Below are 65,851 nucleotides of genomic sequence, written 5' to 3'. Positions count from 1 at the left end.
GTTTGCTGACCTTCTGAAGCTGTAAGTTTACGTCTTTCATCAAATTTGGAAAGTGTTTGCCCAGTATTTCATCAAATATGTTTTCCTACAGCACACATTTTCTCCACTTCTTCTGGAGTTCTAATAAATAAACAGACTTTTTCTCTAATTCTTGAGGCTCTGTTCATTTTTTTCCATATTTTTTCTCTCTTTTCAGAGTAAATATTTTAAACTCATCTTTTTTTCTCAGTCATCACCATTCTGCTCTTGAAACTATCAAATGAATTTTATTTCTACCATGTATTTTTACCATGTAAAATTTTCCTTTGCAAATAGCACCTATTATCTTTCCATTTATTTAAAAAGTGTCCGTGTTATTTCTTGGAGAATGATTAGAATAGCATTTTAAAATCTGTGTCTTATGATTTCAAGACTACAAGTCTGGCTTAATTTTATGAGAATTTTTTTCTTTTTTGTTTTTTGTTTTTAGCAGTCTATTGACCCAGTTATGTTCAGGCTCCAAGTTCTGTCCCATCTTCTGTATTCTATGGTTCAAATGTAAGTTCAATTTTTGAAGGCTTTGCAGCTGTATTCAGATCTAATCTATGTGAGCCCCACTCAGTCTGGAACCTTGATGGTGTTCTAACCCATAGGGCGCCTCTTAAAGGATTTGATAATGCTTCTTAGAGTCAGGGCAATGCAGATGCATCTGGGGGGTGAACCAGGATTTCATAGCAAGTCTGCAGAATCTCTTTCTTGCACAGTCTCCTCTCTTTATTTCTCTGCTGCTGTCTGAGTTCTGAAGGAGTGCTTTCCTGGCCCACTGGCAGGAATGCTGGGGCTTTAATCTCTTCATTCTGTTGTACACATAAGTGACTGGTTCTACCTATGGGGCCAAAGCACTGGATGGACAACCAGCCAAAAGGCTGGCAGTTGGAACCTGTCAAGAAGCACCTCAAAAGACAAGCCTGGTGATCTGCTTTTGAAAAGTCTCAGCCTTTGAGGTAGAATTGACTAGGTGCCAGTTAACAGCAGAGAGAGAGAAAATGTAATGGAGCTTTCTCTACAATATTTGGTTCTTCCATACTCTGGTCAGAGAGAAGGATTCTCCTCTGCCAGAGTTTCAGGTGTCTGCCCACCTGCCCACCTGCCCGTCTCTCTCCTTTATGGACCCTCTATCCCATTTATATGAGAGAGGGCTTCTCTTGGAGCTATTTCTGTCCACAACGGATGTGCAGCTCTGGGATTTGGGCTCATTTAATTTCAACCTCTGGAATGTTCATACTCTTTGTTCTGGTTTCCCGCCACCTCCCCAATCCACCTTCAACAGTTTCCCTTGCAGAATCCTCAGATAGAGTCCCATGCATTTGTCCAGATACTTAGCTGTCAGATACCAGCATAGCCACCGGGGAAGTGCTGGTTGTGGTTGAGGGGGAGGGACTGTACACTGAAGGAGCTGCAAGATCTGGCTGCCTTGTGTGAGCAGGACGGGGGTGTGCTGAGGGACGAGTGCTGAAGGTGCTGAGTCAAGGGGAGTTTAATATAAAGTTGGGTCAAGGAGAGTTTGTTGACAAGGATTTATTGCCGTAGCAAGGGTTCTGGAAATGGGTTTAATATGCTGTGGGATTGCTTTTGGAAGGTTGGAAAAGGCAACGGCCCAAATTCTATGAAATCGAAATGCCAGACCTACTGTGTCGGGTGTTGGAAGAAGAAATAAAAGCCTCCAATATGTGGGCATTTCTTGGAGGTCCTGAAGGACACCCATTTCATCAAAAGAATAAGGAACGTGGAGATGAGGGGAGCACCAGCAACATGGAGCTTATCCAATATGTATCCTTTGCAGGGGGTCCCTGGGTGCCACAAACAGTTAAGTGTTCTATACTAGCTGAAAGTTTGGAGGTTTGAACCTAACCAAAAGAACCTCAGAAGACAGTCCTGACGATCTGCTTTTAAAGGATCACAGCCTTGAAAACCCTATTGAACACTTGTACTATGCCCACATGGGGTTGTCATGAGTTAGAAATGACTTGATGACAGCTAACAAGAACAATTCTCTATAGGATCAGGTTTTAGTGGGAGCTGGGCTGCCTAGTAGCAATGTAAATCCCAGCTGAACAGAGGCCAGGTGGAAGTACTTAACTGTCAGAAACAAGTCGTGTGTAGATTACCATAAAGGTCAGTAGCTCAGAGTATTAGTTATCTCTTGGTGCATAACAAATTCTCCCCAAACTTATCAGGTGTGAGATAAATGGAAAAATATTAAACCCATTCCGATAAATTTGGAACTAGACAAAAATTTTGCTATCACTCAACATAGTTTTTAGGTGAAGGAATAAACTAGAAAATTTAAATAACTAGTACAAGTATTAAAAGAGATATTTAAAATAATGATGATATAATTATATACCTGCATAAAAGACAAATGCATCAAAATCAATGGTTTCTCTCCAGTATAGAATAAGGGTCTAAAATTGGCAAGGGTGGGAAGGGCAGACCGTTCTCTTTCCCTTACTACTTGACTGTACCACACTGTGTCCAAAACTGTAAAATATTTAGCAAAACATTGTTTTAACCAGAGCAGCAAAGGACCTCTATGAGGGAAAACAGTGTATTAAAGTACATAAAATGAAACCTGAATATATGCAAAAATATGCCATATTTTCAAATGGAACGTCTTGTCGATTAAATGGAGGTCCTTAAAACTAATATATAAGTGGAATGCATTTCTAGCCAGAATATTAAGATAGTTGTTTTTGAACTGTATACAGTAATCATATGCTACAAATACTACAGTAGATAACAAAGAATAGATAACAAAGAATATTCCTGTTGTTACGAGACTTGGAGGCAATTTTTGACTCAAAGCCATCCCATTTGACTGCCCCATAGGGTTTTCTAGGTTGTAATCATTATGGGAGCAGAACACCAGGTCTTTCTCCCTTGGGGACACCTGGTGGGTTCGACCTGCCACACTTTCTTTGGACTAGCAGTTGAGCACTTAATCGCTGCAAAACCAGGGCGGTTTTACCAAAGTAAAACATGAAAAAGCAGGATAGTGACAGGTGTCTACCTCTTCGGGTAACAGAACAAATTGATATTACATAGCATAGAAGCTGACAAGTCGACCAATGAAACAAAATCTGTTAAGAAGTCACAATAACTTACAAAGGTCGTATTTCAAGAAAATTATATTTATTTAATAAATGGTGCTGACTCAAGTGATCGTTCTGGGGCACAAAGCTTGCAAAAATGTGATACACAAATCATAGATTTGGGAAATCATGTGAAATGGAGATGACAAGCCTTAATAACAATTTCCATTTTACACAGAAGGATAAAAGTTATGCACTTGAACAATGAGCAGTGAATTCAAACAGTTCATTCAGAGTAAATCCACATGCCCAGTAAACATAGTCCAAGTTCAGAAAATATCAAACTGCCAGTGAAACTGGCACAATTTGAAAATCAGCACCACCTATAGCTGGCTGGGCTGTGGGGAGAAGGATGCCCTGAGAGGTGGCTGGAGAGGTGCATTATGGCAGCCTCTAGGGGAAAGATATGGCCATGACTCTGTACTTTTAACATTCTTTGAATTGGAAATCTCACTCTGTGGAGTCTATTCCACAGAAACAAATCCTGTAGTACACAAAGGATAGTTATTATTAATATGACGAAACTTTGACTGTCCATTGATGGTGGAATGATAGATAACTTATGGTAAAGCTACATCCTCAATAAAACAGGGAGTCATTAGAATGAAAAAGAGTTGTAGTAGTTGAGTGGGAGAAATCTCTATGAAGTATTATGGAAGTATTACTGAAACAATCAAGGTGCAGAGAAGTGTATATAAAATGAGCACATCTGGGTTAAACAATATCAATTGTTTGAATATGCTTGAATACCTGTGTATGTTTATGTGTGTGTATAAATGAGAAGACGAGGGTACATGCAAGTCTGTGTGGGCTTGTTTAAGCAAGGATAGGAGAGACTACTTACCACATTGTTAACCTGAATTACCTTGGATTCACTTGTGGGAAAGAACAGGGGGAGGAGAGTTAGAACATGCAGGAAGAGTGGACTTAAAAAGCATGGATGATAATGTTTCCATTTTAGTGGTGTTATGTATGGACAAATAAATCTGTCTTGAGCAGAGAAAGCCAGAATATTCCTTAGAAGTAAGGATGGCTTTGGACATCTTATCAAGAGGGACCAGTCCCTGGAAAAGGACATCATGCTTAGTAAAGCAGAGGTCCAGGGAAAAAGAGGAAGACCCTCAATGAGATTGATACAATGGCTGCAACAGTGTGCTCAAATATAGCAACGATTATTAGGATTGCAGTGACCGGCCGAGTTTTGTTCTGTGGTGCCTAGGGTCACTGTGAGTCAGAACTGACTTGATAGCTTCTAACAACAACATGTACAAGTCCAGATAAAGTGTACTGAATTGATATCATCTATTTAAATTATTCATGTAAGTTAAAGACCCAAAAATATAGTGTTAGTGCCATATCTAATGACTTACAGAGAATCAAGGTAGAATGTCAAGTGAAAGAAGGGGCAAGAGCAATGTGGATAGAGTGAGACCAAGTTTCCATAAAAGCAAACATCCCAGCAGATGTACTTGTGTACCTGTGACTGTGTATATGTGTCCCTGCAGAGAAGTGTAGGGAAGGACACATATGTGTCTATTAACATTGGATACCTTGTGGGAGTGGGAGCAAATTACATACGAGGGTGGGACCCTGACATAACTTTTTTGTCATACAAATCTGTAATCTCGAAAATGTAATAAAAAACAATTTCAGAACTTTGGAAGTTGATAAACATCATAGATACATGTATATTTTAATGTGTTTCGCTAGATATTTTAAATAGGTGAAAATTTTCTATAATGACAGACAAAAGATTTTAATCACTGGAAGGAGAGCACACCACAGACAGTAATAATCAGATCCAGTGCATTTCTTCTTGTTCTTGGAACCAGTGAGCTCTTCTGGTCTCTATAACTGGAAATGACCAAAAATAATTTTGGGAAGTCAGTAGAGTTACCCCTCAAACACGTTTGCAAGCACATGTCTACAGCTAAATGTAGAAGGCTGGACACCATGTGCGATTCACTAGGTAACTCATGAGGCTCCGGAAAATTCTCTTTCCTGGATGTGCTGGTACCACCTCCTCCCTGCCTTGACCCACTGTATAACCCGCCTTTGTGCATTCGAGGCCCTTTTCAGGTCTGAGCCTAGAGCATAGAGGACATCAACCGGGAAAGTAGCTTTTAAGAAGAAAGATGTTGATCAAAAGACTTCAGAAAGCAGTACCTCCCCAGCCAGCCTCTCCCCAGCCTGGGAATGCCAACCCCTCCCACCCTGATACCTCTGAGAATCTCTGATTTTTTGTTCTGGATCCTTAGGAGACTGCAGAATTTACCTGGTCTGAACACCTTGGCTCTTCTCTGCCTGTGGCCCTCTCCCTCACAGGAGCTGTCTCTGTCACTCTGAGGCATACACACAGGACAGACTGTGGATGGAGGTGCCCATCCTAGAGGTCCTGCCCTCCTTTCCTCTGCCCTCTGAGGTCTCATCGCCCAGAGAGATGGATACATCCCTGTCATGTCCAGGGCTTCCCCACACCTGGGATTTGATGTTGTGACTGAGACTTGGTCTTTTTTGTCCACTGTTGAGCCTGGGCCTGAATTTCCCTCTTCACATCCATACCTGTGTTCTCGCTCTTCTCCCCAGGTTAAGAACCCTCTCCTCTCTTTTGCTTCTTTCATCTCAGATGGCCTTTTTCTTCCAGTTCTTTGACCTCGGGACAGAACAGATTTGACCACGGAGGGGGGGGGGGGAATTAACGAGATTTATTGACGTGTCAAGAACTGGAATGTACAGCTTTATTTAAAGGAGAAGAAAAAGTTCCAAAGCTCTACCCCTTACCCGAGGACATACTCTACAAGAAATACCCTGTAAGCACTGGATCAACTCTTATCCAGAAATGGTTAACACCCAGGGGGATTTTTCTACACCACCTCCCACTTACATTCCCCTAATGAGGCAACAACAATGCATCCTAATCAGAACCCCAAATTCACCCTAGGAGACCAGAAGACATGGCTGGGGTGAATTCATTTTCCTTCACCGGGCCCTCCTCTCCTCCTGCCAAGCCTTACCTCTTTCTCTGCCTGTATGCTGCTGGGAAGGGACCCAGAGTCCTTGGTTTAGGGCTTTATGCCCACTGCTCACCTGCAGGCAGGTTTCCTGACACCCTGCCATCTCTCTGATTCTTTCTCCTCCAAAGAACTCACTGATACCCCCTTCACCATCACACCTCACCAGGGTCCCCCTTAGCCTCCCAAGTCCCACTGAAATCCCATTCCCCTTTCCCTACTTACTCTGTGCTCATCCTTAGGGGTCCCAAGACCTCACCATCAAGATGAGGCCTGTCCTGTCCTCTCCTGGGCCAGGGGAGCCTCTGAGGGGACCTGGTGTCTGTGTTCAGCTATCTGGGGCTTCTTCCTTAGGGCTGGAGGTCTTTGTGCCCTTAGGGTGGAAGGCTGGTGGTCACAGGGGAAGGAGGCTAAGATCTTCCAGGGGAGCTGGGTTAAACGAACCTGAATGGAGGTCTCTCATGAAGGGCCCTCGTTTCCAGCCCAAAGGCCCTGCTCCTCCTAGTCCCAGGGTGCTAGCAGGTCTTTAGGTCCTTCCCCCTCTGGCCTTGGTGCTGCACCTTCTGCGGCCTGGCCTGCCTCTGCAGCCTGTCCAGTTGGTGCCTCAGCCTCTTCAATTCTTCTCTCTGCTTCTCCAGCTGCTCCTCCAGGCGCCTGCAGACTGCTCTCATCTCCCTCACCTCCCTCTTCTTGGAGGCCATCAGGTAACGCCTGGCCAGCAGGTGGCAGCGTTGGGGCCTCCCCTGGACTGAGCCTGGCAGCGGCCTCTCCAGCAGCTCTTGAAAGAAGACCCGGCAGCTGAAGCTCTGGCTCACACCATGCGCCGCGTGCGCAACCAGGGCCTCCCGGGACTGGAACAGGCGGCCGCAGGCCACGCAGCGGAAGCCGCGCTCACGGTTCACCAGCCACTCCGGGGTGGCTGCGCGGGGGCTCTCCCCATGCTTCTCCCCTTGGTCGGTGGGGTCCGAAGTACAGGTCTGGGGCCCCTCCTGCCAGGGCTCCAGGGTGCTGACCAGGGACTCAGTGTTGGCCAGACTGGGGGCAGAGCCGATGGTGCTCTCCTCAGAGAGCTCAGCCTCAAAGACCTGGGGCATCTTGCCCACGGGGGCAAAGGAGGTTTTGGTCTGCCAAGCGACCGCCGCCCCCTTGACTGTGCGCATCTGGGTGAAATATGCGCACCTGACCCATTGTTTCTCTGAAGTAGCCCTGTAGCTGGAGGAGTGAGAGGTCTGCTCGGTAGAAGATGAAGGAAAAGGGCTCTCTGATGCTTTTGGAATCTTCCTGGGCCTGGAACTTGGGCTTTTTGCTTGGGATGTTGTTGATTCTTGGGCATTTTCCTCTTGGATAGAGACCTCTGAGAATAGTAGATTTAGTTGAGCTTTCAGGGTCCTTATCCTCACCTGTGACCCCAAAGCTTTGGTCATAGGGACCCCTGGAGGCCTCTCCATCACCATATCCTCCACCTCTGCAGACCCCATGCTTTCTTTCTTCTTCCCCAGAGACCCACCACCCTTTGGGGGCACTGCTGTGGAAGACAAAGTCTCCATTGTAAAGTGGCACTGTTTATGGTAGTTCATTTTTTAAGAAATTATTTTTCTTTAATTCCACATTTATTGAATTCCAATGAATTTGTTCCTTCGGAACTTAGAAATGACCTCATTCCCCTGAAACTTCATAATAAATGTGTGACGTCATTGAAAGAAGTTTTCTATGAGGGTGATTTTCTTAGTAAATTTGGGGTGTAAACGCTCAAAGGAGAGCAATGCTCACCTCTTTTCAACCTCTTTTACTGAAAGGCTGTTTTACGGAGAAGTTATACTTAAAGAGAAGAATGCGTATATTTAGTTAAGACTCTTACGTGTATACCTCTTTCTTGTACCCTTCTTAACCAAGCTACAGTAGGGGATTAAAGTTGCTTTTCTCGGAATAGAAGCCCTTGTCCTTATTAGAGGAACTCCTTCAGCGTGAGGCAGAAAGAGATATCCGTATCTGAGAACCTGATGCCAGAAACCTCAGACAGACAGCACACAACCACCTTAACTGGGTGTGTCTGGGTGGGTTGCCTATGTCAACCTAAAGGTCTGTGTATGTTTGTGAATATGTGGGAAAGACTGTAGACTTCAGGATCCAGAAAGAGATAGAGCTAGGTCATGTGTGTTGGATGGAGGGAAAGCTCCAAAGACAAGATCCAGAAACGGAACCTGCCAGCAGTGTGTTAGAGGGGTACAGAGACCAAGGAGGGAGCAGGAAGCAGGGCTCAGCTACCAAAGGGCAGAATGGGGCAGCAACAGAAAAGACAAAGGTGGTACACTAGTTGGAGAAAGGATGGAGAACTGGGAATGATAGCAGAAACTGAGGTTAGCTATAGTTGGAATTTGAAAATTCTTTCTTGCTAGGCTTTGAAAACATCATGCTGATTGAAGAAAGTTAGTCATAAAAGGACAACTACTGTATGATCTTACTTGTATGAAATAAGCAAATATATAGAAACCGAAGATTATTGGGGGTTGCCAGCTGTGACAGGGAGGCGGGAAGGGTCTGAAATCTTTCACTGTCTCATCTCATGCTGTCATTCTTAATCTCTTTATACTCTCAATACTTTTTCTTTTTAAATTTATAACATTTCTATTACTTAATCACCATATAACTTGAGTTTTAAATTCAAAAAAAGAGAAATGAGTAAGAGAAGGTGCCACTGTGCAATACTTTGTGTCAGCTAGGCATCAGGGAACCAGAGTGACAGAATGCACTTCTTCTTTGCGGAAAGCTTGAGGAGAGTCATGGCAGCTACAATGACCATGTCATATAGACACTCCAGTAAAAGGGCTGGTTAACTAGAACTTTGGAAATTGGGTGAGTGGGTAGAAAGGAATGCATTGCAGAGAAACTGAAGATATATATGTATGTACATATATGTGAATTAAAATAACTTTGTGTAGCTAGTAATTGGCAATGATAATTCATCATGGATTTCTGAGCAGAAGATCCAGGTAATGATACCTGACTTCAGGAAAGTTTGCTTTGGCATTATTGTGCACAGAACACCCAAGGAAGAAATACAGCCCCTCAACGGGAGCTGATGCACTGCTTCAGCAAATCTTAGGATATAAGTTTAGAAGAAAAGCATCATCTCCCGAAGGTCATAAAAGTTGTTTGTGAGTATATACTAGATTTTCTTTTATTTTTTTTTATTGTGCTTTAAGTGAAAAGTTACAATCCACGTCAGTTTCTCATACAAAAACTTATGTACACATTGTTATGTGACCCTAGTTGCTCTCACTGCAATGTGACAGCACACTCCTTCTCTCCACCTGTGTTCCCTGTGTCCATTGAACCAGCTCCTGTTCTCCTCTCCCTCCTCACCTTGACTCCAGATAGGAGCTGTCCATATAGTCTCATGTGTCTACTTAAGCTAAGAATCACACTCCTCACCAGTATCATTTTATGTCCTATAGTCTAATCTTTGTCTGAAGAGTTGGTTTCAAGAATGGTTTTAGTTTTGACAGACAGTGTGGGGGTCATGACCTCTGGGGTACCTCCATCTCAGTCAGACCGTTATGTCTGGTCTTTTTACTGGAATCTGAGGTCTGCATCCCACTTTCCTCCTGCTTCATCAGGGATTCTCTGCTATGTTCCCTTTCAGTGCAGTCATTGGTGGTAGCCAGGCACCATCTGGTTCTTCTGGTCTCAGGCTGATGGAGTCTCTGCTTTATGTAGCCCTTTCTGTCTCTTGGGCACCCCTTGGACACAGTCCCCTGGAGGGACAGTGGCAGGGCTGGCAGTAGCAGTCAGGATGCAGTTTCCTCCGGGGGAGACAGCAAGTCTCACAGTCTACTCACAACTCCGGAACCAGAGAAGAGCAGTGTTGTTGGCAAAAGCTAAGTACTTGCATTCGTTTTACTGTGCGCTCAGCCCCCAAGACAGCTTCAGTAGCTGTAGATCTCCCTGCACCTGAGATAGGTGTTGCTGTGCAGCCTGAGCCATTCTCCTGGCCTTGGAGAAGGAATAAATTAACAATTGGGGGAAAAGATAATCTGCCAGCTCCACTAAGCTGGGAAGCTCAGGACAGAAGAAGCTCCTTTCCAGGCACAAATGCTCCATGGACTTTGAATACCTTTCACCCCTGCATGGACCTGTGTAGGCCCATTTCGGTAGATTAGGCCCTTGTTACTGCAGTGGTGTATGTGCTGGGTATCCAACTTCAACTGTTTCACCTTCTGGTGGAGAGGTGTGTTTTTGATGTTTGACACTGCTCTGCCTATTAAACAGGGTCCTCACCTACCTACGTTGGGGGCCTGAGGACTGGTGGCTCCACCCACATCATCTAGACACCCACAACAGGGGTCCAAGGATAACAGGTGCCTCCCAGTCCTTACAAACAAAAGCGTAGGGTGCCTGTGGTCTGACTGCAGAACCCACCTACCTGTGCACTATAGAAACAGAGGTGCACTTTCCTCACAGATACTTGGGAGATGGTTCTCAGCAACCGTCTTTGTTCAGAGTGTGACCCCCTGCTGCAAGCAGATACCTGTGTCTACAACAATCACCCCTCCCCATATAAGACTATAGGACGTGAGGACCTACAATTGATGACCAACTACCTAGACACCTGAGCTGAATCTATACAAGAAAAGTGAATGGACTCCTAGGCTCATATACCTGGTAACAGGTCGAGCCATCTGGTGACAGGATGTTAAATCTTGAAAGTTGCAAATGATCAAGCAAGCTCACTCAAGCAGCCTATTTGGGCATATCAAAACAAAACAAAGCAAAAAGCTAGGATACAGTAGGCAAAAGTAAAAAAATAAAATAAAATAACTTATAGATGGCTCAGAGACAGCAGTCAATATCAAATCACATAAAGAAGCAGACCATGATCACTTCAACAATCTCTCAAAACAAAGAATCAAGGAATCTTCCAGATGAAGGTGTTTTCCTGGAATTACCAGATGTAGAATACAAAAGGTTAATATACAGAACTTTCAAGAGATCAGGGAGATCAGGCAAAATGCAGAACAAGCCAAAGAACACACAGATAAAGTAGCTGAAGAAACTAAAAAGTTTACTCAAGAACATAAAGAAAAATTTAATAGGCTGCAACAATCCATAGAAAGAAAGCAATCAGGAATTCAGGAGATTAACAATAAAATTACAGAATTAGACAACTCAGTAGACAGAGGAACAGTATTGACGAAATGGAAAGCAGAATTGGTGAGATTGAAGATAAATAACGTGGCACCAATATATTTGATGAAAAATCAGATAAAATTATTTTTAAAAAACATGAAGAAACCCTAAGAATCATGTGGGGCTCTATCAAGAGAAATAACCTATGAGTGATTGAAGTATCAGATTAGGGAGGGATAACAGAAAAGACAGAGAGAATTGTTGAAGATTTGTTGGCAGAAAACTTCCTTGATACCATGAAAGATGACTCATTGAACCCCACATAAGGTAGATCTCAAAAGAAAGTCACCCAGACATATTATAAAGAAACTTGCCAAAACCAAAGACAAAGAGAGAATTTTAAGAGTGGCTAGGAATAAATGAAAAGTCACCTACAAAGGAGACTCAATAAGAATAAGCTCAGACTACTCGAGAGAAACCATGCAGGGAAGAAGGCAATGGGATGACTTATATAAAGTGATGAAGGAAAAAAATTGCCAGCCAGCATCATATTATATCCAGCAAAACCGTCTCTCAAATATGAAGGTGAAATTAGGACATTTCCAGATAAACAGAAGATTAAGGAATTTGTTAAAAAAAAAAAAAAACCTACAAGAAGTACTAAAGAGGGTTTTCTGATAGAAAATCAACAATATCAGATATCAACCCAAGATTAGAATGCAGGACAGAGCAACCAGATATCAACCCAGGCAGGGAAATTACAAAAATAAATCAAGATAAAAAAATGCTCAGAACAGGGAAACAGTGATGTTATTATGTAAAGGATGACAATACTAAAATAATAAAGAGGGAGTGAAAAATGTAGTCATAGATCTTTCACACACAGAGATAGTCAAGGGGATAGAAAGATGTAAAAGTTAGGTTTAAACTTAGAAAAATAATGGCAAATATTAAGGTAACCAAAAAGGAGACTAACAATCCTACACATCGAAATAAAATACAAGAAAAACATAACAACTCGGGAAAAAAAAAAAATCAACAATGAATAAGAGGAAAAGACAATATACAAAGAATAACTACTCAGTACAAAAAATTAAGCAGAAAAAAGAAACTCGACAACATACAAAAAAAGATATCAAAATGATGGCAGAAAACTCATAACTACCATAATTACACTGAATGTAAATGGACTAAATGCACCAATAGAGACAGAGAGTGAAAGAATGGATTAAAAAACACGATCCATCTATATGCTGCCTACAAGAGACACTCCTTAAAGACACAAACAAACTAAAACCAAAGGATGGCAAAAATATATATCAAGCAAACAACAATCAAAAAAGAGCAAGAATGGCAATATCAATTTCTGACAAAATAGACTTTAAAGTTAAATTCACCAAAAAGGATAAGGAAGGACACTATATAATGATTAAACAGACAACATACCAGGAGGATATCACCATATTAAATATATACACACCCAATGACAGGGCTTCAAGATACATAAAACAAACTCTAACAGCATTGTAAAGTGAGATACACAGCTCCACAATAATATTAGCTGACTTCGACATACCACTTTGGTGAAGAACAGAACATTCAGAAAGAAGCTCAGTAAAGACATGGAAAATCTAAATGCCACAATCAACCAACTTGACTTCACATACATATACAGAACACTCCACCCAACAGCAGCCAAGTATACTTTCTTTTCCAATGCATATGGAACATTCTCTGGGAGAGACCACATATTAGGCCATGAAGCACACCTTAACAGAGTCCAATACATCAAAATATTGCAAAGCATCTTCTCTGACCAGGAAGCTATAAAAGTAGAAATCAAAAACAAAAAAAAAAAAGCAGGGAAATGAAATCAACCACTCAGAACCTGAGCATACCTTGCTTAAAAACGACTGGGTTATAGAAGAAATTAAGGATGGAATAAAGAAATTCACAGTATCCAATGAGAATGAAAACACTTCCTACCAGAACCTTTGAGACACAGGTAAAGCATGCTCAGAGGTCAATTTATAGCAATACATGCACACATTCAAAAAGGAGAAAGGGCCAAAATCAAAGAATTATCCCTACAACTTGAACAAATAAAAAGAGAGCAACAAAAGAAACCCTCAGTCATCAGAAGAAATTAAATAATAAAAAGTAGAGCAGAATTAAATGAAATAGAGAACAGAAAAAAAAGTTGAAAGAGTTAACAAGACCAAAAGCTGGTTCTTTGAAAAAATTAACAAAATTGCTAAAACATTGGCCAAACTGACAGAAGAAAAAAAGGAGAAGAAGCAAATTACCCAACATCACAACAGACCCAACTGAAATTAAAAGAATCATATCAGATTAGTATGAAAAATCATACTCTAACAGCTTTGAAAACCTAGAAGAAATGGATGAATTTCTAGAAACACATTGCCTACCTAAACTAACAGAAACAGAGGTAGAACAATTAAATAAACCCATAACAGAAGGAGAGGTTGAAAAAGGTAATTAAAAAAATTAAAAATCTCCCAACAACAACAACAACAAAGCCCTGGCCCTGACAGCTTCCCCGGTGAGTTCTACCAAACTTTCAGGGAAGAGTTAACAGTACTACTAGTAAAGGTATTTTAGAGCATTGAAAAAGATGGAATACTCCCAAACTCATTCTATGAAGCCAGCATATCCCTGATACCAAAACCAGGTAAAGACACCACACACACACACACAAAATTACAGACCTATATTCCTCATGAACTTAGATGCAAAAAACCTCCACAAAATTCTACCCAATAGAATTCAATAACATATCAAAAAAATAATTCACCATGACCACATGGGATTCATACTAGGTATGCAGGGATGGTTCAACATTAGAAGAACAATCGAAGTAATCCACCATATAGGTAAAACAAAGGACAAGAACCACATGATCTTATCAATTGATGCAGAAAAGGCATTTGACAAAGTCCAACACCCATTCATGATAAAAACTCTCAGAAAATAGGAATAGAAGGAAAATTCCTCAACACAATAAAGGGCATTTATATAAAGCCAACAGCCAACATCACCCTAAATGGAGAGACTCTGAAAGCACTCCCTTGAGATGGGGAACCAGACAAGGATGCCCTTTATCACGACTCTTATTCAACAGTGTGCTGGAGCTCCTAGCCAGAGCAATTGGGCCAGATAAAGAAATAAAGGGCATCCAGATTGGTAAAGAAGAAATAAAAGTATTTCTATTTGCAGATGACTTGATCTTATACAGAGAAAACCCAAAAGAATCCTCAAGAAAACTACTGAAACTAATAGAAGAGTTCAGCAGAATATCAGGATACAAGATAAACATACAAAAATCAGTTGGATTCCTCTACACCAACAAAAAGAACATCAAAGAGAGAAATCACCAAATCAATGCCATTTACAGTAGCCCCCAAGAAGATAAAATACTAGGAATAATATTGTAACCAGAGACATAAAAGACCTATACAAACAAAACTACAAGACACTACTAAAAGAAATCAAAAGAGACTTACGTAAGTGGACAAACATACCTTGATCATAGATAGGAACACTGAACATTGTAAAAATGTCTCTTCTACTGAAAGCGATCTATAGATATGCTGCAATTCCAATCCAAATTCCAAGGACATTTTTTAATGTGATGGAGAAACAAATCACCAACTTCATATGGAAGGGAAAGAGGCCCCAGATAAATGAAGCATTACTGAAAAAGAAGAACAAAGTGGGAAGCATCACACTACCTGATTTTAGAACTTATTATACCACCATAGTAGTCAAAACAGCCTGGTACCGGTACAGCAGCAGACACATAGACCAATGGAACAGAATTGAGAATCCAGACATAAATCCATTCACTTATTAGCTGATATTTGATAAAGGCTCAAAGTCAGTTAAACGGGGGAAAGACAGCCTCTTTAACAAATGGTGCTGGCATAACTGGATATCCCTCCACAAAAAAATGAAACAAGATCCATACCTCACACCATGCACAAAAACTAACTGAAATGGATCAAAGACCTAAATATGAAATCTAAAATGATAAAAATCATGGAAGAAAAAACAGGGACAACACTAGGAGCCCTAATACATAGCATAAACAGTACAAAAAACATTACTAACAATGTACAAGCACCCAAAGAAAAATGAGATAACTCCTAATAATCAAACACTTATGCTCATCCAAAGTCTTCCCCAGAAGAGTAAACTGATTACCGACAGACTGGGAAACAGTTTTTAGCTATAACATTTCCGATCAGCATCTGATCTCTAAAATCTACATGATAATGCAAAAACTCAACAACAAAAAGACAAATAACCCATTTTAAAAATGGGCAAAGGATAGGAACAGGCACTTCAACGAAGAAGACATTCAGGCAGGTAACAGATACAAGAGGAAATGCTCACAATCATTAGCCATTAAAAAAAAAATGCCATTAGAGAAATGTAAATCACAACTACAATGAGATACCATGTCACTCCAGCAAAAAAAGGCTGCCATTAATCCCAAATCACAAAATAATAAATGTTGCAGAGGTTGTAGAGAGCCTGGAACATTTATTCACCACTGGTGGGAATTTAAAATGGTACAGCCACTTTGGAAATCAATCTGGCACTCCCTTAAAAAGCTAGAAATAGAACTACCATAGGATATGGCAATCCCACTCCTTGGAATATATCTTAGAGAAATAAGAGCCTTTATACGAACAGATATATGCACAACGATGTTCACTGCAGCACTGTTTACAATAGCAAAAAGATGGAAGTAACCAAGGTGCCCATCAACAGATGAATGGATAAATAAATTGTGGTACATTCACACGATGGAATACTTCACATAGATCAAGAACAATGATGAATCCATGAAATATTTCATAGCTTGGAGGAATCTGGAGGGCATTAGGCTGAGTGAAATTAGTCAGTTGCAAAAGGACGAATATTGTATGAGACCACTATTGTAAGAACTTGAGAAATAGTTTAAACAGAGAAGAAAATATTCTTTGATGGGTACGAGGGTGGGGAGAAAGGGAGGGAGAAGGATATTCGCAAATTTAGATAGTAGACAAGAACTATTTTAGGTGAAGGGAAAGACAACATACAATAAAGGAGAGGTCAGCATAACTGGACTAAATCAAAAGCAGTTTCCTGAATAAACCAAATGCTCCGAAGGCCAGAGTAGCAGGGGCAGCATTTGGGGGACCATGTTTTCAGGGGACATCTAGGTCAATTGACATAATAAAATCTATTAAGAAAACATTCTGCATCCCACTTTGGTGAGTGGCGTCTGCAGTCTTAAAAACACTATCAAGCGGCCATCTAAGATGCATCCATTGGTCTCAACCTACCTGGAGCAAAGGAGAATGAAGAACACCAAAGATACAAGGTAATTATGAGTCCAGAAGACAGAAATGGCCCCGTAAATCCGAGACTACATCAGCCTGAGACCAGAAGAACTAGATGATGCCCGTCTACAACCGAAGACTGCCCCGACAGGGAACGAAACAGAGCATCCCTGATGGAGCACGAGAGCAGTGAGATTGCAGACCTCAAAGTCCCATAAAAAAATCAGACTTAATAATCTGACTGAGACTAGAGGAACCCTGGAGGTCACGGTCCCCAGACCTTCTGTTGGCCCAAGATTGGAACCATTCCCAAAGCCAACTCTTCAGACAGGGATTGGACTGGATTATAGGATAGAAAATGATAGTGGTGAGGAGTGACCTTCTTGTCTCAAGTGGACACATGAGACTATGTGGGCAGCTCCCGTTTGGATTGGAGATGAGAAGGCAGAGGGGGACAGAAAGTGGCTGAATGGACACGGGGAATACAGGGCTGAGAGAAGGAGTGTGCTGTCTCATTAGTGGGAGAGGAACTAGGAGTATATAGCAAGCCATATACAAATTTTTGTATGAGAGACTGACTTGATTTGTAAAGTTTCACTTAAAGCACACACACACAAAAGATGGAAAGAATACACAGAGTCACAGTACCAAAAGAAATGGTCGACTTTCAGTCGTTTCATGAGGTGGCATATGATGAAGAACTGGTAGTAGTGAAGCAAGAAGTCCAAGCTACACTGAAGGCACTGGTGAAAAACAAGGCTCCAGGAGCTGACAGAATACCCACTGAGTTGGTTCAACAAACAGATGCAGCACTGTACATGCTCACTCCACCATGCAAAGAAATTTGGAAGCTAGCTACCTGGCCAACAGGCTGCAAGAGATGCACGTTTGTGTCCATTCCAAAGAAAAGCGATCCAACAGATTGTGGAAGTTATCAAATGTAAATCATAGTATTAGTAAATATGGTAAACAAACAAACAAAGAAACTCTATCTATTCTACACTGAATATGACATTCTATCCCCAGGAGATCTAGTGAGTTTATGATGTTTTTGTTAGGTGCTGTTGAGTCAGTTCCAACTCATAGCGACCCTGTGTACAACAGAACGGAACAGTGCCCAGCCCTGGGCCTTTCTCATTGCTATGTCTGAGCCCACTGTTGCAGCCACAGTGTCAATCTGTCTCATTGAGGCTCTTTGTCTTTTTCACTGACCCTCTACTTTACCAAGCACGATGTCTTTTTCCAGGGGCTGATTCCTCCTGATAATATGTCCAGAGTACGTGAGACCAAGTCTTGCCACCCACCTTTCTAAGGAGCATTCTGGCTGTACTTCTTCCAAGACAGGTGTGTTCATTCTTCTAGCAGTCCATGGCATATTCATTATTCTTCACCAACAACATAATTCAAGTTTCAGTTCTTTTGCCTTCCTTATTCATTGTCCAGCTTTAGCTGCACATGAGGCGACTGAAAATATGATGGCTTGGTTCAGGCACACCTTAGTCCTCAAAGGGACATCTTCGATTTTTAACACTTTAAAGAGGTCTTTTGTAGCAGATTTGCCCAATAAAATATGTCATTTGATTTCTTGACGGCTGCTTCCATGGGTGTTGATTGTGGATCCAAGTAAAATGAAATCCTTGACGACTTCAGTATTTTATCTGTTTATCGTGATTTTTTTCTTGTTCCAGTTGTGAGGATTTTTGTTTACTTTATGTTGAAGTGTAATCCATACTGAAGGCTGAAGTCTTTGATCCTCATCTTCAAATCCTCTTCACTTTCAGTAAGCAAGTTTGTGTCATCTGCATGTCTAGGCTGTTAATGAGTCTTCCTCCAATCCTGGTGCCCCTTCTTCTTCATAGAGTCCAGCTTCTTGGACTGTATGGATTATATGTTTTTTTAAAGACACTGAGTTTTTGGTAATTTACTACGGTAGCCCTTGAAAATGAATACAGAGCCCTTCACCAAGGACAAGTCAAGTTAGCACCAAAAATGTTTTTTTTAAGGGTAGCCACGTAGCATGAGACATGGCAGTTTTTAAAAGTATGAAGTAAAACTTTCAGCTTTGACAAAGAAAGGGCTCCTCTAAGTCCAAGTTCTAAGTCCATTGCTGTTGGGTCAATTCTATCTCATAGCGACCCTAAAGGACAGAGTAGAATTGACCCATAGGGTTTCCAAGGAGTGGCTGGTAGATTCGAACTGCTTGGATAAGTATTGTGAAAAAATACAACCCTGACACACAACTTTTCTGAGCTTAGTATTAAAACAAAACAAAACAAAAAAAAGTTGGTATCGAGTGGATTCTCACTCATAGGGACCCTACAGGACAGAGTAGAGCCTCCCCACAGGGTTTCCAAGGAGGGACTGGTAGATTCAAACTGCAGACCTTTTGGTAGCAGCCAAATGCATAATCATCGCACCACCAGTGGCTTTCAAATCAGCTATAGGCTGATGATCTTCAAATTCTTAGAACCTGGAAAACCTCACAGTGGTATCCACAGCTGGGAACTGTTCTCCACACTTGGATGACCTCAGACATCCAAATCTAACATGTCCGGAAAAAAATCTTTTGGTCATTTTCTCAAGTTTGTTCCTCCATGGTTTTCCACATGGTAGAGAATGGCTCTGGTGACCATGCGCTCATGGTAGCCTGAATTCTAGAAGTCACCTTTGATTCTCCATTCCCCTCATCCCATACATCTGATCCACCAGCAATTCTTGGCAGCTCAAGCTCCAAAGTTCACCTCAAGCCTGCCCACTGTTCCCACCTGCACTGCCACCATCACTGCTCACCCTGACCACTGCAGAAGCATCCTCACCAGTCCTCTGTATTTGCTGTCTTCAAGTTCTCCTGGGCTACAGTTAATTCCTGGGACACATTCTTTCTCAAGACCATTGAACAATAGAAGGAGAAGGGCATTTAGTTGTATGCTACCTCCTCCGCTTGAGCTGCATGCCCCTCAGAAATCACTTTTCACTGTCCACTCTATAATGTCTCTATTCCAATTTCCTGTCTTTGGCCGCACTGCTTTGATAGCGTGCATGCATATGTGCTTCAGGGGTCATGTAGACAGATGCCCTGGAGGAATTTTTCTTAGTACAATCATGGTCGTGTGCCATCAAGAGATTCTGACTCATATCAACCTTGTATGACAACTTAGAATTGCCTCACAAGGTTTCCTAGGTTGCAGTCTTTATGGCGCAGCCCTGGTGGCACCGTGGTTAAGAGCTCGGCTGCTAACCAAAGGGTGGACAGTTTGAATCCACCAGTTGGTTCTTTGCGGAAAGACATGGCAGTCTGCTTCTGTAAAGACTTATAGCCTCAGAAACCCTATGGGGCAGTTCTGCTCTGCCCTATAGGGTCACTATGAGTTGGAATTGATTCAACAGCAACTGGTTTGGATTTTGTTTGGTTAGAATCTTTACGGGAGCCCATCTCCAGATCTTTTCAACCCCTGAGCTGGTGGGTTCCAACGGCCCACCTTTCAGTTAGCCAAGCACTTAACCGTTGCACCTCCAATACTTAACTCTGCGCCGGAGAGGGCCCTCTCCTGACGTCTCCTGTCTCCTCACCCCGTACACCTAGGCCTTGTCCTTGCTTCTAGACCCCACCCTCCCCTCTGGAGACCCAACTCCCCCACGCCCGCCCCACACCCGGGCCGCTGGGCGGGGCCGGCAGCCATGTTCCTCGCCGTCCAGCCAGTTACTCCCGGAAGTGCTGGGACGGGTGGTGAGGGGCCCGGGCCGGATGGCGCGCCTTAGAGAGGATACTGTTCATGCTGCGTTCCCTGCCGTGTTCTCTGAAAGGTATGAAACTCCGACACCTGGCTGGAGGGACCGGCTCCCAGACTGAACAAGCCCGGCCCCTCGAAGGTGTGGAGGGAAGGCGCCAGGAGGGAGGGTCCCAGTCCCAGCATCCCGGGGGCTCCAGAGGTTGGAGAGTCCGGACGTTGGGTTAGCAGCTCGCATCGCCCCCTCAGGCGTACCCCGTCCCGAGTGATCCCCAGGGGCGGACGCGGCACGGGGGCGGGCGGACGCAGCCACTCTAGGGTCTGCGAGAGGGAGCCTCTGGCCCGGGAGACGCAGCTGGTCTGCAAAATTTGCAGCCCCGTGGATTTGCGGGGGGCGGGGGTGGGGGTCCAGCCGCGGGATCCAGCTGCGGAGTGCCCTCGGGCCTGGGGGCTTGAAGGGCTTGGGGAGAAAGGCCGTGTCCAGGGCTGCGCCCAGGTCCCTACTCTGCCCGGGGCGGGTTTGCGGGCCAAGCTGGGGGATGGGGGCCTGCCCACCCCGCCCCCCACCTGCTCCCTGTGCCAGGGGGGAAACCAAGGCCCAGAGTTCGCCCGGGGGGGGTGAGATTCCAGACTGAGGGCGGGGCACTCGCCCCCATTCCTCCTCCCACCCCCACCAGACTCCGTAGGGTGCCACGGACAGGGGAGAGAGGGATCCCCTGCCCAAGGCTCTGCTGCCCCTTACTGTTTTGGGCACTGTGCCTGGGAGGCTGAGGCACCCCGCGCCCGCGCCCGCGCCCGCGCCCGCGCCCGGCTGGTCTACTCTCGGGGCTGGGGCGTCGGCGCGGCCCCACCGGGAAAGGAAGGGGTCCTGGGAATCTGTGGAGCAGCGCGGGGATCCTACTCCTTGTGGATGCAGCAGCGATTCAGTGTCTGTTAACAGTGTGGATGCCGGGTCCCGCTCCCCCTCTGCGTGGCAGGGGTGGGGTAGCAGGAAGGGGTCCTGAGCAACCATGTTGTTTGTTAACTTAAACGTTTGTGCGGCGCTGTGTACCGGTCGCTGTGGACGCGGTCTCTGGTGCTGAGGGGATTTGAGGGTTCCTCACACTGGCGGGATTTGGAGCCTCTACCCTGGTGGCAGTAGGTTTAGTGGGTTACCCTGGTGGCGTAGTGGTTACGTGCTAAGGCTGCTAGCCAAAAGGTTGGCAGTTTGAATCCACCAGGCGCTCCCTGGAAACTGTGGGGCAGTTCTACTCTGTCCTATAGCGTCGCTATGAGTCAGAATTGACTCGATGGCAACGGGTGTGTTTTGTTTTTTTTTTTTTAGGTTGGAGATTAGGTGTCTCTCAGGCTGACATTTGAAAGTCTGGAGCTGACGGTTTATGAGGGTTTCTAAGGGTTTTAAGCGCTCCGGCCATGGGCACCAACCCGATCTTCCAGCACCTGCGGACGGACCGCCCCCCCTCCCCCCCCGGGGGATTGGCTGCTCTGGGACCCGGAGCCCAGAGGGCGGTGAGAAGCTGACAAACGTGAGTGATGTCCTGCAGGCTCCAGTTGGCGGGGCAGCCCTGCTCACATGGTCTCAATACCGGCAATCCGGCAGTCGGCTTCGTGCCTGGCCTGGGGGTGGTTTCCGAATGTTCCCTCGTGTCCCCCGACCCGTGCGGGGCGACAACTCTCCCCTGGGCGGGTACCTAGTAGAGGCCTGCAGGGCATCAGGGTATGGAGGGGCAGAGCTTGGGCGGGGAGGGCGCGGCCCTGCAGGTTCCTGTACATGACCACGGCAGGGGGGTGCGGGTCGTGAAGGCTGGACCTGGTAGAGGACCCACTAGGTCGCACAGAAGGAGTGGGTTAGGATAATCATAGCATTAACGGGAGTATTGAGAGAGCGCCCTGGGGCGTTGGGTCCCTCGGGAAGAAAAGCTTCTGCTGTCGCCACTGGAGCGGTACCCAGGTCGTCCGGGCTTAGGTCCAGGAGGTTCCCATGCTCAGAGGGCCTGGTGGGCAGAACAGAACCGGCGGTGCGCGCGCCCTCTCGCGGCCTTGCACCGAATCGCTGAAGTCCAGTGTCAGGCGATTCTAAGCCATGGTTTTGGAACTGAATAGTGAAGCAGAGCAAATGATGCAGTGCCTTGATGGGACCGGTGGAGACAACAAGAAGCAAAGCACAGCTCAAACTTCAAAATTCCACTGAGTGTTAGTAGGATTTGGAGGAAGAAAATAGACGGAGAGTCGAGAGGCCCAGAGATGCAGAAGGGTTAGAGGATTAGGGTTAGGGGTTAGGGTTTGGTGTTAGGGGTCCAGGTTTGGGGGTTAGAGGTTTGGGAGTTAGGTTTAGGGGTATAGGTTTTAGGTGGTTGGGGGTTGGGGTTAGGGCTGGGGTTACTAGGCTCGGGCACAAGTGGTTTAGGGTTAGGGTTAGAGTGAGGCTGAGATTGATTCCCCAGTCTTGTGTACCGTCTTTCCTTCGCCAGAGTTACCACCGATCTGTTGTTTGGTTGGAAACCCTGGTGGCGTAGTGGTTAAGAGCCACCGGTGCTAACCAAAGGTCTGCAGTTCGAATCCACCAAGCACTCCTTGGAAACTCTATGGGGGCAGTTCTAATCTGTCCTGTAGGGTCGCTATGAGCTGGAATCAACTCGACAGCAGTGGGTTTGGTTTTTTTGGTTATTGTTTAGTTGGCTTTTCTCTACCCGCTCTTCGTCTCCCTGGTGAACATCAAGGATTGTTTCTGTGCGTAAATGTTTTCATGAGTTTTTATGATAGTGGTCTCTTACTGTATATGACGTTTTGTGATTGACTTAGTGTGATGCGCCCCAGATTCATCCATGGTGTGAGATGTTTCGGAGATTCATCATTGGTCTTTATTGTCGTGTAGTGTTCCACTGTGTATGTACCGTAGTTTGTTTATCCATTCCTCTGTGGACGAGCACTTAGGTTGTTTCCATCTTTTTGCAACTGTGAATAATGTTGCAGTGAACACGGGTGTGCATGTGTCTATTCCTGTGACTGCTCATGGAAACCCTGGTGGCTAGTGGTTAAGTGCTATGGCTGCTAACAAAAAGGGTTAGGGTTTGGGCTTAGGGATGTTAAGGTTAGGGTTGTTAGAGTTAGGGTCGTTAGGGTTTGGGGTTAGAGTTTAGGGTTAGGGTTTTTTGGTTGGGGTTAGGTGTTAGGGTTAGGTTTAGGGTTTGAGGTTAGAGTTTGGAGTTAAGGTTAGGTGTTAGGGGTTGCAGTTTGGGGTTTAGGGTTTTGGGGTTTAGTCGTTAGGGTTTGGTTTAGGTTTTAGGGGTCAGGGTTTAGGTTTAGGGTTGGGGTTGGTGTTGGGTCTGTTTGGGATATGTGGTTTGGGGTTAGAGGGTGGGTGTTAGAGGGTTGGGGTCTAGAGGGTTGGGGGTTAGAGATTGAGGGAGTTAGAGGGTGAGGGGTTAGAGGGTGAGGGGGTTAGAAGTTGAGAAGATTATAGAGTGAGGGAGTGAGAAGGTGAGGGTGTGAGGGGGTGAAGGTTAGGATTTAGGGTTAGAGGGTTTAGGCTTAGGGTTCAGAAGCTTGGGGTTAGGGGGTTAGGGTTTTTGGGTTCAGAGGTTGGGGTTGGTGTTGTGGTTAGGGTTAGAGAGTTAGGGTTAGAGGGTTAGGCTTAGAGGATTAGGGTTAGGGCTAGGGCTTAGGGGTTCAGGTTTAGGGGTTTGGGATGGGTTTGGGGTAAGGTTTTAGGGTTTAGGATTAGAGGGTTAGGCTTAGGGCTTAGAGTTTAGGGTTTTAGGATTTAGAGTTTAGGGCTTAGGGCTTAGAGCCTAGGGTTTAGGGCTTAAGGTTTAAGGCTTAGAGTGAGCGTTAAGGCTGGGGGCTGGGGTTAGGGTTTAGGGTATTAGGGTTAGAGGGTTAGACGGTTTAGTGTTTAAGCTTAGGGTTTAGGGGTTAGGGGTTGGAGTTAAGGGTGTTAGTGTTTAGGGTTTTGGCGTTTAGGGTGTTAGGGTTAAATGTGTTAGGGCTAAGGGTGTTAGGGTTTTAAGTGTTATGGTTTAGGGTTTAGAGTTAAGTGATAGGGTTAGGCTTAGGCTCATTCTTAGGTTTAGGGCTAGGGATTTGAGGTTTAGGGTTTGGGGTTAGGTTTGGAGGTTGGGGTTAGGATTAGGGCTAGGGTTAGAGGGTTAGGGTTAGAGGTTAGAGTTAGAGGGTTAGGGTTTCGGATTAGGGTTTCATGTTAGCGTTAGAGGGTTAGGGTTCGAGGGTTAGGGTCATTAGGGTTAGGGTGGTTAGGGGTTAGGGTTAGGTGTTAGGGTTTAGGGTTTACGGTTAGGTTTAGGGTTTGGGGTTTGGGATTTGAGGTTTGGGTTTAGGGTTTGAGGCTTAGAGTATAGGGTTTAGTGTGTAGGGTTTTGATGTGTAGTGTTTTGGGGTGTAGGTGTTTAGGTTGTAGAGTTTAGGGAATAGGGGTTAGGGTTTGGGTTAGGGTTAGAGTTTAGGGCCTTGGGGGTTAGGACCTAAGGGCTTAGGGTCTTAGGGGCTTTGGGGCTCAGGGCTTAGGGGCTAGAGTTAGAGGGCTAAGGCCAGAGGGCCCGAAGGCCAGAGGGCCAGGGTTATGGTTTGATTCCTGGCTGGCAATTTTTTTCCTTCAATATTTTGTGTAAGTCATCCCTTTGCCTTCTTGCCTGCATGATTTCTGCTGAGTAGTCCAAGTTTTTTATTATTTACTCTCCTTTGTTGGTGACTTCCTTTATCCCTAGCCTCTCTTAAAATTCTCTTTATATTTGATTTTGGCAAGTTTGATTATTATGTGTCTCGGTCACTTTCTTTTGAGATCTACCGTATGTGGAATTCGATGAGCATCTTTCATGATATCAGGGAAGTTCTGCCAACAAATCTTCAACAGTTCCCTCTGTATTTTCTGTTAGCCCTCCCTGTTCTGGTACTGAAATCACTCATAGTTATTTCTCTTGATAAAGTCCCACATGATTCTTTGGATTTCTTCATTTAAAATTCTTTTATCTGCTTTCTCTTCAAATATATTAGTCCCAAGAGTTTGATCTTCCATCTCAGTAATTCTGCCTTCCAATTCCTCAATTGTGCTCTTATTACTTTCTATTGAGTTTTCTGACTCTGTAATTTTATTGTTAATCTTCTGAATCTCTGATTGCAGTCTCTCTATGGTTTCTTGCAGCTTATTAAATTTTTAACTATGTTCTTGAGTAACCTTTTTAATTTCTTCAGCTGCTTTATCTTTGTGTTCCTTGGCTTGATCTGCATTTTGCCTCATTGGAGAAATCCTTGGGCCCTTCACTGGCACGCCATGCAGCTCCACGACGTCCACTCCTGGCCCTGACATTTGGCCGGTGCCCCACTGAACATGTGCTCCGGAGCCATGTTTCTCCACCCATCACTATCATTCTGCCACCAGGGGATATGTGAGTGTGGGAGTCACCATTTCTCACTGGCAGCAGCATCACAAGTCACTAGACTTCCAGGTACCCGCAGACGTAGGCTGCCTTCTGCCTCAGGAAACGTCCCGAATCCTTTATACCAGACGCTGACACTGGGCCACTGGTGGACATTCATTTTCATCCACACAGAGGTCTGGGTGAGGGTCAGCAGGCCAGGTAGGTGAAGTCAAGGCCAGGTGGGCGGGACTAAGGTTTCTTTGCCATCACCATGGAGAGAGTCTCCCCACCGGAAGAGTGGGCAGAGCTTATGATGGGCCTGGTGACAAGACTTAGCCAATGGCAGAGATCCAGTCCACCAGGCAGATGTCACAGGGTCCTCCATTGTGACCTAGGACACCTAGTGGCCAAAGGATTTGAGCACACCCTGGGAAAGGCTATGCAGGCACAAGGGAGCCCCTGGTGCGGACTGCTTCACGGCATTGGCAGAGCAAGCCAGGGTCCAATTTTCCCACTTTCCTCAGGATATCAGTATGCAAGACATCCCCACTCACCATCTCTTGCCTCTCTCTCTGTATGTGTTCATTCTCTGAAATCTCTTCTTTCTCCCCCCATGCACTTCACAGCTTGGAGTGCCTGATAGAATGCCTAGAGACGAAAGAGCAAAGGGAGAAGGCCTCTGGCTCTACTGGTTGCCCATGGGCAGAGAAGATCTGCTAGTCTATCTGGAAGGTCTAGAGAGTAGTCATTGATTGGGGAGCTACATCACGGGTGGACCCTGGCCAGGTGAAGCTTGCTGACACGGGGCAGCCTCTCCGGAGACTACTAATTCCGCTGATAACATTCTATGCAAATACCCGGGTGAGTGCCATGGGCAGAAAACATTGACACATACCTGCCAGAGGCCTATTCTGGGTCTGAAGAGTCCACCCTGGTCTCCAGCAACTCATCATCTCAGCACACACTTTGCCTGCACGCATGGAAATTGCCTCTCTCAATGAATGTCTTCACCTGCTAGGAAACACACGAAGTCACTCAGCCAAAGGAGAGCACAGGCAAAGTCAACTGAAGCCCGTATTGTCAAGATTTTGCTTCTGTTGGGGCACAGCCCCCGGTGGCACAGTGCATGCGCGTCACTTCTCCAAAGACAAGGCCGAAATCCGGGCATCCAGGGCCCCAGCAGTCCAGAGTCTGCGCATGGCGGCATATGGATCGCCTCTTTGCCACATACAGGAGGGAGGCCTGTGCCCTAGACTGGCTCCGCTAGAGCTCCACGACCTCAGCTATTTTCCCTGACCTTTGGCCCGTGCCCTCATGATTGTGTGATCTCTAGTTACACTTCACCTCCGACCACTCTGAGTCCGCCACCTGCGGATACCTGAGTATGGAAATTAACATCTATCACTCGCTGCAGTGTCACAGGTCAGTCACTAGGTGTCTAGGCTCAGACTGACCTTGGCTGTCTTCTGCCCAGGCAACTAGCCTAAGCCTTCAAAGGAAATGAGGACACGTGGTCACTGGCCGACATCCTTTAACCAACACTGAGTCCCTGGTCAGCATCCTGGAGTCCTGGCAAGAAGAGCCAGGCACCTCCAGGAGCATCTGGAGCAGGAGACAGGGGCTGAAGAAGCTACCACACCTACTGGTGCTGCTACACATGTGGGTGACCTGGCTGCAGAGATTGCAGGCATGGCCTCAAGGTCAAAGGAGAAAGCACCTGAAGACGTGCTAGGACTCTTAGACTGAGAGAAGCAGGATGTCTGGACTGCAAAATATGCACCCTTCAGGGAAGAAGTTCATTCAGGCTTCTTAAACCCACCTCACCTGGAAAATCCATCCTCTTTTAGCCTTGTGCCCCTTCCACGCCCCCTCTAGTACAAAGAGAGATGCAGCCCTACGGCACCAGGGTGGAAGAAGCCCCAGGATAGCTGTCCGAAGACATGAGGTCCACTCAAAAGCTTCCCCCGCCAAGGAGAGAAGAGGACAAGACTCACCTGCAGATGAGGTCTCAGGGCCCTGAGAATGAGCATAATGTTTGTAAGGAAAGAGAAATGGGATTTCAGTGGGACATGGAAGTCTGAGAAAGAGCCTCTGCAAAGATAGCTCTAAGGGAGGTGTGATTGTGAAGGTGGGCTGGTCACTGAGTTCTTTGTAGTACAAGGTACCAGACAGAAGCCAGACTCTGGGGGGAACCTGCCTGCCGGTGAGCAGCGGGCATAAAACCCTAAACCAATGAGAATCGAATCCCTTCCCAGCAGCTTCTGCACAGATCAGTGATGTTTGCTTGGTCTTTCTCTTTTCTGTGGTCTAACCTGATCTGTTCTGAGATCAGAGAGTTGGAATAGAAAAGCCTGACTGAGATGAAACGAGCAAAGAGAAGACAAGGCCTCCTAAATCTGGTGAAGACAGAACACAGATAACCAAAGGTGAGGATGGGAAGAAACAGATTGAGTTCCAAGTCCCATCCACAGTATCCCAGGGCCTGGGAATCCCTGGAAGTGCCAGAGGTGTGTACTCCCTGGGAGATGTGACCCCAAGTGTCAGAGGAATCCCTATGGAGCAAGGAAGGGAGGGCAGGGCCTCTAGGATGGGCACTTCCATACAGGCTGCCCATGTGAATTTCTCAGAGTGACCGTGACAGATCCTGAGAGGGACAGTTTGAGGCAAAGGAAAGTAAGTTTTCTGAAGAGGGGTGAATTCCACAGTCTCCTGATAATGAAACAGAAATCCCGTCCTGCTCAGAGGTACTGAGTAGGAGGGATTGTGAATTCCCATCCTGCACAGAGGTTGGCTGGGAAGTTCGACTGTCTAAAGACAATGTGGCCAAAGTCTTCTTTATCTTTCAAAGATATATCTTCAACTTCCTGCAAATTCAATCCTGAAAAAAAGCCTAGAATATACAAGTGTGGGTTTTTCAGGAGAGCAACAAGGGGAGAAGGTGATAGTGGCATATCAGAGAAGGAGAACAATAGTCTAAGGGTCCCTGTGTTACTTAATGAATCAAGTATTCTTCCTTACCTGTAGACATGCAAATTCAGTAGATGTTTTAGCAATAACTGCATTAATCCTCACAGAATTCTTTTTGGCCATTTCGAGGCATAGAGACCAGAAGAAGTCATTAGTTACAAGAGCAAGCAATAATTCGCTGGTCTGAATTTTGTTCAATTTCTGTGTTTGCCCTTCATAGATGGATAAAAGTCTCTGAATCTGGCATTGAAGACAGTGTTTTCTCTATTGTTATGGATTGAATAGTGTCCCCCAAAATGTGTGCCAACCTGGCCAGGCCATGATTCCCAGTATTGTGTGGTTGTCCTGCATTTTGTGATCTGATGTGATTACTTATGTGTTGTAAATTCTAACCTCTGTAATGTTAATGAGGCGGGATTAGAGGCAGTTAGGTTAATGAGGGAGGACACAATCTACAGGATAAGGGTGAGTCTTGAGTCAGTCTCTTTTGAGATACAAAGAGAAAAGTGAGCAGAAATGAGAGGGACCTCATACCACCAAGGAAGAAGTGCATGGAGTGGAGCATGTCCTTTTGACCCAGCGTCCACGCGCTGAGAATTTCCTAGGCCAGGGGAAGATGGATGACAAGGACTTTCCCCCAGAGCCACAAAGAGAGAAAGCTTTCTCCTAGAGCTGGTGCCCTGACTTCAAACTTCTTGCTTCTTAAACTGTGAGAGAATAAGTTTCTGTTTGTTAAAGGCATCCACTTGTGGAATCTCTGCTATAGCCACACTAGATAACGAAAAAACACATATATCAAATAGTCAAAAAAAAAAAAGGTTTCAAATACACACACATACACCTATGATGTTATTAAACTTTAAAAAGTTTTACATTCTTATAACACATTTAACAAGAGATTTGTATACAGAAGTTATAATAAGAGCCATCCCCACATAAGTATATTGTACCTGCTCCCCCAAAGTGTCCAGTGTCCAAAGATACATATGTACCCTTTTACACACTTCTTTTTGCCGGGACACATGTAAGTACATTCATTTGTTTGTTTTTATGGAAATTAGGTCACACTCTACCCATGTTTTTCTCTGAATCACTCTTCACTTGACAATTTCTCATGGTTCCTCTAAATCAGCAGACATGGAAGAAGCACTCTTTTTGGTTCTTCCTATTTTTAACTCCCACCACTCTTCTGTCAGTTTGTTGTACTGTGGTGGCTTGCATGTTGCTGTGATGTTAGAAGCTATGCCACCGGTATTTCAAATACCACCATGTTCACCCATGGTAGACTGGTTTGAGTGGAGCTCTGGATTTAGACAGACTAGGAAAAAGGACCTAGTGACCTATTTCTAAAAACAACTGGCCAGTGAAATCTTACAAATAGTACTGGAACACTGTCTGATTGAATGACAGAGGATAACCCCTTAGGTTGGAAGGCACTCAAAATATGAGTGGGGAAGAGCTACCTTCTCAAAGTAGATCCCACTTTAATGACGTTTCCTGATGGGGCACAACTCATAATGAGAAGAAACTGATGCAAATATCCTTTAATAATCAGAACGTGAAATGAAGGAAGTATGAATCTAGGGAAATTGGAAGTCATCAAAAATGAAATGGAATGCATAAAGGTCAGTAATCCAAGGCATTAGTGAGCTGAAATAGCTTGGTTTTGGACATTTTAAACTAGACAATGATATGTTCTACTATGCCAGGATTGAGATACTGAAGAGAACGGCATCATATTCATCGATAAAAAGAACATTTCAAGATCTTTTCTGAAGTAGAACACTACGATCAATAGGATAATATTCACAGGCCTACCAGGAAGACCAGTTAATAAGACTATTATTCAAATTTACACACAAATTATGAATGTGAAAGATGAAGAGGTTGAAGGTTTTTACCAAGTTCCGCAGTTTGAAACTGATCAAACGTGATGCATTCATCAATCAAGATGTACTGATAATTACGTAATTAGAATGCGAAGTTGAAAACAAAGCAGACAAATCAGCAGTTGGAAAATAAGGTATTGATGATAGAAATGACAATGAAGCTTACATGATAGAATTTGGCAAGACCAATGACTTATTCATTGCACATACCTTTCGTCAGGAACATAAATGGTGATTATACTCGTGAACCATTCCAGGCAGAATAGATAGGAATCAAATTTGTGGAAGGTGATGATGGAGAAGGTCAATACCATGAGTCAGAATCAGGCCAGGGGCTGACTTCAGAACAGATGATCAGTTGCTCATATTCACGTTCAAGTAGAAGCTGAAGAAAATTAAAACAAGTCCATGAGTCAAAGTATGCCCTTGAGTATATCAAACCTGAATTTAGAGACCATCTCAAGAATAGATTTGATGCACTGCACACTAATGATCGAAGACCAGATTAGTTGTGGGATGATAGCAAGGACATCATATATGAAAAAAACAAAAAGTCATTAGAAAGACAGGAAAGAAAGCAAAGACCAAAGAGGATGTCACAAGAGACTCTGAATCTTGCTCTTGAATGTACAGTAGCTAAAGAGAATGGAAGGAAAAATAAAGTAAAAGAGCTCAACAGAATACCTGAAAGGGAAGCTGGAGAAGACAAAGTATGATAATAATAATGTGAACAGATCTGGAGTTAGAAAACCAAAAGGGAAGAAAACACCTGGCATTTCTCAAACTGAAAGAACTGAAGGAAATATTCAAGCCTCTAGGTGCAATACTGAAGGAAGGATTCTATGGGCAAAATATCGAACAACACAGGAAACATCAAAAGAAGACGGAAGGAATACACAGACTCAATACGCCAAAAAGAATTGGTCGACGTTCAACCATTTCAGGAGGTAGCATTGGATCAAGAGCTGATGGTACTGAAGGAAGAACTCCAACCTGCACTGAAGGCATTGGCAAAAAACACGGCTCCAGGAACTGATGGAGTACCAAATGAGATGTTTCAACACAGGGACGCAGTGCTGGAGGCGCTCACTTGACTATTCCAATATATTTGGAAGACAGCTACCTGACCAAATGACTGAAAGAGATCTATATGTGTACCCATTTCAAAGAGAGGTGGTCCAACGCAATGCGGAAATTATCGAGCAATGTCATTAACATCCCACGCAAGAAAAATTTTGCTGAATATAATTTAAAAACAGTTGCAGCAGTACACAGACAGGCAACTACCAAAAATTCAAGCTGGATTCAGAGGAAGACATGGAACGTGGGATATCATTTCTGATGTCTGATGGATCTTGGCTGAAAGTAGAGAATATCAGTAAGATGTTTACCTATTTTTGTTTCCTATACAAGCACACTCAACTGTGTGGCTCACGACAAATTATGGATAGCTTAGCAAAGAATGGGAATTCCAGAACACTTAACTGTATTCATGCGGAATATCTACGTAGACCAAGAGGCAGTCATTTGAGTAGGGCAAGGGGATACCGTGTGGTTTAAAATCAGAAAGTTATGTGTCATGGTGGTATCCTTTCACCATACTTACTCAATCTGTATGCTGAGCAAACATTCTGAGAAGCTGGTCTCGAAGAACAAGAACATGGCATTAGTTTTGGAGAAAGATTCACTAACAACCTATGATATGCAGCTGATACGACCTTGCTTGCTGAAAGTAAAGAGGACTTGAAGCAGTTACTGATGAAGAGCAACCACTACAGCCTTCAGTATGGATTACACCTCAACATAAAGAAAACAAAAATTCTCACAACTGGACCAGTAAGCAACACCATGATAAACAGAGAAAATACTGAAGTCATCAAGCATTTCATTTAACTTGAATCCATAATCAATGCCCACAGAAGCAGCAGTCAAGAATTCAAACAATGTATTGCATTGGGCAAATCTGTTGCAAAAGACCTCCTTGAAGTGTTGAGAAAGAAAGATGTCACTTTGAGGACTAAGGTGTGCCTGAGCAAAGCCATGATATTTTCTATCACCTCACATGCTTGAGCAAGTTAGACAATGAATACGGAAAACCGAAGAACTGATTCATTTAAAATATGGTGTTGGCAAAGAATACTGAATATACCATGGACTGCCAGAAGAATAAACAAAACCATCTTGGAAGAAGTACACCAAGAATGCACCTTAGAAGCAAGGATGGCGAGACTTCGTCTCACGTGCCTTGGACATATTTTCAGGAGGGACCTGTCCCAGGAGAGGCTCATCATGCTTGGAAAAGCTGAGGGTCAGAAAAAAAGAGGAAGGCGCTCAACAACATGAACTGACACAATGGCTGCAAGAATGGGCTCAAACATAGCAATGATTGTGAGGATGGTTCAGGATCAGGCGGTGTTTCATTCTGTTTTACACAGGATCGATGGCATCTAACAGCCACAACTAACATATGTATGCATATATATATGTATGTGTGTATGTGTGTGTGTGTATATATATATACCCATTGCCATCGAGTCGGTTCCAACTCATAGTGACCCTACAGGACAAAGTAGAACTGCCCCACAGAGTTCCCAAGGAGCGCCTGGTGGATTCGAACTGCTAACCTTTTGGTTAGCAGCTATAGCTATTAACCATTATGCGACTAGGTTTTCCATATATATATATTCTCTTCACTAGTTTTGCATCTCTAGAGATCCCAGCTAAGACATTTGGTACCTACTGTGGTTCTAGAGGAACCAAATCTTAAGGATGAGTTTTCTGAATTGATTCTCAAGTCTGGCTAGTCTTAAAGGCACTGATGACTGTCTCCAGTAGTAAACAGGCTATTGCTAATCCATGGTGGGAGGTGACAATAGAAATACGCAAAATACTACTACCACTGGATCAAATATTTGTGAGAGACAAGGCTCTGCCTGATTACATATTTGATACTTTTCTATAATTTTGTCAGAATAAGAATAATAAGGAAGCTGCTTGGTTAGTCCTGCTTTTGCTAGTCACACTGGTGAATGAAAGAAATGGGCTCAAAGCTGAAGCACCACATACAAGATCTGAAAGCTGCCACTTGTGCCCAGAAAGAAAACCATATTTCTTATAGTAACAAGGCTAATGCTGCCAAAAATAAACTCAGATTCTTATCATAAGAGTGACTGAATTAAAGCGCCAGTTGAATATCCAGCCTCAAATGGTGTCTGAAGTTAGAGTGAGGGCACTGATTGGGAAGAAATGGGATCCTGAAACTTGGGATGAGGACATATGGGCAGACAGTCAGGAAGCGGGGGACAATGAACCTCCAATTTCTGTTGAATCGCTCTTCCTAACAGAACCAGACCTCTTACTCCCATCTGAAGAGATTCTCTAATTTTGCCTGCTAAGGCACCCTTCCCAGTAAAACAATTATCCCTTCCACCTCCATCTAATGAGATTACCCTCAGCTGTGCCTGAAGTGTCTTGTTTGAGTTATCTCCTGGGGTGGTATCTGGGGCATTGCCTGGGGCATCACCTTAGGCAGATGTCTTATAAGACACGGCTGAACATCCCACTGCCACTGCCCATTTTTGCTTCTAGACCTATACCTAGACTTCAGTCCCAACAAGCCCCAAAAGGTGAACTATGAAGTGTGACCCAGGAGAAGGTATGCTAAACTCCAAAAGAACTGCTTGATTTTTCTAATACATACATACATACAGAAACCTGGTGAACATGTGTGGGAATGGCTATTATGGGTGTGGGATAATGGTGCAAGCAACATAAAGGTGGATTAGTCTGAGTTTATTGATATAGACCCAGGAAGCATAGATTCTTCATTCAGTGTTTCAGCTTGAGAGGTTAGAAAAGGACGTCATAGTTTATTTGGTTGGTTTACTGAAGCATGGATTAAGTGGTGGCCTACAATAAATCAAGTGGAAATGGCAGATCTGCCATTGTATACTGTAGGAGAAGGTAACCAAAGGCTGAGGGAAACTGGCAGGTTAGAATGGATTTATTAGGCTGGACCCACAGACCCACACACGGAGTGCCCAGAGGGCTTTCTTTGTACCATAGCGGTGAGGTACAAATTTGTGCAGCAAGCCCCAGCATTATTGAAGACTTCTGTGGTTGCTATTTTATGTAAGTAAGAGTCCACAGTGAGAACTGCCCTAACTGAATTAAGACACCTAACTACAATGCAGTTGACTGGACCCCGTGGTGGTAGCAGCCAAGTGGTGGCACTCAATCAACAAAGACAAGGTGGGTGTGGTTACCATAACAGACAGTAGAGTCAAAGCAGTAATCAGAATAGTCTGCTCACATGGATTTATGGCAATGGCTACTTAGTCATAGTGGCCCTGGGAGTGAAAGAGCTGGGAAATGTACATCTCCTGGTACCTAGTGTCTTAGATATCTAGTGCTCCTGTAACAGAAATACCACAAACGGATGACTTTAACAAAGAAAATTATTCCCTCACAGTCTAGGAGGCTATAAGTCCAAATTCAGGGTGCCAATTCCAGGGGAAGACTTTCTCTCTGTCACTCCTAGGGGAAGGTCTTTGTCACCAATCTTCCCCTGGACAAGAAGGTTCTCAGCACAGGGATCCTAGGTCCAAAGGATGCACTGCTCCTGACACTTCTTTCTTGGTGGTACTGAGGTCCCCCTGTCTCTCTGCTCTTTTCTCTTTTATATCTCAAAAGAGACTGACTTAAAACACAACTTAATCTTGTAGATTGAGCCCTGCCTCCTTAACATAACTGCTTCAAATCTTCGCTCATTAACATCCTAGAGGTAGGATTTACAATACATTGGAAAATCACACCAGCTGACAAAATGGTGGATAATCGCACAATACTGGGAAGCATGGCCTAGTCAAGCTGATATATACATTTTGGGAAGACAGAGTTTAATCCGTAACACCTAGTATGCAGCTATCCACCTGTTAATGCCTTTTTCTCCACACCTGTTTGGAAGTATCACCAGAAACAGTGTGCCTTCTCTCTGACCTAAGTATATAAGGACCAAATAATATAGAGGAATCTCTGTTACATTTTCTCCATCTTACCAATATTTGGCCTCATAGGCAGACCCAGTCACTTAATTGCACGGCAGAATGAAGAGATTAAAGCCCCAACATTCTTGCCAGTGGACAAGGAAGGTAGCTGCTCAGACATCAGAGAGCCTCAGAGAGACAGAGACCAGGTGGCTCAAGAGAGGGATACCATAAAGTTGTTTTTCATACCCCCCTCCACTCCCATAGTTGCATATGCTTTGCTCTGACTCCAAGAAGTAGATCAATCCTTTGAGAACTGCATTATGGGTTAGAACACCAACAAGGTCCCAGACTGAGTGACACTCCCATAGATTACAACCAAATATCATCGCAAAGTCTTCAAAATCTGAACTGACATCTGAGCCACAGCATCCAGAAGTTGGGAAAGAACCTGCAGCCTGAACATAACTGGGTCAAGTGATTGCTAAAACAAACAACATCAACATTTTCTGTAAGATTGAAGTAAGACATAGTCTTGGAATCATAGACAAAAACTTTAAAAAGCTACTTTAACCACGCTCAAAGAAGTAACGGGCACACCTTAGAAAAATAGAAAAATACATAGAAACCATTCACGAATGAAAATTTTAGACAGGAAAAATAGAGATAAAAAATTCACTTGATCAGCGGAATGCTGTTGACAGACAAAAGGATCAATGAGATGAAAATAGTTCAATTGAAAATATCCAATCTGAAAACAGAGGACAAATATTGAAAAAAAAAATGAACAGAGCCTCAAAAAAATCCAAAAATATCTAACATTTATTTACTGGAATTCCATACGGTGTAGAGAAAATATGTGGTGTAGAAAAAAGTATCTAAAGAAATACTGGCTCAACACTTTCCCAATTTGTTGAAAGACATAAACTTACAGATTCAACAAGCTATGCAAACTCCAACAAGTTAAACTCACATAATTTTACGCCCAAATGCCTCACTGTCAATTGTGGAATAACAAGGACCAAGAAAATATCTTCAAAGAAGCTAGAGAGAAAACAACTCATCTCACACAGGAGAAACAATTGGAATGACTCTGTATTCATCATCAGAAGCCATGGAGGCCAAAAGGCTGTGAAAACAACATTTTTTCAACACTGAAAGAAAAGAAACATTAACCCAGTGTTCTATAGGCTGTTATTTCCTTCATGAGTAAAGGAAAAATACTGACATTCTCAGGTGAAGGACGCTTAAGAGAATTCATCGCCACCAGACTTGTTCTAAATGAAACACTAAGGAAGTTCTTCAGGTGGCAGGCTTGGAATTTCAGGAATTATGGAAAGCAACAAAGTGGAAAGTACCTTCTGAAGTTTGCCGTTCAGCCAAAGATTAGACAGGTCTATAAAACAAACAATAACACACGTGAAGAAAGTGTTTCTTAGTTCAATCGTGTGTATGAGACCAAAAGTGCAAAACCTGCCCAAAAGCACAGAAAAGAGGGCAGGATGGAACAGGAATCATGGCGGATGGAAACGGGGAACTGGAGCATAGAAGAGAATACTGACACATCATGAATATTGCCACCAATGTCACAAAACAATTGTGTATAAATGGCTGAACAAGAAAGTAATTTGCTCTGTAAAGTTTCAAATAAAGCACAATAAAAAATTTTTAAAAAGTGGTAGGTATCTGGGTAAACATATTATGCCAACCCTGCTGTCACTGCACAACATGGCGCAGGACTCTCCTCTTTGGAAAGACTTTCTAGCCTATTTGGAAACACTTTGGAATATACTCTTGGTGGCAAATTAGTATTAGAGAATGGGATTATTTTGAAAATATGAGATGTCTGTACTCATGCCTGGTGAATAAACTGGATAATAAAATTTTCAGAGCGAAATGAGATGTTCTAACAGAAAAATAGGCCTGAATTCCCACGTGGGCCATGAGCCTACTCTGAAGGCCTTTCCCAGAGAGGCATTTCAGGCACTTCTAGAGCAGCAGGAGCACTGGGGAATGCATGTATCAACCTCCCCCAGGGCCTTCTCTGAGGAGTAAGTACCTGCTTTAGTACTAAGCTTAGGGGTTCATAAATAGTCATTCTGCATAAGGTCTTCAGGTTCAAGTCTGTAATCCAGCTGGGATTCTGTGTGTGCTGCATCTCTGCATCAAAAGAACATACTTCTAGAAGCAGAATGCCAGGAGAGAGGCGGTTGGGCAGTTGGGGGTGGGGGGTGCTGCGCAGACAGGGGTGCCCAAGGGAGGCACAATATAGTCATTCTGCAGCAGGTCTAGTCATTCTGCATAAGAATTAGAATGCTTCTGTCAATGCATAATAGTTTACATACAGGACATAAACAAAGTGACTGAAGGACAAAGTTGAATAGTAAACCAAGCCACTCCCTGTCAATCCTTACCTGAGAGGGTCTTCATCAGGACTTCTGGGGATGGAGAACTACACAGTAAACGCTGATTTATTTTACCTCTTCCTTCCTCAAGAAACAGGAACTGGTGTTAAGATGTCAGGTGTCAAGCCCCAAACTCCTCTTCTGGTCTGTATTTAAGCTGTATAATAAAACTGGGATCAGGCAATCAGCCGTGAGCAGACAGACCCAGAGTATTCCCAGTGCCCCACATCTTTGAGCTCCAGTGAGATCCTGTTCTTAGTCACTAGATTAGCAGAGGAGCTGAAAGACTGAAATTCCGTGTTTTAAGGCAACTTGGGCTTCAAACAGTCACTTATTGCTAAAGTCATATTTCTCTGTGTTAATTTATGATCCTTAACTCAAATCCGGAGTTTGGAGCTCATTTTGATAACTCCTCATTAGTCTGCATAGACTAGATTCTGCTCACAGTCAGTGATGACAATGGAGGAAACAAAGTCCCTAGCCCAGAGGAGGGACTGCTCCCCATATTTGGGGAAATGCCCCTGGGAAGCATCGGCGAGGTGCACTTTGGCCTCTGTGGCTTTGCCTTCTGCTCCTGGAATTGCACCCTGGGGGCCTCCATATGCAGACCCAGAGTCCGTGGGTGACCACAGCTCCCCCGTTCTGGGTCATCGTCCGGACACACGTTGCGATATGCTTCCTGCCCTCCTTTCCAGCATAAGCGCTGCGATCACAAGTGGCAGAACCAGTTCTCAGGTCCAGACCCTAGACCTTGCCCTCCTCGGCCTTAGGCTTCCCCTAGTCCTGGTGGAACCTGCAAGCCTGGCGGATGCGAGGTTAGCACCCGGCTGGGTGGGCTTGGGCCTGTCTCAAAAGGCTCATGGCGCACGCAGGTTCCTCCTCCTTGGAGCCTGTGGGCTTGCGGTGGGCAGCCCGGCATCTCCTGCCTCCCTCGGGCGCCCTCTCTGGGCAGCAGCTCCCCTCCCCCTACCCCACCAACCACCCAACAGTCGCACTGCCTGCTTTCTGCTTCTAGAAGCGCGTTCTTTTGATGCACACATGCAGCACACACAGAAGCTCAGTTGGATTACAGACTTGAACCTGAAACGCACAACTTTAAAACTACTAGACTGGGGGGGGTGGGTATTGGCAGTGAAAAAAGGAAAAAAAAAATAAGAAAGAGAACAATTACAAAAAAAGTATTAGAAGACTGTATCCTCACATTATGGACTCAAGAAGGTTGCGGATAAACAACTGCATAGATAGCATACTGTTGTCTCTTTGCAAATAAGTCTTAAATGAGGGAATTTGGTACCGGGAAGAGTTGCAGAGCCTGACTTTGGGGAAATCTGGGATTGATGAATTGCCTTGCATGAGGCTACAAGCCCTGATAATCAATATTTGAAGATGAGATTCGAGCAACCTAGAACATGCATCAGAATTTTTTCTAAGTAAATTAGCACCAGAAGATGCCTTTAACCACGAAATAAAATGGGTCAGTAGTTCAAGATCTCCCTACAAAGAAAATGGCAGACCTAGATCGTTTCCAGTCAGGTTCCAGCAAACATGCAAGAAACAGTCATTTTAATCTTGTACATAGTCAACAGAGATTAGAAAACCATGAGATACTCCCCTAACTTGATCCTTAAGCCTAGTTTAAAAATGATAACAAATTTTAGAGAAGGATGGTAGAAGAAGAGTTAGAGGACAAGCACACTCAGTAACTGAAATGCAAAACCCTACGTAAGATGCCAGCAAAGGAAATCCAGCAAAGTATAAACCACGTAACATGCCATGATCAAGGCGGTTTATTGTAGGCATACAAATTTGAGTGAACGTTAAAGATTTAGTAATTTCACTCACCACATGCATAGGTGAAAGAAGCGAAGACATATGCTCACCTCAAGAGATGGGGGCAAAGCAGGTTGATAAAATCCAATCACACGGAGAGATAAGGACTAGGAACAAATATAGAACAGAAAAGGAGTTCCCGAACGTGGAAAACTACAACTAGCATGATAGTTCATGGTGACGTGTGGGACATTCTCTTTAAAATTAATAAACAATAAAATAAGGGTGCTTCTATCATTACTTTTATTAAACATTGAACACCGGAAGTGTAAGCTAGTACAAAAAGAGAAAAAGTATAAATGCTATTCATAGATTATAGGACTGTCTCCATTGAAAACTGTAGAAAATAATGGAATTAATAGTAATCATAAATAAAAAATAAATTGAAATTTCAATGCATCAGCATCAAGCTGACTCTGTCATAGCTCTTAGGTGAAAGCAAAGGACACTGATAGGGAAAGAGCAGGTTCGGGTGGTCTAGACCAAGGAGGGAAGAAAATTATTCTGCACTGGGCTGAACTTATAAGAACGGGTATGTGTGTTAGCTACCTAGTCCCTCCATAACAAAAAATAACACAACTGGGTGGCTTTAAAGAACAGAAATTTATTTTCTCACAGTTTAGCAGGTAGTCGTTCGAATTCAGGGCATGGCTGTAGTGGGAGGTCCTTCCTTGTCTACCTCAGCTTCTAGTAGATGCCAGCAATCATTTGTGTTCCTGGCCTTCTAGAAGCATCTGTCTTCTTTGTCTGTCTTCCTTTTCACCTGTTTGTGTCTGTGTGTATTCTGCTCCTTTTATAACTAAGAAGAGTTAGGCTTAGGACCCACCCTACATTGGTATGACCTCATTCACATAATAAAAGCAGGCCCCCTCTTTCCTAACAAGGTCAGATTTACAGGTACAGGGGTTAGGATTTCCACATACATTTTGGAGGGACACAATTCAATCCCTAACAGTCGACTTACCAGATATTCTGGATTGAGAGTACTCGCATGAACAGCTGAGAGTGGTTCCAATTCTTTGCTACATTTGTTGGCTGAAACTTGTCTCAATGGTCACCCAAAGGAATGCTGGAGCAATTTATTGTGTAGGACCTGGCCAACCATTCCTAATCACATCCATTGTGTGGAAAAACACACAATCCCATCACCAAAGCCTTGAGAAATTCATGGATAAGAAAAGAATGGTGGTTGGAACCAAGAATTGTTTCATAGCCTAGATAACATGGTGTAGCTGTTAGATATTCACATGGAGATGTCAGGTAATAAAACTTCACCCCACACGGAGATGTCAAGGATAATACCAACAGCTAATGTTCATTGAGTACCTACACTGGTGCCAGGCACTCCTGTGCTTTTCCTTTCATGTTTGCTTTCATGATGGCCATATGAGGAATGTATCATTATAATGCATAAAGAGGTCAATACAGAGAGTTAGGCTGACATTTGAATATATGAGTCTGGACCCAGGAGGAGTTTGAATGGATGGAGGTATAAACCTCATGTCCTTAGCTACAAATAGACAGCAGTGAACTCACTGAGGCATCCTAGAGGGAGGGTGTCAACAGAGAGAGGAGCAGGCACCAAGCCCAAGGGTACTCGGGTATCTAGAAGCCTGCCAGGTGAACAGCAGCCAACAAGCCTCTCTGAAGTCCAGTGTGGTTCCTGGAGGGTTGTCTGTCCTTGCTCTCAGCTGCATTTCCCCAGTGCTCCTCCCACCTGCACTGGGTTGTCCCCTTCATGACGACAGGGACAGTGTGTACCTTTCACCACTGTATCTGCATAACATAGACTATTTCTGGCCCATGGAATATACTGACTGAAAGAAAAATAAACAAACGATAAGTACGTAAAATCCTTCGTAGTTGATACCTTGGGATACATTAAGGGGCTTCATGAGTAAGAGGGAGAAAAACTGATCAGGGCTGCTTCTGAGACCATCTCTTAGGCGTAAAGAGTGTTAAACAATAATTAAACAAAGAGATTTAATGACAGAGATGTATGTTAAAAAGATGTAAGTATACGTTGAAGATTACTAGAAACATGCACATTTATTATTGCAACTATAGTCAAATCGTTAAAAAACATATACTACATGCACACAGAATATTATAAAGTAATTTAATGCCCTCATTAAAAAAAAAAAATTTATCATGAGAAAAGACTAATGATGAATGAAAATATCAGGATATAATATCCGTGTTAATATACATAAATGTGTGCGCTAATACACACATGAAACCAGTTGCCACTGAGTCAGTTCTGATTCATGATGACACCACTGTACCAGAGTAGAACTGTACTCCATAGGGGTTCCAATGGCTGAGTTTTCGGAAGTAGGCTGCCAGACCTCTCTTTCACAGCAATTCTGGGTGGACCTGAACTCCAACTTTCTGTCAGCAGCTCAAGATATTAACCATTTGCATCAACCAGAGACTCTAATACGCATACATGCCAATGTAAGTAAGATAACAGACATATCGGAACGTTAATAATTTATTCTATGCATTACGTATGTTTTCTTGTTATTTATTGCATACTTTCCCATTGCTTCCAAGTTTTTGAGGAATAGAATGTACTTCTGGAAAAATTCATGAGAGATTTTTAAGTAATGAAATAATTAACAGAAACAGAATGAGTAAATCTGTGGCAAGGCAGCCCATGAACCCAAGATTACAGTAACACTGGTATGAAAAGGAGAATTGTGGAGTCCTGAAGCTCAGTGGTCCCATGCATGCATCAGGAAAGAGGGAAGAGCAAATAAACAAGGAGAAAATACAGTGAGCCAGAGGAGTGGGAGCCCTCTGTTGTGGGCACAGTTTTCTCATGAAACTTTAGATGGACACAATGGGTGGGATTATCCACTTCCATCACACAAACATTTTTATTACCCTTGATTTTAACGGAACTATGTTATAAAAACAAATGATAAAATAAAGTATAATAAAAGAATAAATCTCATAGTGGACTACTATCATTTTCCCCAGCCACTGAGGAGGGCAGGAGACACACACAGGAAAGAAGATGGAGCAGTGTGAAGAATCATGCCTAGGGAAGTAGGCAGCCGTGCAGGACCAACTGGAAGAAATGGCACATTTTTTCTGAGACCTACTCCAGCTCATAACAAATTATGGATAACATGGGGAAGAATGAGATTTCCAGGACACTTAATTGTTCTCATGAGAAACCTGTACATAGAAAAAGAGGCAGTCATCTAAACAGAACAAGGAATACTGCATGGTTTAAAGTCAAGACAGGTGTGCATCTCCATTGTATCCTTTCACCATACCTATTTGACCTGTATGATGAGCAAATAATCCGAGAAGCTGGACTGTCTGAAGAAGAATAAGGCATCAGGATTGGAGGAAGACTCATTAATAACCTGAGATATGCAGATGATACAATCTCGCTTGTTGAAAGTGAAGAGGCCGTAAAGCATTTACTGAAGAAAATCAAAGACTACAGACCAACAGCCTAACAACAGGACCAATAAGCAACATCATGACAACGGAGAAAATGTTGACATCACTAAGGGCTTCATTTTACTTGGATCCACAATAAACACCCACGGAAGCAGCAGTCAAGAAATCAAACGACACATTGCATTGGGCAAATCTGCTGCCAGAGACCTCTTTAAAGTGTTCAAATGCACAGATGTCACCTTGAAAACTAATGTGCGCCTGACTCAAGCCATGGTGTTTTCAGTCACCTCATACGCACACGAAAGGTGGGCAATGAATAAGGAAGACTAAAGAAAAATTGAAGGCACTGAATTACGGTATTTGCAAAGAATATTGAATATACCACGGACTGCCAAAAGAATGAACAAATCTGTCTTGAAAGAAGTACAGCCAGAATATTCCTTAGAAGCAAGAATGGCGAGGCTTCATCTCACATATTTTGGACATGTTGTCAGGAGAGATCAGTCCCTGGAGAAGAAAGTCATACTTGGTAACAAGTGGCCACAACAACCGGCTCAAACATAACAACGACTGTGAAGGCGACAATAGGTAGTTTAACATACATTTTGACCCATACGAATTAAAATTTAAACAATTATTTCATGCCTTTTTGTAGCGGTTTCAGAATATACAATTAAAATAAATGTAAACAATTAACAGAAAAAATCTCTGAAAATAAAATTTAATTTTTTTAAGTCACTGCTCCATAGCCCAAATCTAAATGGCTTGATATAAAGCACTGGTATTTGTGATTCACAAAAAGCAGGTGCCAATTCCTGAACTGAAGTGACAGGAGAAACTCCCCATGCTGTTAGAGCCCTGAGTATGGGCCCTAATCCAATAATCTGTCCTCATTAATTCCTTTTCATTTCATCTCTGTGAAAGAGGGGAGGGAGAAGGTGAGAGAGGGTTACATGTGCCTATTCTGTTCTTTAGCATCTAGTTCACTGCCAGGAACAACTATTCATAAGAGGCTACAAAACATTAAAGTACAAATAAGGAGGAAAACCTCCTAGTATATATATGTATTAGGTGGCACAAAGAGTTAAGTGCTCAGCTACTAACTGAAAGGTTGGCAGTTTAAATCCACTCAGTTGCCTTGGAAGAAAGGCCTGGCAATCTACCTCCAAATGGTTACAGCTATTGAAAACCGTATGGAGGGCAGTCCTACTCTGAAAACTCACGGGGTCGTCATGAGTGAAAATCTCCTCAACGGCAACTGGATTGGTAATCTATATATGGCATAAATGTTGGGAAAATTAGTTTCTGAACATATACACGGCATACAGAATACACTGCACATTAGTATTATGTGCCAAAACCCACTGTCATCAAGTCGATTCTAACTCATAGTGACCCCAAAGGACAGAGTAAAACTGCCACATAGGGTTTCCAAGGCTGTAAGTCTTCACTGAAGCAGACTGCCACATCTGTCTCCTGCAGAGAGGCTGGTGGGTTCGAACCACTGACCTTTCAGTTAGCAGCCAAGTTCTTTAGCCACACAGCCACTAGGGCTCACTGCTGTCATGTACAGTGATTACATAAGCAAATTCTGAAACAAACTGCCTGGGTTTAAATCCTAACTCAATCTATCAGCTGGTTGATCTGGGAACGTTACTTTACCTCTCACTGCCTCAGTTTCCCATTTCTAAAATGAGTCTTATTCAAAAGGTTGTTACGCAGGTTAAATAAAACACACAAGGCACTTAGAAAAAGGCCTTACACACAGAATGAACACAATAAATGTTAGCTTTCATAATTATCAAGGGAATACAAACAGCTTAGTTGAAGAAACTTCCATTGAGAAATAGTTGCGTTCCAAAATTCATGTGTAAAGTCATTTACATCAACTGTTAAAGTTGTATGTTTAGATTCAAGTGATTACTGAGGTATGATCTTGAACAGAGTTCAGGGGACTATACAGGCTGACTCTGCATGCCCTTCTCCTGCACATCCATTCCATCTCCCTTGGAGCCCAGACATCATGTTATCAATTAAACCCCTCCCACACTGGTGGTGTAGTGTTTAAGAGCTATGGCTGCTAACCAAAAGGTCATCAGTTCAAATCCACCAGGCGCTCCTTGGAAAGTCTATGGCACAGTTCTGCTCTGCCCTATTGGGACGCTATGAGTTGGAATAGACTCAGTGGCAATGGGTTTTTAATGGGTATGAGTTAACTGTTCAGTGCTTAAAGACATACCCAAAGCAACCACGAACACAAAAGTATAGTAAAAAGTTCTTATTTCAGAATAGCAAAACCTTTTTCTAACACAGTGGTGAATTAGGGTGGACTGTGTATCAAGAGGAGGCCTGGTGGCATAGTGGTTAAGAGCTCAGCTGCTAACCAAAAGGTCAGCAGTTCGAATGCACCAACTAGTCCTTGGAAACTCTATGAGATAGTTCTACTCTATGCTATAGGGTCTCTATGAGTTAATATCAACTAGGGTCTGTACGGGTTGTAATCAACTTGATGGTGACAAGTTTGATTTGGTTTGGATTAAATTATGACCCTAAAAAACGTGTGTTTCAACTTAGTTAGGCCATGATTCCCACTATTGCCTAGTTGTCCTTCATTTTGTGATTGTAATTTTACTTTAAGAGGATTAGGGTGGGATTGTAACACCACCCTCACTCAGGTCACCTTTCCCTGAGGTGTGGCCTGCACCATCTTTTATCTCGCAAGAGGTAAAAGGAAAGGGAAGCAAGCGGAGAGTTGGGGTCCTCAGACTATCAAGAAAGCAGCACCAGGAGCAGAGCATGTCCTCTGGACCCAGGGTCCCTGCACCTGAGAAGCTCCTTGACCATGGGAAGGATAAGGACAAGGACCTTCTTCCAGAGCCGAAAGAGAGAGAAAACTTTCCCTTAGAGCTGATGCCTTGGACTATTAGCCTACTTTAATGCGAGGTATTAAATTTCTCTTGGTTAAAGCCATCCACTCATGGTATTTCTGTTACGGCAGCACTAGATGATGAAGACAGTGGGTAAAGGTGGAAGGGGTGGATGAAGGACAAAAAAAGAAAAATGGACAACAAGAGAAATATAAGAATTCAGAGAACTGTGAAAATTTAATTCCTGAATATACTTTCTTTCTCCTCCCTGTAACTGTAAGGACTTTTCTCATATACAGCATATATAAGTAAATCCTTGCAATATTTAAAACACTTAGATTTTTGTAAAACTCATTCTCTGAAAACTCATGGTGGCCCCATTAATTTGTGGCTTAAAAACAACTCAGAACTAAAAAGAAGCATAAATAAATAAATAAAGGCACTGCTGTCATTTGCGGGTGATGTTCTTTTCCTGCTATCCACAACCCACACACTTGGGAGTTAATTTTCCAGGGTCAGTGTTCACAGACCATCCTCTTTCTCTCACCACCACCCCACCACCCTTAATTATTTAGAAAAGGCAGGGCCAGTCAGTGCTCCAAACATCAAGATTTCTCTCTAAAATGCCAACTCGCACTTGGGGAGCAGGCTACATTCTCAGCTATCAGCAATTCCACTAGCCCCTGCAGATAAGGAACATGTCTCCACTGAACTGCTCGTTGTAATTAAAAAAAAAAAAAAAGTAAAAAACTGTTTCTTAAAACCAGAAAAAAAAAAAAACAGGCATTTCCCTATTACCCACCCACCCCACTCTCCCACACCGAGTGCTCCCCTCACCACACACACACTCAAATATTTCCTACCAAGGGTGTGTCCCAAGCACGGGGTCTGGCTCCGCTCTTCTTTTACACCCCTTGGAGGCCTCTGGAGAAACCATACCTTTGGTTGGCAATTCCCTGAACCCTGCCTATTCAAGCTGGCACTTATTCAAAAAGGCAGGTGAGTCTTCAAGTCAGGTTTTTAAAAGGAGTTTAAGAGGAGCCAGGTGATATGCTTACTCACCCTCAAGTTTCTCAAAGGTAATAATTTCTTGAGATGTTTACAATGTCTCAACTATGGGTTAATTAAATCCCTTAGGATGGTGGGCATAGGAAAATCCTGCATCTCAATGCCCCCCACTTTGAAAAAAAAGAGGGGGAATCTCCAAAATTACAAATTTGAATTTCTACATACTTGATTGAACTAAGGAGTAAGTTCCTCATGTGTGTTATTCTTGGTTTGAGCTTGGTGGTGCAGTGGTTAAGAGCTCAGCTGCTAACCAAAAGGTCTGCTGTTTGAATCCAACAGCTGCTCCTTAGAAATCCTATGGGGTAGTTCTACTCCGTCCTATAGGGTTGCTAAGAGTCAGAATTCACTGGATGGCAATTGGTTTGTTTGTTTTTCAATCTTTGGCTGAAAGGTAGACTTTGTTATCAATTTATTAAATCAACTGGTAATTTGCTGGATATTTCTCATACAGGAACTTATGATGTCTTCAAATCCAGCCAATCAGGTTTAGGAAGAGAGAAACTTCTCTACCTTAGCCTCCCTGCCACTCCCACACCTTTTTCATTGATTTCCATGCCCTGTTTAAGTAACATCACTCATCACTTCTCACTGTCTAGGTTATCTGACCCAATTCATGGCAGTCAATTCCACCTGAGCCCTAGGATACCCTCATTTACATACTCTGCCCTGTTCCTTCACCAATGGCTGACCTCACATCTCCCCTTGAATGTCTACTAGGCATCTGAAACTTAATGTGGTTCAAATAAAATTCTTCGTCCAAGTGTCTTATCTACCTCCCAGTCTTCCTTATCTCAGCAAATGTTCTCACTATCCTCTGGATTGTTCAGGACAAAAACCTAGAAATCATCCTTGATTTCTCTCCTTTATTCAAATCTTGCATCCAATCCATTGACACATATTCTGGACTCTTGGCGCTACCTTAAAATAAATCCTGACTCTATCCACTTCTCACTACCTCCACCTTACATCCACCATCATCTCTTGGTGAAAACTGGACTCCGTGCCACCGATCTTCCCTCTTACAGTCTACATAACAGCATCACCTCAGTGGCTTCTCATGGCAATTAGGAAAAATTCCCAAATCCTTCCCATGGTCTTTCATGATGCGGGGCTTGCCCACCATACTAACCTCATTTCCTAACAGTCTTCCCTCGGTTCACTCCACACTAGCCATGACTTATTTCCTGAGCTTCCTCAAAACATGCCAGAACACTTGGTTATTAAAGGGCCTCAGAAACAACTCTTTCCTTTATTGGCAATATCCTCCCTCCAGAACTTCATACAGCTATTCTCTCCTTTGATATAGGTCAGTTATCTCCTCAAATATCCTGATCCCATAAGCCTTTACTATTAATCTAAAACAGCTCACCCCACTCATTCCCTCACATGCAACTCTGTCTTATTTTCAAAATATTTAGCTCTCCTTGACATTTTTTGTTAATTATTACCTGTAAATGTATTTTTTGTGGTTGAGAATATATGCAGCAAAACATACACCAACTCAACAGTTTCTACCTGTACAATTTAACGACATCGGTTACATTCAAGTTGTGCAACCATTCTTACCCTCCTTTTCTGAGTAGTTCCTCTGTCATTAGCATAAACCCACTGCTCCTTAAGGTTCCTATCTAATCTTTTCAGTAGCTGTTGGCAATCTGATGCCATATAGACAGTTCTTAAAAGAGCATATGCTCAAGGTAGACCATTTTTATTAGTTAAGTAGCTAATGTTCTGGAGCCCTCGTGGCACAGTGGTTAAGTGATACGGTAGCCAAGCAAAAGAAGAGCAGTTTGAATCCACCACCTGCACCTTGGAAACCCTATGCGGCAGTGCTATTCTGTCCTACAGGGTCTCTGAGTCGGAATCAACTCAATGGCAACAGTATGGTGTTTTCTTTTTTATACTTCAGTTTTAAGATGATTCAAGGGAAGGCTTTTGGTGTAATGTTTAAAGATTATCTCACGGCAATAGTTTCAGGAGTTCATTCACCCTCAATGGCTCCAAAAAGTCTAGGGTTCATGAGAATCTGAAATTCTGTTCTGCATTTTCCCCCTTTTGATCAGGGCTTTGCTATGGACTCTTTGATCAAAATGTTCAGCGACAGTAGCCGGGAACCTTCTGGTTCTTCTGGTCTCATGGCATGCTAGATGTTCTTTTAAAAAACATGAGTGGATGCTGGAGGTTATCAAATACTTATTTTATTACACCTATTAGTATAACCACATTTATTTTTCCTGTACATATGGCAAATTATACTGATTCATTTTTGAATGTTAAACTAACCTTGAATTCTTGGGATAGACCCAACTTGGTCATAATATATTCTTCTTTAGAGTATTGCTGGATTTGTTTTGCCTATTTCTTTTTATATTTTGCATCTATGTTCATCAGTGACATTGGCCTGTAATTTTCCCATCTTGTGCTGCTCTTGTCAGGTTGTGGTATCAATATTCATTCTACAAGCTTTATAAAATGAGTTTGGGTATATATTTCATTTTATATTGAAGAATTTGTGAAGTATTTCTTGAATATTTGGCAGAATTTGCAGGAAAAGCCATCTGACATGAAGTTTTCTTTCTGAGAATAGTTTGAGCTCCAATTCAATTCTATTAACAACTGTGGAATTACTTTTGCTTCCTGTTTCTTCTTGAATCGTTGTTATTAACTTACATGGTATGATACGTTTGCCTACTTTACCTAAATTTGCAAATTTATTAGCTAATATGGTTCATAACATTCTCACATTATCTTTAAGTTCTGCAAGATCTGCAGTCATTTTCTTTCTAATTCCTGATATTCGTTATTTATACCTTCATTCTTTTTCACTTGATCAATCTTGCCTAAAGTTTGTCAATTTTACTAGCATTTTCTAAGAATTAACTTTAGTCTTCGTTGATCGTCTGTTGCATGTATCCAATCATTAATAGAAACAAAAATTCCTATGAATGTTTGTTTCTGTTTTTTTCCCAACATTTTGAATGGATGTTTAACTCACTTATTTTTCAAAATTTGTTCTTTCCAATTATATTTTTAAGGCTATAAGTTTCCTATATTATATTGTCTGTACTGCACCAATTTTTATATGTACTATGTTCATAATTGTTCACTTCAAAATATATTCTAATTTTCATTATGATGTCTTTTTTAATGCCTAGTATTTTAAAATATCCAAGCACATGGAGATTTTGTATTTTCTTTTTCTAAGATGGTTTTTTTTTTAATTATGCTGTACTTACACAGTATCCTCTATATTATTGCAGACTCTTGAAATTTGTTGAGACTTGCTTTATAACACAGTATACAGTTAATTTTTATAAACACTATGTATGTGCATGAGATGAATGTATATTCTTTAGTGGTTAGATAATGCACACACATACACATATATCAATTTGGTATTTTTATACATGTTAAATCTTCTGTATCCTTGACAATTTATGGACTTCTATGTTTCTGAGGGGTGTGTTAAAAATCTATTATGATGCATGATGTCAAAAGGAGCCCCAGTAGTGCAGTGGTTAAGCACTCAGCTGTTAAACCTTTTGATTTGATCCACCAACTATTCCACAGGAGAAAGATATGACAGTTTCCTTCCATAAATATTACAGCCTTAGAAACCCTTTGGAGAAGTTCTACTCCATCCTATAGTCACTATGAGTCAGAATTGACTCAACAGCACATAAGAAAAAATGTATGATGTGATGGAAACTGAGCAGTACGAAGGTATAAGAATTGGTCCTACCTCCAGGGTCAAAGGATGAAGGACAGAGAAAACAGCAGAGACATCCAAAAGCTTGGAAAAAAGGGGGCTGAGAGGACAATGGTTGGTGGTTTAAGGGCTTTGAAGGGCTACCACATATACTGAAGAATCTGAAGTGCAATATTCTTGCCTAAGGATGAAGACATGCTCATAAAGATCCTGACAAAGCTTTAGGCTTGCACCTCTGGCTGATCTTTGGGCTCCACGGGGGCAGGAAGTGAAGGCTAAGGCAGAGTTTTAGGTGCTCTTGCTTAGCACTGAAAGAACACCCCAGTTCAGAGCCAATCTGCAAAGACTGGGATAATGTTACTTTTTCTTTTTGGCTACAAGCATTTAAAGAAATCACTGTCAGGTCATGAACTGACTGCTGTCATAACAGAACAGAACTTCAGTGTCCACACATGAGAAGACATACAATCTTTGCAGAACTAGTTTGGAAACATCACTAAGCAAATGGATGACTGGCCCTCAACAATTAAAAAAAAAAAAAGCAAACCCTAATGACTGGAGGGACTCTGATTTCCAGAGTTACATTATAATATTTAAGATATCCAGTTTTCAACACACTATTTTAAGTCATAAAAGGAAAAAGAAAAGGATGGTTCATTTGTTAAGAAGAAAGAAAGAAGAGAATGAACACAAAGCATCCCTAAGGAAACACAGATATTGGGATTACTAGACAAAGATTTTAAACCAATTGTCTTAAATTTCCTCAAAGAGCTAAAGAAACCATAGACAAAAAAAAAAAAAAAAGAAACCAAGAGAAGAATGTATGAACAAGTAGAAAATATTAATAAAGAAATATTATACAAAAGAACCAAATAGAAATTATAGAGCTGAAAAGTAGAATAGCTGAAATAAAATTTTCATTAGAGGAGCTCAACAGCAGATTTGAGCAAGAAAGCAGGAAAATGTAAACTTGAAAAAGCACAACTGAAATTGTTCTAACTGAGGAGCGTAAAGGAAAAAGAATGAAGAAAATGAACAGAGCCTAAGGGACCTGCGGGACAACATCAAGCATACCAATATACTCATTAAGGAGTCCCAGAAAGGAAAGAAAGATGAAAGGACAGAAAGAATATTTGAAAACGTAATGACTGGAAGTCTCCCAAATGTCATCTAGATATCCAAGAAGCTCAATAAACTCAAAGGACAATAAATACATAGATATCCACAGAGAGACATAATCAAAATGTCAAAAGACGAAGACAGAAACTTGAAAGTAGCAAGAGATAAGTGACCCCTAATGTACAAGAAGAGAGTCTCAACAAGTTTAACTGTTGATTTTTCATCAGACACCATTGAGATGAGAAAATAGTGGGATGATGTATTTAAGATACTGGAAAAAAAATACAGAAACAAAACTATGAACCAAGATGTCAGTATCTAGCAAAACTATCTTTCAAAAATGAAGGGGAAATTAAGACATGCCCAGATACACAAAACCTGAGGGAGTGTGTTAGCAGCAGAACTGCCTTATGAGAAATGCTACAGGGAATCATTCTGGCTGGCATGGAAGGACACTAGACAGTAACTGGAAGCCATAAAAAGAAACAAAGACTCCGTAAAGGTAACTACTTAGATAAAACAAAGTCAGTAATATTTTTATATCACGCCTCTCTTTTTTTCATATGTGATTTAAAGCACGAATGCATAAAAATACTTACACATCTCTCTTAATGGACACACAATGTATAAAGATGCAATTTTTGTACCAGCAACGTAAGTAGGGGAGGTAACTGAGCTGAATAAAAGCAGAATTTTGTATACTGTTGAGGCTAAATTTGTATTAATTAAAAGAAGATTGTTATAAATATAAGATATTAATTGTAATCCTCATGCTCACCACTAAGAAGTTAAAAAATATAAGGAAAGGAAACAAGGAGAGGATCAAAATTGTACACTTGAAAAAAAATCAGTCAAACACAAAAGTGGACAGTAGTGAAGAAAATGAGAAACAAAATACGTATATGACCTACTATTACAAAGTAGAAGATATAAGTCCTTCCTTATCATGAATTGCTTTAAATATAAATAGATTAAATTCACAATTGGGATCATTAAAGTTGTGTGTTAACTTTGTTGGACCATGATTCTCAGTGCTTTGGCAGTTATGATGTAGTTTAGCAGTCGTAAAACGATGCAATCACTTCCATGATGAGATGTGATATAACGTGATTACCTCCATGATGGGATCTGCTGTGAGTAGCCAATCAGATGTAAGGGAGTTTCCTCAGGGGTGTGGACTGCATCCAATATAGGTGGACTTTCTGGCAAGGCTCTTGAGCTTTTGCTCACTCTGAATCCTGCAGCTGGCTCCTCTTCATCTGATCTCAAGTTTTTGGGACTTGAACTCTCAGCTTACCTTCCAATTTTGGGATTCATCAGCCTCCGCAGTCTGTGAGCCACGGGCTGCCAGCTTACCTGCCGATCTTGAGATTTGTCAGCCTTTGCAGCCTGTGAGCCACAGACCTGTTGTATGACCTGCAGATCTTCAGTTCTGCAGTCCCTGCATCTATGTGAGTCAGGAGAAGCCACCAGGCTGACCCATGGACTTGAGACTTACCAGCCTCTACAGCCTCGGGAGCCATTTCCTTGATATAAATCTATTTATATATAAATACATACATATATATACATCACTGGTTTTGCTTCTCTAGAGAACCCAGCCTAAGATACCAATTAAAAGACAAACACTGGCAGAATGAATAAAAAAATCATTCAATTGCTATCAAGCTGATCTGACTCATGGTGACCCCTCGCCCCATGTGTGTCAGAGTAGTAGTGACACACAAGTGTGTCAGTTCAACGGCTAATTTTTCAAAAGTAGATCGCCAAGCCTTTCTTCCGAAGTGCCTCTGGGTGGACTCAAACCTTCAACATTTTGGTTAGCAGCTGAATGCATTAACCGTTTGCACCTCCCAAGGACTCTATGTTTATTTCTGTATTACTTGTCTTTATACTATATACATACACACACACATAGACATCCATGAGTGGTTCATACAGATGCTTTGGACTTCGACTAGCAGGGCTCTATTAATTATTGATAGAAAAGTACTGATACCAATTACAAATGCGTATTTGTCCATTTCCCCTTTCAGATTTATTAGTTTTTGTATTTTGGAGCCCTGTTGTTAAATATGTACACATTTAGGATGGTTGTATCTTTTTGGAGAAGTGAACCTTTATTATGTTATGTCCCTACCTATTCCCAATAATACTCCTTTTTCTGAAGTATAATTTGTCTGATATTAATATAGTACTGCAGTAGAACTGGATAATTTTCAACCATTTCAAGAGGTAGCATAAGATCAAGAACTGATGGTATAAAAGGAAGAAATCGAAGCTGCATTGAAGGCATTGGTGAAAAAACTATCCTCTCTCCACCATCTTCACTAACTCTGACACCAACTGTCCCTCACACAGCACTCCCTACTTCTCTGCTGGGTTCAATAATTCATTGCAACGGCCACACAGAGCTCACAGTCCATATTCATGATTATGGGGTTTATTAGGGAAGTAACAGTTATAACTCGGGCTCAAAGACACTCAGGATACAGTTCTTCTATCAGGACAGCCTCTTCCCTCCTGTGCTCATAGGTGTGCCTCTGCCTGGCCTTGGGCCTCTCTCCAAAGGCACTCAGCTTTCCTTCTCCCTGGGCCAGCATCTCCTATAGCCGGGTCCCTGTTGCTTGGTCTCTCCTGCCATGGCATCTTACCGTCTTCAGGGTTACAGCTTCCTCTCTCTATCTCAGTCTCCTGCTTCTAGGAGCTTCTCAGTGCAGGGATCTCAGGTCCATAATATATGCTCAGCTCCTGGCTGTTCTTCCTTGATGGGAGTTGAATCCTCCTCTTTGCTCTGGAACTGGTTCTCTTTGAAGGGAAAACTAAACAATCCCCTTGGTGAGCCACAATTACCCTATCACACAGTCCTGCCCAAGCACCAGGGTGGATGTTATAAGACCATGGCTAGGAAGGCCACACAAAGTAAACAATCACATCACAGTACCTTGGACTCATTTTTCGAGTGAAGTATCAAAAATCCCATCGGAACGGATTGGTAAAGAACATAATCAATGGCAAGAACATTTTCATAATTATGTTTTCTGTATTTGGAAGAAATCTATAGCACTATTCTTATTTTGCCAATTCACAGGGATCACAGAGATTAGTGGTAGATATTGCAGTACCAGAAAACTCTCTGGTGAAACAGTCTGTGAGCAGTCTTACAAACGTGGATATTCCACCACAGTCAAAAGAATGACGTTACATTAATCATCAAAGAGAACATTTCAAGATCTAGCCTGGAGTACAATGTTGCCACTGATAGGCTAAAATCCATACACTTACAAGGAAGACCAGTTTATATGACTCTTCAAATTTATGCACCAACCACCAATGCCAAAGACAAAGAAATTGAAGATTTTAAACAACTTCTGCAGCCTGAAATTGATCAAACATGCAATCAAGATGCATTGATAATTACTGGTCATTAGAATGTTAAAGTTGGAAACAAAGAAGGAAAAGTAGTTGAAAAATACAGCATTGCTGATAGAAATGATGCCAGAAATCTCATGACAGAAGTTTGCAAGACCAGTGACTCATCCACTGCAAATATTTTTTTTCAACAACATAAACGGCAGCTATACACGTGGACTTTACCAGATGGAATACACGGGAATCAAACTGACTACACCTGTGGAAAGAGAAGATGGGAAAACTCATATCATCAGTCAGAACAAGGCCAGGGATCGATTGTGAAACAGACTGTCAATTGCTCATATGGGAGTTCAAGTTGAAACGGAAGAAAAGTAGAATAAGTCAAAAAGGGCCAAAGTATGACCTTGAGTATATCTCACCTGTATTTAGAGACCACCTCAAGAATACATTTTATGTGGTAAACACTAATGACTGAAGACCAGGTGAGTTGTGGAATGACATCAAGGATATCACACATGAAGAAAGCAAGAGGTCCTTTAAAAGACAGGAAAGAAAGAAAAGACCATAATGGATGTCGGAAGAGACTCTGAACGTTGCTCTTGAATGTCGGGTAGCTAAAGGGAAATGAAGAAATGACGAAGTAATAGAGCTGAACAGAAGATTTCAAAGGGTGGCTTGAGAAGAAAAAGTATTATAATGACATGTGTTAAGATCTGGAGATGGATAACCAAAACGGAAGAACACACTCAGCATTTCTCAAGCTGAAAGAACTGAAGAAAAAATTCAACCCTTGAGTTGCAATACTGAAGGATTCTACGGGTATAATATTAAATGACGCAGGAAGCATCAAAAGAAGATGAAAGTAATACCCACAGTCACTATGCCAAAAAGAATTGGTCGACCTTCAACCATTTCAGGAAGTAGCATATGATCAGAAACCGATGATACTGAAGGAAGAAGTCCATGCTGCACTGAAGGAATTGGTGAGAAAAAAAAGCCTCCGAGAATTGACGGAATACCAACTGAGATGTTTCACCAAATGGATGCAGCACTGGAATCACTCACTTGTCTAATCCCAAGAAATTTGGAATACAGCTACCTGGCCTATGAACTGGAAAGGATCCATATTTACACCTATTCCTAAGAAAGGTGATCCAACCAAATGTGGAAATTATCAAACAATATCATTAATATCACATGCAAGTAATATTCTGCTAAAAATCATGCAAAAGCAGCTGCAGCAGTACATTGACAGGGAACTGCCAGAAATTTAAGCAGGATTCAGAAGAGGACATGGAAGGAGGGATATCACAGCTGATGCCATATTGATTCTGGCCAAAAGCAGGGAATACCAGAAAGATATTTAAACCTGTGTTTTATTGACTATGCAAAGGCATTTGACTGCTTGGGTAATAACAAATTATGGATAACATTGCGAAGAGTGGGAATTCCAGAACACTTAATTGTGCTGATAAGGAACCTGATCAAGAGGTAGATGTTCAAACAGAAAAAGGTGATACTGCGTGGTTTAAAGTCAGGAAAGGTGTGTGTCAGGGTTGTATTCTTTTACAATACTTATTTAATCTGCAAATAATCTGAGAAGCTGGACTTTACCAAGAACACGACATCAGGATTGGAGGAAGACTCATTAACAACCTGCATTTTGCAGATGACACAACCCTGCTTGCTAAAAGATAAGAGGGCTTGAAGCACTTACTGATGAAGATCAAAGACCGCGGCCTTCAGTAGAGATTGCACCTCAACATAAAGAAAACAAAAATCCTCACAACTGGACCAATGAGCAACATCATGATCAACGGAGAAAAGACTGAAGTTGTCAAGGATTTCATTTTATTTGCATCCACAATCGACACCCATGGAAACAGCAGTTAAGAAATCAAAAGATGCACTGCCATCAGGCAAATCGGCGCAAAAGACCTCCAAAGTGTTGAAAAGCAAAGACATCACCTTGAAAACTAAGATGCAACTGATCCAAGCCAAGGTGTTTTCAGTGGCCTCGTATGTGTGGGAAAGCTGGCTGATGAATAAGGAAGACCGTAGAAGAATTGATGCCTTTTAATTGTGTTGGTGAAGAATTCTGAATATACCATGAACTGCCAAAAGAACGAAAAAATCTATCCTGAAAGAAGTATAACCAGAATGTACCCTAGCCTAGAAGCAAAGATGGCTGGCTAGACTACATCCTACGTACTTTGGACCTGTTTTCAGAAGGAATTAGTCCATGGAGAAGGATATCATGTACTATTTCTTTGGACTATCTAAGACCTGAAGAACAAAATCTCATGGTCCAAATTAACGTTTTTACTTACTAATTTTCAAATGTAGCCCTGGTGGAACAGTGGTTAAGAGCTTGGCTGAAACTAAAAGGTTTCAACCAGCCTCTCCTTAGAAGCCCTGCTGTGCAGTTCTATTCTGTCCAATAGGGTCACTGTTAGTTAAAATTTAATCCACAGCAATGAGTTATTTAATTTTCAAATATAAATTTTTTGTGTTTATGTCTAAATTCTAAAGTAAATTTTATTTTATAAACTTCCGGTTTTATAAATTTATTTTCTATTATTCAAATTTATTGTTATGGCAGAATCAAATTTAAAAAGTGACATTAATTTTCAATCCAGGCAAAATGAAACGGCAATAACTAAGTGCCGTACAAAAAAGGAAGCCTGCAGAAGATAAAAAGAAAATGATCTGTGAATCCCTAAAGACTATTCCAAAATTCGTTTTTAGAATGTAATAAATCAGCAGAGACTTCTTGCATTAAAGGTACGTGCTTAATGGGTGGGAATCATCTTACTAGTACCACTAGTGCTGAAATTAACGATGGCAATACAAATATAACCGAATTTGTTCCAAATTCTGCAACTATTTCTTGCTGTAGTAAAAAAAAAAGAAATTAGTAATGATCTAGAAAGTGAAACTAAGAATATGAAATTGTCACATCTGCAGAGCCCATAAATAACAGAAATGCAGATCCTGCCTTGTGGAATAATTTTCTTCCAATGAAGTAAATTACTGGATCAAAAGAGGCCCAAGTGATTGTCAACATCACAGTTGTCCACTTGTAAATTTGTGTTGAAAATTCCTGGACGGTAAACAAAGTTCTGTAGCCAGAATTTTTTCTAGAGTGCAAAGTTAATGATGAAAATTATAAGAGGGAGTGGCTACTGCAATCTCCATCAGACAGCTCTGTGTATTGTTTTGTTTGCAAACCTACTAACCAAACAAACAAACCCCTCATCCTCATTTAATTCTCGAATTGTTACAGATGAATTTAGCAATTGGTGCAAATTGAATAGGATCGGTAAACATGAAAATAGTTCAATTCACAGAGATCATGTTATCATATTTAAACCAAACACATTGTTCTGGCTTAATTTATGAACTGGAATCACAAATTAATGAACATCAGTATTGAAAAGCCATTTTGTAATGTGTCTTTGTTGTCCTAACAATCACTGAATGTGGACTATCTTCGTGAAAAAGAAATGAAGTCTTTGGGTCCCCACGAAATGGAAAATTTTAAAGTTGGCTTCAACTTGTTGCTCATTTGATCTATTTTTAGCAAGTCACATCTCAAAATATGGTAACACAGGAAAGGGCAATCCATCCTATAATTCTAAAATAATGTGTAAAAAAATTATAATCTTGTTAAGTGATGAAGTTCAATCAACTACTGTCAGTGAAATAAGTATAGCTCGATATTTTATTTTGTCTGTGGATTCCACTTCTGAGCCTTCTCATACAGGCCAGCTAAGTATTGTTTAAAGATCCGTATCTCCAACAGATAGAAAACCTGTGTGGTGATTTATCACGTTTGCTAGCTTAAAAAATCTAAAAAATCATACTGGTAAAGACATTGCAAAGCAAGTGTTTCACTAATTACGTGAAGTTTGCAAAATTGATTTTTCTAAGTGCAGAGACCAATCCTATGACAATGCTGCCATTACGTCACTGCATTATAAAGGCATGCAACAGAAAATTCTGGAATGTAATGAATATGCCATTTTCATACCAAGGTGCTGCATATTCACTTAATTTTGTAGGATGTATCACAATGGATTTTTGTAAAAAAAATGATTTTTTCTTCTATTCAGATATTTTACAAATTTTTTGCCATCTGTATTCACCGATGACCTCTTCATAGGAAATGATCAGCATTAAAATGTCTTTCTAATACCCACTGGGAAGCACATGCTATAGCAACGAGTGCAATCCTGGAATCACACACTCAGATTCTAGGTGCCACAGAGAATATTGCTGAAGACCAGTCACAAAAAGGAGATACCAGAACAGAAGCTTAAAACGTCACCAACAAAATGGAAACACAGCCCATATATTTATGTTTGTTATGTATAATAATATATTGCATCATTTTCATTTGATGAGTCAATTCTCCAAGATTGAGAAGTAAATTTATAGACATGCATGGATCTCTACCAGCTATTAACAAGATATTTACATAAGAGAATATTTTGAAAACACAATAAAACAAATACTGCCAAATACTGATTATCAAGCAGTTTATTGTTGCAGAAGCATTAAAAGAAACAAGTAAATGACAGAAATGCTCCAGAAGTATTGAGTGCCAGGGATCAATTTCACACAACCATCCTCACTGACACACCTGAATCTTGCATGAAATGAAGGGTGAAGATGTATGAAGTTCCTTCTGATATTTTTTTCCTTCTTAATGTGAATATAACTGATGAAGAATTCCTGAAGGTACCCAATAAACCAGCACAGGCTTATCCTGACGAGGAAACCCTGGTGGCACAGTGGGTAAGTGCTATGAATGCTAACCAAGAGGACAGCAGTTCAAATCCACCAGGCGCTCCTTGGAAACTCTATCGGGCAGTTCTACTCTGCCTTTAGGGGCGGGATGAGTCAGAATCGACTCGACGGCAGTGGGTTTGGTTTTTATCCTGATGACTTAAGATAAAGCTTTATGGAGAAGTGCTACAATTTCATTCTTACATTAGAATTAAGTTTAGAGATTCAAGACAAATTTTACTCATGTAGGCGTGTAAATCAAAAAACCAAACCCATTGCTGGTGAATTGATTTCAGCACATAGCAACGCTATAGGACAGAATAGAATTGCCCCCATAGGGTTTCCATGGAGCAGCTAATGTATTCAAACTGCCAAGCTTTTGGTTAGCAGCTGAGTTCTTAACCACTGCACTGCCAGTGCTCCAAATATACTCTGGCCCAGTAGTTCAAATGCAACAGCCGCTCCTTGAAAACCCGATGAGGCAGTTCTACTCTGACCTATAGGGTCATTATGCATCACAATCGACTCCAACCCAACAGGTTTGTTCTGCCTACTGCCTCATCCCTATTTCATTTTCTCAGAGATAAGTTTCTGTGATAGTGTCAGATTCAGGAATGTGATGAAAAATGTCTCTTGTAGGGGTGGGGACAAGATGGCAGAATAGTCAGATGCTTTGTGTAGCCCCTCTTATAACAAAGACCCAGAGAAGTAAATCGATTATATATGACAATCTAGGAGCCCTGAACATCAAAGGTGAAGTTACAGAATTGGACTTAGTGGCAGGGGGAGGGGGATATGGTTCAGAAGCAGTGAGAGGTGGACAGATCTGACCCGGCAGAAACCAGCACCCTGCAGGCTGGATTGAATAGCATGTGCGGTGACGCAAGCAGTGACGCTCGGGACATGTTTTTCACATCAGAAGAGACCGAGTGGTAGAAAGTCTACACAAGCCTCCAGAACCAGTGAAAAGCAGTGCTAAGTTGGCAAAAGATAAGTACATGCATTTAAAATGCCACACAAATCAAAAATCATCCCCTTTGGGAAGAACATCTCTCCCATTTACCTGCTTCCTCCCTCTCTGTTTTTAGTCTTAGACCAGCTTCAGCTATTTCTGGGTCCCCTGGGCCAGAAGTAGGAACTATCACATGCCCTGGAGCAGGAACAAACAACAAAAAATAATCTGCCAGCTTCCCTAAGCCAGGAACTCAGGGAAGTCACAGACATAAGGGGTCCAAAGACTCTGAGTGCCTTTCACCCTTGCATAGACCTGTGTGGGCCCATTTCAACAGCATAAGCCCTCATTAGCACACTACAACAGGGTATATACCTGAAGCCTGTTTTCAACTGTATCAGCTATAAAGTGGAGTGGCAGGTTTGGGATATTTGACAATGTTCTGCCAATTAAACAGGGTCCTCACCTACCCACATCAGTGACCTGAGGGTTGGTGGCTCCACCCACGTCACCTAGCCACCCAATTCAGGAGTCCAAGAATAAGTGGTGAATGCCAGTCCTTACAACCAACAGCATTGGGTGCCCATGGTCTGGCTGCAAAACCCACACACCTATGTGCTCTAGGGAACAGGGACATGCTTTCCTCCCAGACACTCAGGGGCAGTCATTCCCCCCATAGTAGCCAGACACCTGTACCTACACCAATCAACCCTGTCTATATGCAGGACTGTAGGTGAGAGCCTAAACCACACACTTGGTGACCGACTATGTGGACAACTGAGCTGAATCCATACAAGAAAAGTAAAAGGGCTCCTAGGCTCACATACCTAGTAACAGCTCTGATCACCTGGTGACAGGATGTAAGAGCTTCAAAGGTGCCAATAATCAAACTAGCTCAACCAAGCAGCCTATTTGGGCATATTAAAATAAAACAAGAAACTAGGACACAATACAACAACAACAAAACCAAACCCAGTGCCATCAAGTAGGTTCCGACTCAGTATGCAAACATAAAATAAATGAATATAATAACTCATTGATGGCTCAGAGACAAGTGTAAATATCAAATAACATAAAGAGGCAGACCATGATGGATTCAGGAAGCTCCCAAAACAACAAATCAAGAAAACTTCCAAATGAAAAAAAATTCCAGGAATTACTGGAGGTAGAATTTAAAAGATTAATAGACCGAGCCCTTCAAGAGATCCAGGAGGAGATCAGGCAAAACGAAGAACAAGCCAAGGAACACACAGATAAAACAATAGAGGAACTTAAGAAAGTTACACAAGAGTATAATGACAAATGTAACAGGCTGCAAGAATCCATAGAAAGACAGCAAGCAAATCCAAAAGAGTAACAATAAAGTTTCAGAATTAGACAACCCAATAGAAAATGAGAGGAACAGAATTGAGGCACTGGAAGTCAGAATTAGTGAGACTGAAGATAAAGCTCTTGATGCCAACTTATTTGAGGAAAAATCAGATAAAGTAATTTTTTTAAATTGAAGAAACTCTAAGAATTATGCGGGATTCTATCGAGAGTGATTGGAACACCAGAATCGGGGCAGGGGGTGGAGGGATAACAGAAAACACAGTGAGAATTGTTGAAGACTTCTTGGCTAAAAACTTCGCTGATCTTGTGAAAGATAAGAAGATATCTATCCAAGATGCTTACTGAACCTCACCCAAGGTAGATGCCAAGATAAAGTCACCAGGACATATAATAATCTTGCTTGCCAAAACCAAATATAAAGAGAGAATTTTAAGAGTAGCTAGGGATAAACAAAAAGTCACCTATAAAGAAGGGTCAGTAAGACTAAGCTCGGACTACTCAGCAGAAACCATGCAGGCAAGAAGGACATATACAAAGCCCTGAAGGAAAAAAAAAAAAAAATTGCCTGCCAAGAACTATATATCCAGCAAAACTGTCCCTCAAATGTGACAGTAAAATTAGGACATTTCCAGATAAGCAGAAGTTTAGGGAATTTTTAAAAACCTAACCAATATGACAAGAAATAATAAAGGGAGTTCTCCAGTTAGAAAATCAATAACATCAGCTAACAACCCAAGACTAGAACACGGGACAGAACAACCAGATATCAACCCACGTAGGGATGTCACAAATAAATCAAAGCTAAAACACTGAAAATGTAGAAACAGAGACATCGATCTGTAAAAGATGACAACATTAAGAGAAAAAAGAGGGACTAAATAATGTAGTCATAGATCTTTCATATGGAGAGGAAGTCAAGACGATATAAAGAAATAAAAGATTGGTTTAAATTTAGAAAAACAGAGGTAAATGTTAAGGTAACCCAAAGGAAACTAACAATCCTACACATTAAAACAAGGAAAACATAAATTTTCGGCAAATACAAAAGCAACAACAAGGAAAAAGATGAAAGACTAAAAAGAAAAACGATTCAGCACAGAAAAAATTAATTAGCAGTAAATACAAAGGCAACAAAAATGAAGAGGATGAAAAGAAAATGCACAAAGAACAATGACTCAACAGAGAAAATTAAGTGGAATAAGGAAAATGTCAACAAGACATTCACAAAAAACAAGAAAATGACAGCACTAAACTCATAACTATGAATAATTATGATAAAGGTAAATGGTTTAATTGCACCAATAAGGAGACAGAGAGTAGCAGAATGGATTAAAAAACATGATCCGTCTGTATGCAGACTGCAAGAGACACACCATAGACTCAAAGACATAAACAAACTAAATCTCAAAGAATGGAAATATATATATATATCAAGCAGACAACAATAAAAAATAAGAGTGGCAATATTAATCTCTGATAAAACAGGCTTTAAAGTAAAATCCGCCACAAAGGAAAAGGAAATACACTATATAATGATTAAAGGGTCAATATACCAGGAAGACAAAATCATAATAAATACTTACATACCCAATGACAGGGCTCCAAAACACATAAAACAAACTCAAACAGCATTGAAAAGAGAAATAGCTCCACAATAATAGTCGAAGACTTCAACATACCGCTTCTGATGACAGACAGGATATCCATAAACAAGCTCAATAAAGACACGGAAGACCTAAATACCACAATCAGCCAACTTGATCTCATAGACTTAAACATAACACTTCACCCAACGGTAGTCAAGTAAACTTTCTTTTCTAACGCTCATGGAGCATTCTTGAGAATAGACCACGTATTAGGCCACAAAGCAAGCATTAACAGAATCCAAGACATCAAAATATTACACAGCATGTTTCCTGACCATAAAGCCATAAAAGTCAAAATGCTGTCGTTATCATACATTTTAATTTCTTACATATTTTAAACCCAATAAAGTCTATTCTTATTATGTTATGCAGTCAGTAATCCTCTATTTTTACCCATTTCATTAACTTTCATTCCTTCTTGCATCTTAAGCCTTTTACCCTATTTTCTTTCTGCTTGAAGAATACCTTTGGAATTTTCTTTAATGTGGGCATGCTGATGTTAACTTATCTAGGTTTTGTTTGTCTGAAAACAAAAGGTCTTTGCTCGTTCATGAAGGATGTTTTTCCTCAGCATAGAGTTCTGGGTTGCCATGGATTTTCTCTCTGTAATTTAAATATACCATCTTATTGTCTTACGGTTTTCACTATTTCTGTACAGAAGTCATCGGTCAGTTTCTTTGTTTGTCCTTTAAAGATAATCTTTTAGTAGTGTTCAATTATTTGCTTTTTGTGGGGTTTTTTGTCTTTAGCTTCAGCAGTCCTACTATGAATTTCTTTGTATTTACCCTACATGGGTCTTATGAGGAAACCCTGGTGGCGTAGGGGTTAAGCGTTACGGCTGCTAAGCAAAAGGTCAGCAGTTCGAATCCACCAGGCGCTCCTTGGAAACTCTACGGGGCAGTTCTACTCTGTCCTGTAGGGTCGCTTTGAGTCAGAATCAACTTGACAGCAGTGGCTTTGTTCTTTTTTTTTTTTTTTTTTTTGGTTTGGGTTTTGTAAGTCTTCTAGAATCTGTGACTTGATATCTTTAATCATTTGAGGAAAATTCTCAGCCATGATCTCAGTTTTTCTGCCTCATTCTTTTTCTTCCTTCTTAAAGTATTTTATGCTAGATATTCTCATTGTATTCTCTGTATCTTATTCCTTTTTATATTATATATATTTTTCCTTTTGTCTTTGCCTGTATTTTCTTCCAACATGTCTTCCAGTTCACTAAATCTCTCTTCAGCATTTGTAATCTGCTGTTATATACATACATTAAGATTTTAACTTCAGCTATAGTTTTCAGTTGACTTTCTAAGTTGATCTTTTTCGTAGTTTCTAGTTTTTTGCCAAATTTCTAAGTCTTGCCTTTATTTCTTTGAACATAATAGAGTTATTTCACTGTCTTTGTCTGATAGTTCAAATATCTAGTTTTTCTGTGGATCTCATTCTGTTATTTGTTGTTTCTACAGGTTTCACTCTTTTCTTTCTTTTTAAAAAAAATTGTTGATTATATTAGAGAGGCGAGGCCAAGATGGCAGAGTAGGGAGATGCTGCCAGTGATCCCTCTTACAAAAAAGACCCGAAAAAACAAGTGAAGCGATTATATTTATGACAAGCTAGGAACCCTGAACATCAAAGGCAAAGTTAGAAAATGGACTCAACGGCAGGGGGAGGGAGAGACTATTTGGAAGGGGAGAGGAGTTACTGGACCTGAATTGCCAGGAACCCTCAGGCACCATTCCCTGGAGCGACTGCAGTGAGGCTGGCAGTAGCGTTCCAGAGGCGCTT

The 65,851-nt window shown here is 41.9% G+C and overlaps 1 long non-coding RNA gene across 1 annotated transcript; it reads right to left on the bottom strand.

Annotated features, from left to right (window-relative positions):
* Window positions 1-21,222: 21,222 nt before the first annotated feature.
* Window positions 21,223-41,044, bottom strand: LOC135229359 (uncharacterized). Its single transcript, XR_010320141.1, has 4 exons — window positions 37,979-41,044; window positions 30,790-30,964; window positions 26,619-26,737; window positions 21,223-26,371 (listed from the first exon to the last, which is right to left on the bottom strand). It is a non-coding gene; the product is annotated as an uncharacterized LOC135229359 (long non-coding RNA).
* Window positions 41,045-65,851: the final 24,807 nt, after the last annotated feature.

This window comes from Loxodonta africana, unplaced genomic scaffold (genome assembly GCF_030014295.1).
Source record: "Loxodonta africana isolate mLoxAfr1 unplaced genomic scaffold, mLoxAfr1.hap2 scaffold_282, whole genome shotgun sequence".
Lineage (NCBI taxonomy): Eukaryota > Metazoa > Chordata > Mammalia > Proboscidea > Elephantidae > Loxodonta > Loxodonta africana.
The sequence above is the reverse complement of the archived record's forward strand: the minus strand, read 5'-3'. Positions and strand labels throughout refer to the sequence as shown.